General features: G+C 40.9%; 3 protein-coding genes and 1 long non-coding RNA gene across 6 annotated transcripts in view; 3 read left to right on the forward strand and 1 right to left on the reverse strand.

Moving 5' to 3' along the window:
* Positions 1-1,984: 1,984 nt before the first annotated feature.
* On the forward strand, positions 1,985-6,461 carry cyp1a (cytochrome P450, family 1, subfamily A). The gene is made up of 7 exons (XM_086070614.1): positions 1,985-2,126; positions 2,379-3,259; positions 3,876-4,002; positions 4,722-4,811; positions 4,883-5,006; positions 5,090-5,176; positions 5,257-6,461. Exons 2-7 carry the CDS (start codon positions 2,420-2,422, stop codon positions 5,552-5,554), a joined length of 1,566 nt encoding a protein of 521 aa, XP_085926740.1. The 5' UTR covers positions 1,985-2,126; positions 2,379-2,419; the 3' UTR covers positions 5,555-6,461.
* Positions 6,462-19,678: 13,217 nt separating this feature from the next.
* LOC147176821 (uncharacterized) lies at positions 19,679-20,560 on the reverse strand. The gene is made up of 3 exons (XR_015094300.1): positions 20,476-20,560; positions 20,190-20,256; positions 19,679-19,944 (listed from the first exon to the last, which is right to left on the reverse strand). It is a non-coding gene; the product is annotated as an uncharacterized LOC147176821 (long non-coding RNA).
* Positions 20,561-20,596: 36 nt separating this feature from the next.
* On the forward strand, positions 20,597-49,057 carry cskl (c-src tyrosine kinase-like). 3 transcript variants are annotated; one of them, XM_086071978.1, is made up of 14 exons: positions 20,597-20,841; positions 21,215-21,291; positions 36,156-36,239; positions 36,720-36,833; positions 36,900-37,012; positions 40,585-40,804; positions 44,180-44,273; positions 44,350-44,415; positions 45,040-45,139; positions 45,237-45,327; positions 45,485-45,558; positions 45,746-45,941; positions 46,040-46,126; positions 47,951-49,057. In XM_086071978.1, exons 3-14 carry the CDS (start codon positions 36,225-36,227, stop codon positions 48,131-48,133), a joined length of 1,353 nt encoding a protein of 450 aa, XP_085928104.1. In that variant the 5' UTR covers positions 20,597-20,841; positions 21,215-21,291; positions 36,156-36,224; the 3' UTR covers positions 48,134-49,057. The 3 variants fall into 3 exon arrangements, with proteins under 3 accessions (XP_085928104.1, XP_085928103.1, XP_085928105.1); XM_086071977.1 differs by lacking the exon at positions 21,215-21,291; XM_086071979.1 differs by lacking the exons at positions 20,597-20,841; positions 21,215-21,291 and adding an exon at positions 21,314-21,374.
* Positions 49,058-65,970: 16,913 nt separating this feature from the next.
* cplx3b (complexin 3b) overlaps positions 65,971-72,089 on the forward strand; it is an 8,035-nt gene continuing 1,916 nt past the window's right edge. Inside the window, exons 1-3 of the mRNA XM_086071948.1 lie at positions 65,971-66,415; positions 69,368-69,455; positions 70,279-72,089. The exon at positions 70,279-72,089 is cut by the window's right edge and continues 1,916 nt beyond it. Coding sequence (XP_085928074.1) covers positions 66,258-66,415; positions 69,368-69,455; positions 70,279-70,503 — 471 coding nt within the window. The 5' untranslated portion in view covers positions 65,971-66,257 and the 3' untranslated portion in view covers positions 70,504-72,089. The remainder of the gene's footprint in view (positions 66,416-69,367; positions 69,456-70,278) is intronic.

Raw genomic sequence — 72,089 nt, forward strand, 5'->3', positions numbered from 1 at the left:
CTTATAATATTATAACTTTAGGGTTAGAGTTAACCCTAACTCTAATCCTGCAAATTTGTGACTTTTTCTAATTTTCTTCGTTTGTAGCATTACAAATTAAATTTTTTGAACATAACAATTTCTTGTAACGGGGTTTTTAATCACCATTTTAATCTCATTATTTTGCAACATTATGGGTAAGTTAGGCAGACTGATCTATGAACAATGAGACTTTTGTCTTACAAGTTTTACATTACAACATTAACTTCGTAATATTATGACTATTCTTTTCTCCATAACATTGTATCTTTAATGTAATACTTTTTTTTTAACTTGTTCACTTTGCAGAGACATGAAACTGTATGGTTAATAAAAGGTCACATTGTTCAATAAAATTCTAACATTTGATCTTGTAACATTATCTTGACTTTTTATTGTATTCATTCTTGTAATTTTGCAACTTTTGTCCTCATAATATTACAACTTTTAGTTGAAACATTACGATTAAAATCTAATATGAAATTTTTCCAAGTCACATTGCAATTGAATTCTCATAACATTCTGACTTAAATTTTGTATTATTGTTTGGTAGCTATTATCATATTGAACTGGTATACCCATGCATTGGATAGCTCCCTCCCCACTTTCAGTAACCCCCCCACCCCCTCTTTCGCCACCTCAAAGGGGAGGTGAAGGTTTGATCGCTGCACTCTCACGCAACTGGTCAATGTTTAACTCCGGCTAACAGGTACTAGCACGCAATGGCATTCGACACGAGTGCTTTATCAGGACTTAGTGCTGCCTGGGTGGTAGATGTTGTCACTTTCCCACTCAGACCCTTACCCTTTGCACTATTAGATGCCACGTGCGTGATTGGTTTTGGTCAGCTGTATGTCTGCCAAGTAGTGGTGAATGGTGATATATAAAGTTTTGCTCGTAAGTTTACATACACATATGATAACTTATAAGCATTAAGCACAACTGTAAAATATATCACAATATCATTACAGCTTTAGCCGCAATGATATTAGATTGGCTGTAAAGTTTTTATCACACTGTTTTTGTTCTTATCTTTTAATCTTGTTACATGGCGGTCCAATCTTTGTAACATTGCAACTTTTTTTCCTGCAGCGTTATGGCTTGTATCTTGTAATATCGTGATTTTATTCTTGTAATAATGTGACTTATTTCTCAGAACATTAAGCCACTTTTCTTACATTATAGACTTTATACCTCATTAGGATTTTTATGTTAAGGACTGTGCATGGATTTTAAGGGGAATTGAAGAGCCGCTTTTACAGGAAGCGATTCGAGTTGGCTGTGTTTACAACTACAACGGTGCAAAGCGCATGTTTTATACTGCCGCAAGTGCGGTGGCTCTGCGAAAATACCAAAACAAAGTTTAACCTGCCCCGGCGCAGATTTACGTCACGACACGTGCCAGACTTGAGCTGGTCACGAAAATAGAGCCCCGTACCTTTATTCTCGTAACATTATAACCCTTCTTCCGTAACATTACATTTTTACTAACATTAACATTTGTGTCAAGTTAGGTTTACTGTTACCCGAACCCAACTGAAGGAAATTATGACTTTATTGTATTGTAATAAAATTGCAACTGTTTTCTCATAAAATTACAACTTTATTTTGTAATATTACAACTTTTCTTGTCACGTTAACGCTTTATTCAGGTGACTTTACGACTATATTCAGTTAAGTTGTTATCATCACAGACTGTTTATAGTCATGCAAATTAGACGTCATGCAATAACCTGATTATGATTTTATCAACAACATAATAAAAGACCAATATAAAGCAATGCATGGCTGTGGCTTTGTTGCACGCCGCTTTGCGCATGCATTAGAGAGCATTTCGAAACATGCAATCACACAAGCAATCACACACGCCCGCACACGCATGCATGCACACACACACACTTTTTTTTAGCGCACTAGACTTCATTCATGACAAACAGAAGGAGGGGTGATTACATCATGGGCTGCGGCCAATAGAGTGGAGGAGCACGCTATAAAGCAGAAGCCCATTCTGTCTTTTGGGGACACAAGGAGTGTAAACTTGTGGCCAAGCGGCATTTTGGCATCTTTTGATTCCTCTTGTATTGCATTGCTCATCTGTTTGCTTGAAGGTAAGCTCACTTTCTACACAACAAGCTTCATAGGTGTCTAACTTCTACTATAGGAGGATAGACATTGTTTTATCTGAGTACATTTGCAGATATTTTGCTATCTCTTTACACTTAAATGGTTGTTCATTTTTAACGCAAAATGCAGCATACGCAGGGTAAAATAATATGCAGTCGTCATTCGTTCTCCACAGCAGGTAGTCGACATGTTGCACAACCTGCCTGCATCCAACACTCCTCTGCCTCTATTTCCAGGTGCTTTGATTTTGCAGGCAAAAAATTCTAAAGACGTTGCCATGGTGCTAATGATACTGCCATTGGTGGGGGCCGTGTCTGTGTCGGAGAGCCTGGTGGCAGTAACCACGCTGTGTCTGGTCTACCTGTTTCTCAAGTCCTTCCGCAGTGGCATTCCTGAGGGGCTCCGGCGGCTCCCGGGGCCCAAGTCTCTGCCCATCATTGGCAATGTGCTAGAAGTGGGCAACAGGCCCTACCTGAGCCTTACCGCCATGAGCAAGCGCTACGGCCCCGTCTTTAAGATCCAGATCGGCATGCGTCCCGTGGTAGTGCTCAGCGGCAGCGAAACAGTCCGACAGGCGCTCATTAAACAAGGTGAGGACTTCTCGGGCAGGCCTGACCTCTACACCTTCCGCTTTATCAACGACGGTGAGAGTCTGGCCTTCAGCACAGACCAGGCAGGAGTGTGGCGAGCCCGCCGGAAGCTGGCCTACAGCGCCCTGCGCTCCTTCTCCACCCTGGATGGCACCTCATCACAGTACTCATGCATGCTGGAGGAGCACATCTGCAAGGAGGGCGAGTATCTGGTAAAGCAGATCAACAAAGTCATGAAGGCCGACGACAGTTTTGACCCCTTTCGCCATATTGTCGTCTCCGTGGCCAACGTCATCTGCGGGATGTGCTTCGGCCGCCGCTATGACCACGACGACCAAGAGCTTCTGAGCCTGGTGAACCTTAGTGATGAGTTCAGCCAGGTGGTGGGCAGCGGCAACCCCGCCGACTTCATCCCGGCTCTCCAGTACCTGCCAAGCGCCACCATGAGGGCGTTTGTGAAACTCAACACCCGCTTCAACGACTTTGTGAAGAAGATTGTGGTCGACCATTATACCACCTTCAACAAGGTACCACCTACCCATCTTAAACCACCGTTTCTTCCATTTTCTCACACAGTATTCCCCTGCGATAATCACAGTTTATTGTTCGGAGCCCTGCTATATCTCATGCAATATTTCTTTTCATGGATTTTTACAGTAAATTTACATACGGTAATGCCCTTGCATGTGGAACGGAGCGCAACAGTTGCTGGTGCAGTTTTCAGCTGTTTTTTAAAATTCCGTGAAAACAGATAAACACAATTAGCCCACTCACGCAGAAGATGCTATCACAGAAGTTGCTATCGGCCACATCTTACCCAGAAACTCATACAGCATTCGTGACATCACACGCCACCTCACCAGGCCCTACCTCTAAAAGCATGTGCATTAATCTAACATCCTGACTATACATCAGATGCTTTTTAGTGTTCGAAAGCATTTACACTTTGTTTAAAAAGTGTGTTTTAACCAGTGTAAAAGTGTTAAAAGCATTACGTTGGGATAAAATCTGTGTATAAAAACACATTTTTTAACATGGTCTACGTAGCAGAAATGTTTACCTACTGCGGTTGGTTTCGGAATATATACCACAATAAATGAGTCCATTGTACTGATCAAAGTTGTTCAATTGATTCACTTTCAGGACAACATTCGGGACATCACTGACTCCCTCATTGACCACTGCGAAGACAGGAAGCTGGACGAGAACTCCAACATCCAGGTGTCAGATGGCAAGGTCGTAGGGATCGTGAACGACCTCTTTGGAGCCGGTTGGTTGGAGCTCTTCTTTTCTTTCTGCTTCTCCCATGATTATAAGTTGCTGGGGGTCGGTCACACCCATTTTCCATGCTTGGGGTCGGTCTCCTGTGGCTAGGGTGAGGCGATCTCCGGTGGATAGAATATTGGCGATCTCCGGTGGCAAAATTAATAAAGCTCTCTGGTGGCTTGGAGATTTTTAGTGATTAGTGATTACTGGAGCTCTCCAGTGGTGAGAGCGTTGAGGCAACTCAAGATCTTTTGGGGACTGGGTGAAGAAGCTACTGGAGATCTCCGGTGGCTAAGGTCTCGAGGCTGCTGGAAATCTTTGGGGACTTGTCTGTTGAGGCTACTAGAGATATCCGGTGTCTAAAGGACTGGGGGTCTCCAGTGGCTGGAGTGGTGATGATACTGGAGTTTTTGGGGGCTAGGTTCTAGGATGTTTAGGCTATTGGAGATATTTGTAGGCTAGTGTGTCGAAGCTTCTGGAGATTTTGAGGTGGATTAGGGTAGGTAGGATAACATCCTACCCACCAGAGATTCCCTAGCCACCTTTACTTACTGAAGATCTCTGATGATCAGAGTAGAGAAAATATCCAGTGTCTTTGCTCTTGTTGCTACTGGAGATCTGTGGAGGTTCTAGTAATGTTATATCATCGGTGTATTGTACTACCAGTGCCTTGTGATCAAAAATCAACTCTAAATAATAAAACGAAGTTTGATTCTCCTCTAGGTTTCGACACCGTCTCAACCGCCCTGTCCTGGTCAGTCATGTACTTGGTGGCTTATCCGGAGATTCAGGAGAGGCTTTATAAGGAGCTGAGTAAGTACCTGACAGTAGAATTACACCTCCCGCATCCGGGCAGACTATTCACCAAATCTCTTCATTTCCAGAGAACAAAGTGGGACTTCAGCGCTCTCCTCTTTTATCTGACAAAGCCAACCTGCCCCTCCTGGAAGCCTTCATCATGGAAATGTTCCGGCACTCGTCATTCCTGCCCTTCACTATCCCCCACTGGTAAAGGTCACATTTCTTGCAGGTGTACAATGCTATCACAGGAACATTGTGACATTTGATGCATGACCCTGCTATCTTTCTAGCACCACAAAGGACACATCTTTGAATGGCTTCTTTATTCCCAAAGACACCTGTGTCTTCATCAATCAGTGGCAAATGAATCACGACCCGTAAGTAGGATGCTAATGCTTGTATCACCCAGCTTGCGGTGAAGGAAGACTGACCACGATGTTTATTCTGCATCTTTCAGTGAGATCTGGAAGGATCCATCGTCCTTCAACCCGGAGCGCTTCCTGAGTGAAGACGGCACCGAGCTCAATAAGCAGGAGGGTGAGAAGGTCATGATATTTGGCCTGGGCAAGCGCCGCTGCATCGGTGAGGTCATCGCACGGCAAGAGGTCTTCCTCTTCCTGGCCATCATCGTGCAGAGTCTGCATTTCGACACCATGCCTGGCGAGCCCGTGGACATGACGCCCGAGTACGGCCTCACCATGAAGCACAAGCGCTGCAAGTTGAGAGCAACCATGCAACCGCTTGACGTACAGTAAAGACCAAGCTGAGAACACCAATTTACTGCACACCTTTCCTACTTACGCAGGGCTTTGGCAGCATCTTGTGTAAACATGGGGTGTTTTAGAAAGCACAAAAACGGGAATAGGTGAATTTCTAAACCACAAATGTGAAGGGTTTACTGTACTCCTCTCTCTGTGATTTGTGTTTCTGTTTAAGTCCCGCCTCCCCACGCAATCCAGCTGTAGGCCAACTGACATTGGCCAACTTTTCAGTGACTCTTGGATCCACTATTATAGCAGCAACACTAATTGGTCACGATGCCCCTCTACCTATACTGTAATATAAAAAATGCCTTTTAAGTAACATATACTATATGGAGTAATACGGTATTTTTTTTGTAAAACTTTGGACACATGGCTCACAAACAGGGCTATAGAAGAATGTAATGAACTGGACATCAAATTGAAGTCAAGCAACTAATGATGCTGTGAAGATATATTTTTACCAGCGTCCATGTTGTGGTTTTGGGTCCTGCTGCTATCCTGTGACTCTGAATGAAATACATATGAGATTATACTGTTTATAATTTATAACCCATTATAATGTGGATTTAACGACACTGAAGCTATATTTGTATCCTAAAATGTGATTTTTGTGTTTCTATCAAGTATTTTGTAAATTAATATTATGTGCCTAATATTTGTATGTATTTGAGGGGAAATTCTTGTACAGTATGTGCAGGCGTGTGTGTGTGCGTGTGGGTGTGGGGGTGTGTGTGGGGGTGTGGGGGTGTGTGTGTGTCAGGATACCAAAAAGTGATTATTTTGTAATACAACACTAAGCTAGACAATTTTACATTTATATCATTATTATGATTACGCATGTGTAATTAAACATGTGATGGTCGATGCAATAAAAGTGAAAAAACCCTTTTTTTCCCCAGTTCTGTATTTTGTTTATACTTACTGATCTCCATTCATATACATAAGCATAATGTTTTTTCATTGATGTATTTTCTATCCTTTTATTTTATTATAATTGTTACAGCTTACATCAAATGTTTTATATTATTGCACGACACAATATGTCAAGCATTTGTTTAAATAAAGATTACATTTTTCTAAACTAGTACCGGTAGTTTGAAGTTACCTGTCATCATTTCATAAATGTCACACCACTTCCTAATTCATCCATCCATCCAGCCAGCCAGCCAGCCATATTCAGTTATTTGTATTTAACTTTTAAATACAATTGCATTTCGTCTTTTTTTAAAGTATTTTTTAACATGTGTTTATGTACAATTGTAATTGAATTTTATGTGAAATACATTTTAATTGAATAATTTGGGTAATTTTGTTTGGCCCTTCTGCACATAGGCAGCACATCCCTTTTATAGTTCAGAGGTCATGGGTTTCGTATCCTGGCTACAGCCTTCCTGTGAGGAGTGCGCATGTTCTCCCCGTGCTTGTGTGAGTTGTGTCTGCATACTCTGGCTCCCTCCCACATTCCAAAAACATTCATGTCAGGTCAATTGAAATTGGTCATTGGTGAAAATGAGCGTCAATGGTTGTTAGTCCATAAAACAAAGGCTCACCTCACTGGTGAACCTAATGAGGATGAGCAGTACAGAAAATGGATGGATGGATTTCTGTGCATCTTACGTACCATAAAACAGAAACTTTGTTTATCTTGAACAAAAAGTTTGGTAAACAAAGTCAGTGGCTTTATTTTGTATAAACATCCTTTATAAAAACAAGCATGTGTAATGTGTTCATTCCTAAAAACAATGTGCACAAGTGTTGATTAATGTTGTGTCTTGAGCTGCGGCAATAGGAACAAGGGGGCAGTGAGGCCACGGACCGCCCAACTGGTGTTGTGTCTATCGTGTGCTGAAATCATCTGAGAACGGGACTGCGTGAACCAAAAAGCACAATAAAGGGGGTCAGCTGCAGTCCAGTTCCTGAGGTGGTGTACAGGTGAGAAAGTTGGCAAATGTTGCCAAGATTTTACAAGAAATAGAAATAATCTGTCACCATAATAAACCTTAACCAACTGTACAAGTGTGTTCGAAGTGACAATTTTGCATTAAAAATACCTAAAAACAAACAACTGTTTTAAAAGATGATATATTCAGAAAAAAAATACTTTTTAATGGCTTATATACACCCAGTTGGGTCTCTGGAGTGCCAATTTTGTATTCCTGAAAGATTTTTCTTTTTTTATGAAAACATGTCACACATGTTATTTGTGCAGAAATTTGGGACAAAATGCATAATCTTCCTTAACAAACTGTCACACAAGTGTAAAAGTCATGGTGACTTTTTTTTCTGTCTTTTTTTGCTGACTTGATGTGAAAGTGGATTTCCTATTTTGGCATCATGGGAGTCATATACTCCGTGACAGTGATTTATTTTTGGGCTTAATGAACATAACGGAAGGAAATTTGACACGCCATCATCTCTTTCATTGTGCAACTCGTTTTTTCTCATTCTCAGAAAGGATGACGCGGCAGAAATGCAGCAATGACTTGCAGATTTTGGCCGTGAAGCAAGTAAAATCGAGCTGTTAGTGTGACTGTGAATTAAATAATGACTTTTCCATGGCATGCGAAGGATATGACTAATGAAGAGCAGGACAAAGTGAATGGAAACCAGCCAGAATAAAACAATGTAAAGCCAGAAATGCGTCGCTGATAAATTCTTGCCAGTTTGACTGGCTATTGTTCTTTGTGTTTTGATAAACAATTTAATTTTGCAACAAAACACCATCTAACAAACGCAAGGCATGTATTAACATTTGTTTTTATTGATTTAAAAAAGCTAGTGATGATCTGGGTCTTGCCTAATGCTTGGTTGCTACAGCTGGAAGATAACATTTAAAAAAAAAAAAACAGTTACAAAACTATTAAGGTGTTGTTTTATTGTTGTTGTTTTCAACTTTTCAATAAATAAAAATAAAGGAAATACAGTTTTTCCAAAGTTGTTGTTAGGTAAAAAAGTGCTTCCCAACCTTTATTGAGTCAAGGCACAAATTTCACATCAGAAAATTCTCACGGCACATCACTTGGCAAAACGATTAGCAAAAAGTGGATATACAGGTTAATTATGTACCTTGTTATTATAATTATGTGCTGTCTGTTACTATATGGTTGGCATAGATAGTCTTTATTTTAATAGGGGAAAAAATAAATGTTTGTCAAAATTGACATTAAATAATTTCCCGCGGCACACTGGTTGGGAATCACTGGTGTTAAGTTACGTACCCTTAGAATGCATGGCTCGGCATTCTGCGATTAGCATAGATAAGCATTTTCCAAGGGTCAGCAGGAAGCGTGTGTGCACAAATCATCAGTTAAACTCACTTTCACACACAATGGAAGAGGTCACTTGAGTTGCCCGTAATATTTCTAAAAATGGCATAGGAGGATGAAACATGCACTTTTTAAAGGAGTTAATAGATTAAGAGGTTAGTGGTTATGGTTAGAGGAATCCTTCATGTTGCGGGTTAGGGCAATGGTCACGGTTGAGCGAGGGTTAGTTTTGAGTTAGGGCTAAAAGTTAGTGTTGGTTAGGGCAGACCTGTCACCTGACCTCGATCTTAAAGGGGGCACATGACATGCATGGGGCGGCTCAACAATTATTATTAACCTACAGACAGTACATTTGGTACATATTTTTGACAACCCTGTAGTCTATTCAAGCAGCACTGATGCACATAATCATCACGTGTAACCTAGGGTAATGTAGGGTAAGTAGACCACTTCTTTCAACTCCTTCCCTCTGGTAGGCGCTATTGAGTAATGGACACTTAAACCAGCATAACAGTCAAACAGCTTCTTTCCCCTTTCCATTAACTTCAAACAGTTCACTAAAAATGTGATATTGTTATGCAATTATTTCTGTATTTATTGACGTAGCTGTCAATCTGCATCATTTGTGAAACTGTTGCTGATCAGTATTAACCCACGCACTGGACACTTTATATTGCTTAGACATTCTCTACATCATTCGCACATTTGTTGTTGTATGAGTATTATCGCACTACTAGTTGTCACTTCATATTGCTTACTCTACCTAGCATTGATTGTTGAGATACAGGTTGAAGAGTTATGGGGTTTGGGTTAGAGAAATTATTCCCATTCTGTTGGCGATACTTAACTCCTATTAGTATATATTAGTAAAATTCTTGAGCATGGCACCGAGGAAGGCCCCGCTTTACAAAACCGCCCCACCCCACCAACTCTGATTCCCATAGCGTGCTAGCGGCTCATAGCAAAGTTCCTCTTTACAATATGTGTGTGACTAAGATCAATAAACATTCTTCCCTCCCTCTGGCAGTCTGCTATTTAAGAGAAGTCCAATGCCTTTCATGCCTCTATGTTCTCCTCTCCCAATCTACCCAGCACAGGAAACCCGCCCCCGCCCCATCGCACCCCTACCGGACAGGAAGCAGTGTTGTCCCAGAGTGCTTGGAAAAGGCCAGCGTGATATCAATTGTGGAAGTTTATCTTGGGGGAGTTTTTATTTTAATCTGCCGCTCTCAGGCGTGTGTGGCTGGGTAACGTTGGCCAAATTGCACAGGGCCAACGTGCCTAGGGGCCAGGGCGGGGTCGCCGCCTTTACACGCGATGCCATACCATCCCGAGAAAGGCCCCCCCTACCACCCACTCGTGCTTTCTTCAGCTACAAACAAGGGGAAACAGGGTGGGCCCTTTAGGAATGTTCCTGTGATATCTTCCATCGATCTGTGTGGGAGAACACGACGGGAGCTCTCCAGTGTTCAAGTAGGAATAATCTTCTCAAGTCCAAGTGAATATTTAGCGAACATTAAGCAAAAGTTTGCGAATCTTGAATGAACCATGACAAAGGCTGAGAGGAGTGCACATTCGCTACCTTGGCCAGCACTCGCAAGCGTTCGCCCCTTCGTGGGATAAAGGCTTTACCTACTTTGAGAAATCTGCGAGCTCGCCATCTCAGTTGCATTTCATCCTTTCACTGCACGTTACCTACTGGGCTTGCCACAGATGAACTAGCTTTTCTAGGTACAGTCACTACTAGGTAGCACAATAAAACACATTTTACATTGCCTGTCAAAGCAACCATTTTCCGTCTTTTGCAGTAATACTGTTCTGCATAAATGGCACTGTCAAGGAATAGGAGATACAAAGTCAACACTGGTGGGACAACGCTTGCCAACATGCCGGAAAAAAACACAGCAGCACAACATTGAGAAAGTAAATACAGAAGCCCCCTGATGAGATATATAATCCATAAGGGGAGTGGTGATGGCATGAAATAAAAGGATTTCATCATAAATGTCCATCGGACATTACAAAACAAAAAAAGGGGGGCAAGTATTTTTAATTAACTTATTTTCTGTTCTTTGCACTTTGGATACCAACACAAAAGTCACAGGGCATTTTCATTTAACAGTAATATTATCGTCTTTATTGTGACTACCCCCAAAAATAAATTATTATTATAGTTATTGATTTGAGAGTATTTTCAAAAAGCAAAAAAAAGGATAATGGACATACTGTACATGCTTTTCACTAACCAGAAATTTTATATTTGCAGTTTACTACAGTACTGTTTTTAATATTGATGCAGTCCAAATAGGCTTATTATGTTCAAATTTTATAAATTTATTATTATTATTATTTTTAACAAAAACACTTATTTGAGATACATGATTTTCATTGACCAGGTGTTATGTATATTGTAGGCTACAGTGCTGCTTCTATATTATATATGGCAGTTTGACAACCCCCCCCCCCCCACCAAAAAAAGAAACTTTTAATTTAGCTTTGGTTAAAAATAATTAATTAAATAAATAAATAAATGAATACATAAATAAAACGTTGGAGATATATTATTTTCATTGGACAGTGACATTTCTTTGAGTTTTGTATTCTAGTTTTATTTGAAGCGCACCGAAAATTATGTTACTTTTTTTCAGTGAATAATATAAAGCATGCACAAGAAATGTTTGACGTGCTTTTGTGGTACTGCGACAAAACCCATACCTGAATGAATGATGTCCTAGAAAGTGTTCGTGCTGTTCTTTTGTGTTTTTTGTTGGGCTTAGTCTAAACTGAAGCTGCCAGTTTATCAACGTGTCTGACTTGGACCGCCGCCTGCTTTCTTTTGCATGTGCCGATGCATGGCGTGACAAAACATTTCCGAGCCAACGATGACATTGTTACTGGCGCTAATAACGCTGCTGTCTGCTCTGTTGACAGGTGAGCGCGCCAACTCGCCTCCCCCTTTCTTGCTCCCCACAATTGTCGGTGTTTAGAAAAATGTTTGGGTCACTTTTAGAAAAATCACTGCTGCCAAAAAATCTACAAAAAACAAGTCCTGTTCGTCACTCTTGTTGTGGTTTTAGATTAGTTGGGCAATTATTTTTTTCTTTTCTCACCTTGCGTGACAGTCCGCAGCATCTTAGCTGTCACAGTAACAAGTAGCGTGCGACTTTGCCTCCCTGGCTCCTGGTTAGCGTGAGAGCTAAGGGCTGAAGGCCAGGTTTTTCCAGTTTTTCTTCTCTTTTTTTTTCTCACTTCATTTCACTTTGTTTGTGTACTTACATCTATATAAACTTTAACAAGTAGTAGGTTGCATGGTTTGCTACGGCGCTGGCAATTATGGTTGAGTTAGAAGAAGAATTTTCTATCGTTTCAAATAGTTCAACTAGGATTGGGAGATATGGCCATAAAATAACATCTTTGATGTATATTTACAAAAATCTGATTTTCAACTGAAATCTATTTTCGATGTCATTGTATTTAAGACAAATGCAGAAATTTTCCTTTCTCAGGTTCGCTTTTTACGTCCTGATACTAAACAAGCTTCAAAACAGAAATAATAGAATTACGGTGGTCCCTCGCTACTTCGCAGTTCACTTATCGCGGATTTACTATATCGCTGATATGTATTTGGGTCCAAAATGTATATATTACGGGGTTTATCTTGGGTTGTACTACGCTATACCACGGGGTTTTTTCCAAACACAACAGTATTTATGGTGGGGGGTTGCAGTGGGATGCCTGAAACAGCATCCCCTAGCTAACTCTGGCTAGGAAAGCTGTATGTACATGAAACTCGCCCTGCCTACTCAGTTTAGTACCATCATTGCACATTGAAAAGCTTGAAGTCCTGGAACAAACACAACAGAATTTATGAGGGGGCGGAGGTGCATTCCCAGGCAGTGGGCTGCCTGAAACAGCAACACTTAGATAACTCTGGCTAGGAAAGCTGTATGTATGATGAAACTCACCCTGCCTACTCATTTTAGTACCATCATTGCACATTGAAAAGCTTGAAGTCCTGGAACAAACACTACAAAATGTATGGGGTGTGTGTGGGTGCATTTCCAGGCAGTGGGCTGCATGAAACAGCACCCCCTAGCTAACTCTGGCTAGGAAATGTGTATGTATGTACAGTATGTACATGAAACTCGCCCTGCCTGCTAATTTAGCCAAACTGACTGAATTTGTGTAAGCATTGCATGTTAGCAACAACAGCAAAATCAAGACTATGGCCTCCCCAAAAGAAGAAATGCCGTTAGCACTTTTTTTCTAAAAATGTTATCCTTGTAAATTCAAATTAGGAAACTCTTTATTCTTATTTGATTACTACTTTTCTATTCTAAATCTAAACAAAATGGCTTCTGCTGTGTATTAAACTCTATGACACCATAATGTTACTGTTTAGCTGTTATGTTACTGTATAGTGACTTTTGACACTCTCTTAAGGAACCTGATGTCTTGCATTACCTAACACACATACACGATAAGTGTGGCACGCCACTGCAGGGCCAAGGTTTGCATGATGGATGTCAATGTGAAGACGGTGACAAGGTTTAGACTGCCAACACTTGCAGTATGGATTCATCTTTAGAATTATTTGTTGAAGCAACTTGGAAAACAATATACATAAAAACATCCATTGCCATGCCATTAAATTATTCAAAACAAGAATGGTTCTTGCTATGAATTAGAGCAGGGTTGTAGACTGGTCCTAGTATCACCCTGGCACCCACATATTTTGCCGAACCACAGAAGAAGGCAAACCTGACTATATTACACTTTCAAAAAAACATTTGTTTGTATGTCAACTTGTTCACATAAACAGACAGACATAAACAGTGGACATAAAAATAGATTCATAATCATTTACGTGTGTTTATCTAACCCATTGCTCATGAATGTGTATCTTAAATAAATACTGTATCGGGTTGCATATTGTTGCACGTTGTTAATGAAACTGTCACAGTGTAATGGTTAGTTCAGTAAGACGCCAAGCTCAAGTTAAGGAAATTATTATCTTATTCCTCACCAGGATATGGTATTGTGCCTTTCCTGTTACTTATATAAGAAACTCTCATTTTTTTCCCATAAAGAAAGTGTTCTCATTACTTATAATGACTGTAAAACACCATTCATTTTAACTCAACTTTATTTATATAGCAATTTCAGTTGCAATATTTGAAGGGTAAACATCACAAAGCAATGTCTGCTAACTAGTGGTCAATGTAGTGTAGTGCAATTACAACTTAATTCTGACCAGGTGTCCTAGAGGACAGAAGCATTTTATAATGTTCAAAAATTAATCAAGGGGCCACTCCAAGTGTGGGCGCAGTTATCCATTCCTTATTTATAGCAATAATCGCAAATGTTTCATGATATAATCCATGCGTCAAATAGTTTGGTTCAAACCTAATTGGTGACTCATGCATTATTTGTCAGTAAAGTCCCACAGTAAGTAGATTGTCAGTCAGTTGGCACCAAATAAGATGACAATAATGCCCTCCAATGCGCTGCCCTCCAGCATCCTCTTGACATTGACTCCAATGGCAGCACCGTATGGAATGCATGCCTGTGAAAGTCCAACTTGGCCCACATCCAACCATCATGTGTGAGCTGTCAAGTCTCGTCATGCTTGAGAGATCGCTTCCAAGCTAAAGTTTATTTTAGCGCCACTGCAGGATCACGGCTACACACTGTAGCTTGCTGATGGATGAATTCATTTTTTAAGATTTTGAATGCTGGGTTTTGTGCAAAAATCAAAGACAACGTACAGCTCTGATGCCACAAAATGAAAGCCACGATACCACAACAGGGAAGTAATTTTGCCCGCCTTGTGCTGAAAGCAATGTCGTTATCCGACAAGTATATGCCACGTTGCTGTGTTCACACAGTTGTGGCGATATCTTGTCTTTTATGCATTTTGTGTAAAAGGGTTACTTCCGGATATACTGTTACTGTTCTGATGCAATCTTTTTTGCAAGTTATTTGTGTAAAAGAGGCTAGAGAAAGCTGTTTTAATAGCCCCTTTCACATTGCCTGCCAAGGACACAATTAAATTTTGCAATGGGTGCCATACAGATGCGGCAATATCGTGCCTTTGATGGGTTCTGTGTAAAAGGCAAAGGCATCTTGTCGCCGGATCATCTCAATGTGGCTATTTTGTGGTATCTCTGTCTGAAAGCGTCAGACAGTAGTAATAAAGTATTATATGTCATAGCAAATGTTGGGCATGGTAAATTATCTAATTGCGGGATACTGCGCTCTTGAGTGAAAGTGCACACAATGGCTGAAATATCCCACCTTTGCTGGGTTATGTGTAAAAAGGGGAGGCTCCAGATAATGGTTTTCAAAAGCCTCTTTAACACTGGCTACCAACACAGGTGTGAAGGATAACATCCATCCTCTTCTCTTGCCCTGTTATGCTGAAAACAATGTAACAGTTTGTGGTACATTTACTGTTTAAGCTTTTAATATAGTCAAATCTAAAAATAAAAATAAATTTAGGGGGGCATCAATTACTAGCAGCAGGGATCCATTATCTCTGTAAATGTTACTGTTACTTCCCTTAGGGCGCAGGTGTTGCTATTTTGTGGGATCTACGTGTGAAAGAGACCAAAAAAAGACAGCACTTTAATGCTCTACTAGCATCAGCGTGTAAATAAAAGAGCCAAAGCAGTGTCGTGTGAACAGCCTCTCTGAGGCTCACCTGCCGGAATACTTGAGCAGCAATTAGCGCACACGATCACGACTCCCACTTCCTTACGGCCCAACACTCTGGCAGCAGTTTGCATGACAAGACGCACTTGACTCTTCCTGTCGCGCCCTCAGCCATATTTACAGGGCAAAACAATAGCAGCAGGGAACAGGGTCAGGATGAGGGGCCACGTGTGCTCATGTAATTTGTCTTGTGCGTGTTTGCGTGACAATCGCGAGCGTGATAAGGCGTGATGGTGTGCACACAACTGGCGAGGCCATCAGGTTCTTGGCGAGTGGGCCGAGAGGTTCGCGGGGGGGCATTATGGACTTAACTGGCTCCCGGCAGCTTTAGTTATCAAAGACATCCTGAGCCGGGCAGTTCCCTGCAGCTTGACTTTTATTACCCTGCTAATGTGCCACTAGCAGGGCAGCACGGGGGATTAGCGAGGGGTCTCTTTAAAAGGTCGCCAGTTTGCACAGAAACAAAATCATAAAAGACAGGCATATGTGTCTTGTTTCATGTAATCTATCTTTGGAGCCCAGTTAGTTGGATAACGGCTTTTTAAAACCACATAAGTAATTGCACATTTAACGAATTTTCAACCATCAATGCCCTGCCGGAGGTCTCCCCTCAAACATGTTGCATTTCAGTTGTCTTTGTAAAGTATCTCAATAAAAAGCTAAATTGGGGTCAATATCGTGAGATAAATCCCTTGAAAGCCTTTTCTGCTCTGCTGCTTGAACCTTTGTTGCCTCATCCCACAGTCGCAAGGTCAAGTGATGTGGTCAAGGATAGTTGAGGACAACGAGGGGGAGGCAGTTTGAGCCCTCACTGTTTGGGCAGCTGGAGGGTGGGATATACTGTAAGTCATTCATGAGCCTGCTAGGTCTCTGACATGCAAGCGGCTAACGTCTTGGCATTAGCATCAAGCCTTATTTGGCTATTTGCGTCTGTACAAGCAAAAGAGTATTCGGATAGCACAGGTTGCCGTGACTCTCAGCATTCTCGCCATTGAGTGGCGTGCACTGAGCAACAACGGACACTCTGAACTGCACAGCGACTGTTCGAGATTTGAATTTCAAACTAAATTTCTCTTCCATTAGCTTTCTTGAGTGCATCCAAGCTGATTTCGGTTTATTATACACTGGCACTTCCACTTTGCCTCAGCTCAAAGTCTCGATCTTGCCCGATTCTCTGCTCTTCAAAGTCTTGAATTGGTCTTTACTCCATGAAGTCGTTATCTTGACCTGCGGTCACAGCCCCTCCAAAGTCTTTTGACTTTGTCTACTCTGAACTCCTCAACATCTTACAGTACTTTGGTCTTGACTCCACAAAGTCCTTGGTTTTGAATTGCACGCAAATCTGACATAGTCAGTGGAAACCATACCTTATTCTGTTGTACAAATGTCAACAGGTTAGTGAACATTATCATTTAGTGGGTGGCCTGAGTGTGTGTGGTGTGCCACCATGTTCCCCCAATGTTTAGTTGTTAGTGTGCAGGTGTTCATTTGCTTGTCTTTCTTTTTTTTAAGCATACTAACCTAGTGTATGTTTTGACTGAGAAAGCACCCAGAGTGTGGGTATTGGCGGGGTCTGACCATGTGAAGCTCCTTGGGAAGTGGTCAGAAGTCGCTTGACGGTGCGTCTGAGTCCCACTTAGGGAATGGATGCCTCAGTTGGGCCTACCTTGTGTTTGTTAAATTTTTCTAAAGGCCAGATCTTGCCTTTTGTTTGAGCAGATAGCAGTGACAAACAGAAGAAGGAATAGTGCATCCTCCAGGATGGGAACAAGATTAGCTCATAAGGAGGAAGGGGCTTTTTCAACAAAATCAGTTCCTTGTCTGACAAGTACCGACCAGAGTAGCTGTGTGGGTGTCTGCAGCTGTGGTTGTCTACCTGTTTCTTATCTTAGAGGTCGGGTTTCTGGGTTATTTCCCCTGCAAGGTGTGATGTGACGGCATCTTAGGTCTAAGTTACGCATTCATTCCCTTGGCAGGAGTGTATGTGGTATTTTTATCAACATAATTACAAAACGAGGGTGGCTGTTCTTCAATTTGGATATGCTTATTTGAATTTGGCCTCATCTGAATTGGTTCATCTGAACCATGTAGTGAAAATCATAAAAATAAATAAAAACGTACATGAGACTTTATTGATCATCTATCAGGTGACATTAGATTAACACCCAAAAATGTCACAGGGAAAATATGTGATTATCCCTACATTCACTGGTGGTCGTCAACCCTCATGGCAGGATAGGTATCAAGCAAGCTGACATTGTCACAGGTCCATTTCATCAATTTTGTTCATGGTCTGTCCCACCTGATTGAGGGTGAATTGTACCCTGGACTGCTGTTTTTGTGCTTGAAATTAGCATGGTCTTCAGCCTTAGCATCTCACCTAAGTCACAATGAGGTAAGTAAAACAATTAAATAATGTCTTATGCCAACAAATAGCCGGTCAACAAGTTAAATTAGACCTAAGACGGTGGGTCAACTGAAATATACAGTATAAACTCCAAATAAGTATTACTTTATGAGATGAACTGTGTCAATATAACTGCTTTGAGGAAGCATCTTTACATTAGCTACAAAAACGCATTATGGCATTGCATGGATACAACATTACACATTACAATACATTACAATGAATGTACACAATAACAGTGGACATTCCTTGAAAACTTGTTTTATTACCAGATATTTTGAGAGGTGTTTTACCTCTTGATAGTTGTATTTTATTATATGGTATCTTTAATCCATTTACTGTTAACATTTATTTTCTTATTTAAAATCAGCTGTTATGAAAAACATGTATTGTGATAGATTTTTGTCTTCTTTTTTTTTGTTCCATGCCACCCAGCCCTATTTTTGTGTCTTGTCTCAGTCTTAGGCATGAGGAATGCCAGATTTATTCTCAATTTGTACTATTACCTAGTCTTGGTCTTAACATGGTTTGGTCTTGACTTGGTATTGTTCGTTCTGACTTGGCCTTGAATTCTCCAATTCATGGTCATGACTTTGTCTTTCAACTCCTCAAATTTTTTATTGTGACTTGATCTGGACTAGTCCAAGTCTTGGGCTTGATTTACTCAACTTCTCAAAGTATTGGTCTTAATCTAGTCTTGACCTCACATCCACAGGCCAGACCTTTTATTGTCCCGAAGCTCCCAAAGATGACAGAGTAGGTTGCTAAGATTAGCGGTAGACATTGTCACAGGCAGATTACATCAACAAAAACAGACATAAAATTGTATTATTGTACTAAAATCACAAACGCTCCACAGAGTTGAAACTGGGTAGGAATTTGCTAATGCAAGAACTAACCATCATAGACAAATGCTGAGCTCTAGTGGCTAAACCATAACATAACCCCATTCCAGACTTCAGGAAGTCATTGACTGCATATAAATGTTTTTGAGTTACAAAAATAGCCATACTGTATATAAAATTACTGAAATTTGTAAATGGCACTTGTTATATTTATGGTAAATCTCTTAAATTAGAAGTTTACCATCTTGATGGTTTCATTTTAAATCCATGTTGGTGCTGTTTTTAAGTTGTTATTTTCCATTATTTTATTTCTAAAATCAGACTAAATAATTATTTATGACATGTTGGCGTATATAACTCAAGAGGGATTTCCACATTTGCAGACCCTTCTCAAGGTTTTTATTTTTCCCCTGATGTTTTTCCCCCTTGCCCTCTTGTAGTTAGATCAGGGGATGTTGTTAATATTTCTCAACTGTGGGCATGTGAAACTCTTTTCTAATTAAGGGCTATATAAATAAACTTGACTTGAATCTTGAATATGAGACAGAAAGTTAAAATTTGCATGAGATCATTAACAAAAAGGCAAGGAAGTGTGTCAAAAGTGAGCCAAGGCTAAATTAATTTGCTTCTTAAAATCTAGAAATTTAACATAAGTAGTGAATTACTTCTCAACCTTTCTTATCTCTTAATTATGATGAAAACGTTGTATGCAATACCACTTTTGGCCACAACGTGAAAGAGGAAATGTGGGTTGCCATTCCGAAAGCAGAAAAAAACATAAAAGTAAACCACTGTAAACTTATAAATAATAATTGTCAGAGTTATTGTTTGGAATGATAATTGTAGGCATCATACATGCATTGATTGATAGAAATGTAAAACAATGTTTTTTATGAAAAACTCAATTATACAGTCCTCTGCTAAAGCTGAATACATTCACAAAAAATGTAAAACACTAATAAATTCAAAATCACTACATATGGGTCATTCTAGAATTGGGTTTGAGTGACACACATTACGCCGCCAGAAACCATATGAAAACATAACTTACAAAAGTATGAAAACAAAAGAGGGCTTGCCTTGCTTAGGTCTACTTAGGTCGGAGGAAATACCTTGATGTTGTCCTTTCTGCTGAGATCACTTTTTCATCTTCCTCAAATGACAAAAAATAATAATAATTTGCATGCATGTTCAGAAAAACGACTTCATAGCACCACCTACTACTATTGAAAAAATACATGAATTATATCAACAAAGTCATACTAAAAAAGTGATTTAAAACATAGCCTATTGTAGTCCTTTATACTTGATATATACAGTAAGTTACTAAGTAGGTCGTCAAGAGAGAGGGACAGAAAGAAAAAAGCGATTTATAGCGAATAATATTTACTTACCTTAGGCCCCACCCATGGTCTTAATGATCTAATTTATGAAGAGCAATGTAGCTTTTTTTCTCTTCCTCTAGAGGGAAAAACGATTTTAGTAACGAAGTTGTCATGTACGTTGAGAGAGACAAACAACTTCAGAGCTACTATTGTGTGTTATAAAACAAAATGATTTAATAATTACAAGACATATTTAAAAAAAATACTGCCAACACGAAATGCTTTTCATTTCTGGAATGAACCTTATCCTGACTGTATGTGTAGTAATATTTCCGGGAGGAGAATCGCCAAGTACCATCTCGTTGCTAGTAACAAGTCGACCATCGGTTGATTGTCGCCTGTAGCCGCCATTTTGGCCGCTGGGTTGTGCTCACCGACCGTGAAGCCCAGCAGCCTCTACTCGTTCCGCTGCGCATGCGCGGAGACCATTTCCTCTCGGCAAGCTGAAGGCCCCGCTCTCTTGTTGCCTTGCCACACATACATACAAATAAACACATATGATCGACAGGGCGCAAACTAGCGTCAAGTCCACGCAGCGTTTTTGGGATTGTCGACAATTCAAACCGCAGCAGCCGAATCTGGATGCTCCCCGCCACAGTCACCCCCATGGACCACCGTCGCTAGTTTGTCGCAGCCCGCTTGGTCGACGCTTTTTCTCGGGGTGAGTTAGCCTCTTTTTAGCCTCTGTCTCTTTGGGTCACTGTTTTCGCCTCGTTGTGCTTGAATTCGCTCGTTGTAGCCATGGCGGCTACCGGGACAACGAGGAAATCACTAGCTGCCGTTTATATTGTGTAAAACATCGTAATGTTATGTTTTTTGTTTTGTTTTTTTATTAGCCGCACATTGCTAACGCGTAACCTGTGCCAGCACGTTACCGTTAGCCGTTAGCTCATCGCGAAATTTAATTATATTAGCGGACAAAGACACACGCTCCCTTCTACATAACAAGCTATTTTCAAAAAAATTATGCATTGAAATTGGGTGATTTTGGCCCTGACGTTTGCTAACAACGCCCACTGTTAATTTTGAACCAGAGGACACACCGAGATGCGCCTCTGATTCCATTATCGGACGCTTTGCTGGCGGAAGGCTTTTGTGGTCTACCCCCCAGGTACGTTTGACAGGATATTTATTGCCTTCGTTTGGGTAGAATGGACACACATGGGAAGAAACTGGCAGACTCACCATTTTTAGGTAAGGCGTTTTACATAATGCAACAATTGATTCATACAGTGCATAGGGCTAATGTTTTGTTTTTTTTAACCGCAAAGTATTTTTGCATTCGAGAGACCAAGAGAGCATAAACGCACGATGCTGGAGCTCTGTCGGAGAACGGACTCACAGAGAAACAGTTGCATATTTCCAAACATGTACACATAATGTGATTATTAGTCTCATCCCAAATACGCCATCTCGTGTATGGAAAATTGCATTTGATGCTGTTGAATGTTTAAAGAACATGACCGGCTGCAGCTTTTTTTTTTGGCCTTGTTTGCCAGCCTCTTCCCATCCTGCCTACGCTTTCAAGCCATGATGCGCACATACCTTTGCAAGCCGGGGCACGACCACCAAAGGCTTCAGCAACCTTCTTAGCTTCAACCACAAGCAAGGAGGGGCCGATGTTCCTCTCATTTTTTGTTGTCTTAACTCACACAAGTGTGGAAGGAAATCAGCACTGTGTACTGTAAAACATGGGGGGAACTCTGCTAAAACTGGAGGTAAAATAAGCTTACAGTATACATGCTTATATATATCTTGCGATTAAAAAAAAACACACACACGGCGGTGGCATCACATCAGTTAAATGGCAAGAGACAGCCATTTCGGTAGATCTGTCTTCTGTGCAACATTTGCATGTGACCCAACAGCCCCCCAAATTTGAAACTTTAGCCAGAATGTGCCAATGGAATTGTACTGTATCCCTTCATCCTTTGTTTACGTCAGACCTTTCATGAGGACACCTGGAAATTATTTTTGACGTGTGAAACATTTGTTGAATACCGATGTTGACTTGTGGCCTCTGGCCATTATGTGACAAAGTTCTAACTACAATTAATACTGTATTAAAGGCTTAAATAATATAGTATAATATGCTAAATATGAAATAATAATTGAAGCCCACCGTATTATAATCATGAATAATATAATATATAATATGAATTATATACAGGCAGGGCCATTACCCGTTCTGGCAGGTGGGCCACCACCCAAAACATTCTTAATGGAGGACCCTGCTTCTATTGCAATACTGAAGTGACTGAAGTCCATATAAACGTACTGGCCTTGTGCAGCCAGACGGTTATTTTATGGTTGGGCACTTGTGTGTACATAGAGATACAGCTACACAGGTTTGGTGTGGGAATTTATGTTTTGTTATGTTAAAGCTGGGCCACAGTTTTCTTTGGCCCGGCTTTAAAAGTATGTAAGGTTGATCTACGTTTACCAGGTCGACTGAGTCGTCACGTTTACGCCATGTTGAGACGTTTCATCTGTCGAGTCTTGCACTTGAATTCTTTGCTGTGCTGCCACCGTGATTGACGTGCAGTGAGTGGGGAATTCAAAAGGCCTCGCCCGAACACATTTGGGGGGGAAATGTGTTTGGCTGCGAGGTCATCTTTATTAATGTTTGTTTGGCAGTTTGGATTCGAGCTTTGTTTCATGCTCCGCTGCGCCGCACAAACCTCGTTGGCATGCAGAGTGGAGGGTACTTGCGAACAAGGTGCATCCACTCGTTGTCCATCACTCACACGTTACCTGGTCGCATTAGAAATGTGGAGTACGGCAATTCTGTGGCTATGTGTTTTAAATACCATTTGTCCGCATTTAATGTGTGAAGTTGCTGGCTGAAAGCCTGCATTTTCACGGTTTGGCATTTGCAAATTCACATATTAAAATTTTTGTTTCTTTTGGACCTCTCTGTTATTCGCTGAAAATATTGTCTGGTACTTGTTTTGTGCTCAGGATAAAGCAATTGTAATATTACCTTTGTTGTATCTGGTAGAATGTTGATCTTGGCACATTCATAATGTTTTTCTTCTACATTTGAAATGTACAGCTACTATATCGCTTGCTGGCGAAGTATGAAGGCACATTTGTACACATTCCACCTATATATCATTAGACATAGACGTGGCTCAGGGTGTAGAGACGATCGTCCAGTAACCTGAAAGTTGGCTGTTCGATCCCCGCTCTCCCCGAGTCATGCGTCGTTGTGTCCTTGGGCAATACACTTCACACACATTTCCTCCAATGCCACACACACACAGTAATGTCACAAGAGACCTGGCAAACTATAAGCTAAAAAAATATGTGTCTGTGATAGTGCTGTCACAAACAAATCTTTTTAGAATCGATTATCCCATCGATCACTTGGGTAACTGTTGTAAATGTTTAAACTGTTAATGCCTCTGATAGCACTTAGATTGATTATCAAAATGTAACATCGGTACTTTTGATAGTTGAGTCATTTGAGGCACTGTATTTACAGTATTGTACCAGAATAGAAAGCAGTGGTATCAATGAGCAGGAACACACTAGCAGCACAGCAGCACAATCTCAGTGCAGCAAAATACAATTAATGCATCGGTTCCATATTGACAGGTAGCACCCAAATCAATCAGTGGTGGCGCGCTACAAATAAAGGTATAAGTGGGAAGCGCTGCGGCTGTAATGTCAGAATTCATGGATCCGATCAGTGATGTCATTCGCTCAGGAATGCACTCATTACGGTTGATCACGAAATGTGCATAACATGTGAAATACTGGTAGATCAGATCGGTGGATAGTCTGGTTTACAGTTTCTATCATTCCACATGAGGCGGCCATAAAGTAAATAAACCCAAACGATGTCCGAGCAGAGTGATATAGGCCTCCATGCAGAGTAGTCTTTAACCATCTGATATGTCCTGTCGCTCCTAAGTGTTACTATAGCATTTGGACCTGCATCAAATGCTAAATCCTTGCTCTTGTGGTGTTTAAAGGCACAGCGGACACAGCATAGAAAACAGGCCGGGTTGGGGGGTGGGTGTTGGGGTTTGAGCAGAGTGGTGGTGCGATGAAGTGAACGCGTTCTTTGTGTTGAGGTCAGCAGACTTTGGCTGGGTATCAAATGAGTGTTGAGCGTACACACAGAGGATCCATTACCCCCCTGCTGAGCACCTAAGCTGGGCTGGGCTCTGCTCCACATGGCTTTCAGGGAGACCGTTCAAAGCACAGAGTTGATGTAAGTGAAGCCTTTACCATCACTTGATTACACAACTCGCCTTTGCAATTAGCAGTCCGGGTGTGAATGACACTGAATAGAGTGACATTTAAAATGACGACAGGGAAGAAGATATGTCTGTGACTGCATGATAAGTTGACAAAGCCTTCATAAGGTTAGTACCGTACGCTCAAATCAAAATCAAAATGGTCATTTGGGCCATTTAGTTCTTTCATGCAAAACTGAAAAGGCTTGTTTTTGTAAATTTAATCCTTAAACTTTAAGCCACGAAACACATTACAAGTGCCCAATTCTGATTTAATGTTTGTATTTTTTGTATAAGAGACGCACCCCGATAGGGCTGTTGACATTCACAAAAGACAACCTGCATCTGCCAATGGCCAAAATGCACATAAACAACTTCACAAGCGTCCAGCCGTCCACCAGGCAGTGGCAACATAGAAGTAAACAATAATACAGTACATAAATAATAAAAATATTCAACTTTGCAGTCTGCATAGACTTAAGGTGAAAAATCACAAATAATTGTATTCTTCTTTTATCTACATTTTACTCAATGACTCAACTTCTCAACTGGAATTGGGGTTTGTAGTTTGTGTTCAAAGGAACAACACGCTCTATCCAGATCTGATCTTGATTTGAACAGTGTGCTCTGTCTGTATGCAGCTAACCAGTTTCACTTGAACCCCTTGGCAGCCATTTTAATATTAACATTTGATTGTACATATACACTTGTTTGTGGTTATTATTAGTATCTTAGGCTGTATGGTAGAGTTCAATTGGATTTTTGAATAAATTGTCCAGGCAATTTGCATTTTGTTATCCATCTAGTTGTTTTTATGATGGTGTACAACTTGGTATATTTGGAATGTGTAGCCTTGACTGTGTTGTTCAGAAGTGCTTTTCGACACTTAAGTATCACAATGCCGCGCTCTCTTGCTGATCGGTCGCAGCGCCAGACCCCCTACTCAAGACCCTCATCGCTGTCCTCCTCATCGTGCAGTAGAATGGCAGCATTGTGGTAGCCATCTTGGACGCTAATTCGCCTAGGCTTCTTTCCATCTGTGCCAGCGTCTGGTCAGTCGTATCCCTCCCCTGCTCCCCCCGACTTGACGGCTACGAGGGCTTTTTCTACCACGCCTGCTGGCGAGCTGACCGGCGGTCATCATGTTGAGCAGAGCAACAAGCAGCAGTCGTTTGCAACGCCCACTGGTTTCAGAGAATCCCAACTTAGAACCGTTTCACACAAGGTTGATCATCATCAGTCATTGTTTCCTTTTATTATTTTTCTTTATTATTTTTGGCATGCTCTGCAAGGTTCATTGAATGTGGTATTTTGATAAATCACCTGTTGATTTCCCCGTAGTTGCTAATGTCTAATGCCTGCACAATCAATCCCTCCCCACATCAGTATACGGATCCAGCATCCCAGCATGCACCAGCACAAGGTTTGTTGTTTAGCCAGAGCAGCTACATGATATAACCCCGTGTGTATACTCAATCTTGTTTGAGTTTGATTGTTGTTAATAAACAGAAGGAATATTTAACAATAGGGAAGCATGCAAGCGCTTCCATTAAGTGCTTTATCACGGGCAAGCCTTTTTCCGCACGGATCTTGGAATATTGCTACATTAGAGCAGTACAGTAACAGAAGTAATTTATCAGCCTGTTCCTCTGATACAGAACTCAAACAAACCTTAATACAACATGCCAAAAGAAGTGAGTGTCGGGCATTGTTGAATACATATTTACTAGAGCTGGGCAATTATGGAAACAATAATGATCACAATTAGTTTTGATTGATATTGAAGTACAGGAATTCCTGGCAAGTATTAGCTTTTTAGAACATGTGACAACAATTTCAAGTCTTCTTCATATGTCTGGGCTACAGGGTAAGAGAAGAAAAACATCCAGCCCCGGCTGCATTTTTCAAAAACATACTTAATCTCCCAAATGCATGTTGAAATGTAAATTATTACAAAAACCTAGTATTTTAACAGACTTTTTGTAAGCCTGTTAGTATCAGCCCCAGATCGGAACTCATGATTTAAAGCCAATCACAGTGCTTTCATTCGTCAGCAAATTCGCATGAATTTTTGGTTCAATTGCTGTATGTTGTTTAAGTATACAAGCATTGGCAGCATGTGGCATATCACGAACTGTCAGATGCTAATACCAAAACTGTAATTGTGATGTACTAGTTATATCACTTAACGGCAACACAGCCCAACGACTGTTTGTCCTCTGATTTTTACCTATTTTGGGGCAAACTCCATCCATATAAACCCCAAACCAGAAACCAATCCACAACTTGTGACAATAGCCACAGTAATTACGACACTTAGTTCATTCCACAGCCATGTTTTCATGACAGTGTACATATCATGGGACTCCTAATTGTTGAGAAAAGTGCATACCGTCAGGGCACAATGACAAAACAAGCCTTTGCGTTTAAACCCCTGACATGAAAATGCTCCATAGAAGCTATCATAAAGTGGTAGATGTTTTAGGCAGTTCTCTCCCAGATAATTAGGTTACATTCTCTAATCGTAGCCTGTGAAAAGAAACTGTTGGCCTCATTACCTTCATCTCAGGGGGGTTTCACTATTGTAAAAAGTTTTTCTCTTTCATCTATTGCACATTTTAGGAGCCAAACACTTCTTCTTTTTTTTATCTCAAGTCCCTCTGAAACAGTTTTTGTTTGTTAGCAGCAATAATTAGTAATCCACAAACTATAAAAAGCCAAAGTCCTCTGCTTGACATGTATGGTCGAATGGATTCACTTCCTGGATGCAAGAGAATGCGTCCTCACAGTAATTCACTTCTTGTTTTCTAAGTATAAGTAAGCGTGCATGAGAAAGTGTATGTATGCAGTGTGGACCACGGGGGGATGAGTGCCCCACACTGAGCGCTGATAATCGTCTGCGCACAAAAATGAATAATTTAAAGTCCTGGCATAGCGTGACGCAAGTTCCATTATTCATGGCTGGCATTGTAGCCGAAGCATGACTGTCGATAAATGTGCGGTGGGCAGATACCACAACGCCAACCAGTCCTTGCTATTCGTCGTCTTAAAAACCCAACCTCCAGCTTTTCCTTTTTTAACTAGTGTGGCCATTGTGAAAAGTAACTCATATAAAATCTTCCTGTGTAATCGCCATGATTGGCATCGGTGTAAATTGTGTAATTGTATGACTATTGAACTCCTCAATTTGTTAAAAAAAAAAAGTTGTTCACATGTAGCCAAATTAAAAATGATCTTACCCAATATAAGAACACTGAGAGCAGCATAATGTTTTTGCTCATCTATGACATTGTTGGTATTTTTAATGTAACAATACATATGACTTTTTCCTACAATTTTAAACTATCCCCAGGTATTTTAATGCACCTGTGACATAATTTAATCATAAGCACAAAGATGTTTTTTAGAACCATACTCAAATTAGCATGTTTGGGGTGAAGGTCTTTTCTTACGATATGAACCGCTAATTACACCTCCCACTTCCACTGTGGGGTGTATTGAGACGGAGTATAATTTTCAGATTTCAGAGTTTTTTCCCCACCGTGATGACAGGTGTGGAGCTAGGCTACTTGTATTCGAGCAGTGGAACAGAGCAGTGACCTCTCATTTAGACAAAAACATGGACGATATATTCACTAGTTGAGGCAGCACTTTATCATTAGTTGGCCGAATTACATTTATCAATGAATGTTCGCGGATATGTACATTTGCCGCATGACCCGGACGCGTAGCCAAGCACAAATACCTCTGCCCCCATGTCAACACCGTTGCCAAAGATTCAAGTATTTGACGCTAACGTATGTACAACAAATCTCATTGCTGACGTGCTTCACTTTTTGGCTTTGGCTCGGCAGTGTTTCAAAAAGTTTGTGTAAATGATCGTACTGTAAATGATCGTGCTGTTGGTTTCACAGTTAAGCATAATTCAGAATGGCTTGCTCAGGCTTTTTATTTTTTTATAAATGAGCAACTAACAAGAGTTATTTGTTTCACTCTTAATGGATGGGGAGGCATTCCAGAGGCCCAACTATTTCTGTACAAACAATTAAACCACTTTCATGCGATGCATTCCCTTTAAATGGAAATGTGATTTAAGAATTGACATTCCGACTGCTCAGAATCTTGCTGCCCTTTCGTGTTTCTTTTTATAAAATACTAAAACGTAAGACATTTGACTCATGGCATGGCTTTTAGCAACATGTAAAGAGCAAAACAAAAGTTTTTGTGAATCATTGGGAATAAAAACTGGCGATAGCTTTACCATTTAAACGTCTTTTGAGCAACTTGCTTTAATGGTAACTGTGCATACCATTGGACATTGTCTGCGATCATTAGAAGTCTCACTTGGTGTCCTTCAGAGCAGCCATATAATCAGTGGAATATGACTTCTGAGCCAAATATGATTCCCTCCTCTTTGAGAGATGAACCATCTCTTTATTCTCGTTTCCCATTTTTGCCAGTGTGCCTCTCCTCCTCCTAGTCACAACGTGGGTGTTTCTCCATGGTGTCATTGGTGCTGAATGCATCTCTTTATTAAAAGAGATTTGGGGCTGACATATTGTGCTCGCACCCCACTGTGTCTGCTGCTAATGACGTTCTTTGTCTCTCTGTGTGCATGCGCTTTGCCTCCCTCCTCTTCCCCGCGGCCTCAATGGAAGACTTGTCATGTGTTGCTACCAAAGGAGATGAGGCAGCCAAACAGTCACACACATACAATTTGTCACCTCCAAACTACTACCCAATGTTCTTTTGACACACTCATCTATGTTTGCATGTGTCACCAGGGTAGAATATTTGTGACTTTTGTGAAGTTTTTTATGGCTGACAATGGACACTGCATCCTAGCATTCAATAAATTGGTTGTCAGGTGCTGTCCATCTATTCTATCTTTACAGTGGTGCCGTGAGATATGGTTTTAAATTGTTTCTTGATCATGCTTGTAACTCAACACCCATATCTCAAATTGTGTTTCCCCATTGACATGAACGTAAATGCCATTAATCAGTTCCAGCCTCGGGGGAAAAAAACGTAATTATTAGCCATGGTTTTTTAATGAAAAAAATAGCACTCCAATATACAGTAGTGACACAATTAACTCGCTGCCATTGAAGACATTAGAAGTCAAAAATCCATTTTAAGATTACACACGTATATATGTATGGCGGGCTGTATAGCCGATCAGATACTGCTCTTCTGGTCTGGTTGCAGGCATTGTTCTACATGGATACAGCAGCCAAACATATTCCATATTCAAGTAGGATGCATAGTAACGCACCCACTCTATTCCCATATGTCTGTAAGCAGCTTAGATGATAAAGCAGAAATTGAGTTAGTTTGCGTCAAATTGACTGACAAGCACGAAAATATGGGCAACGCAGAATAACTTTTGGCAAAAAAAACCAACCTCTCTTATTTGGAAATACTTTGAATAGGTGACGTGTAACAAACACAGGTATACAAGTCATGCCGAAAGCTTGTTGCATCCTCCAGAGGAAACATGACTCCTCTCCATAGCCACCCTCAACACTTTCGCAGAGTTATATGAAAAATAACAAAAATCTAGCATTAGCAAAAACAGCAAATGCATGTAACTCGGCGTCCCGTCGTCACGCCCTTACAGCATCAACAGTGCGCTGTGCCTTGCTAAGTGCAGTATGAAAAGGCCTTTAAACAGCTTCAAAAATATCCTAAAGCAGTGCAAAGTCTTTGAAGAAACAACGTGCATCAGGAATACTACTATCAGTGTGTGGGAATCCTCCTGGAAATAAATAAATAAATCAGTCATTCAAAGGCAGGCAATCAGAGCAGACAGACTCTTTAATTTAACATCAACATCTCCATAATGTATGTGCTGATAAAAGCGGGTGCAGGCTGCCTTTGCCTATGTGGATTGAGAGAGGATATAAATAGCCAGAGCTGTAGAGTGTGTGTTTCTGTTAGTCCGCACTGAGACTCCGAAGCACAGCGCTCAAGCTCAAACAATAAGCAGTCGCCATCGCCCAGCATCACCCTTCCTCCCCCTCTGCCTAGCCGTCGCAGGCCCTTTCGCCTCCCCGCGCCCCCTCTTCCTTTCTTTCTTCCACTTCCTGCTGCCTGCTTTTGTTGTCCAACGCAAGCGAGAGTCAGAGCAGCCCACTGCTCCCTGACGTCACGCCGTCTGTCTGTCAGCCCACCTGTCTGCTTGTACAAAGATAGGAGGCGGTCACTCGGGATTAAACGCAAAAGAAAGGATGTGAGCTTCTTCCCGTTTATTTTCTTTTTCCACATCAGGATATTTTTACTCATTTTGACCTCCCATACGAATATGTGCAGTGAGCCGTTTATATGCTAAACCTGACGCGAATAGCAAAAAAATAGTAAATAATAGATAGATATCCTCCCAAATAGTTATAACTGCCCTTATTAACAATTTGAACCATACTTGTATCACACACTAGAGCTCTGCGACATAGAAAGGTCTACCTTATGAAACACATTAAGACCAACTTTTCATGTGGCAGATGGCAGGCACACAACTGTAGTCACATCTCACCGTCCTCCGTTATTTACATCTTTGTCAACTCTGCCCTTCCAGAGGTCTCTACAGGCCTTTCCATGCACCTCTCTCGCCACCTAATTTCTGTTGAGAGCTTTAAATATCCAAATTGTTGCCCATTAGTTAGGCAAATGTGATTTAAAAAAATATATTAAAAAAAGGAGGGGGGGGGGGGGGTTCAGTAGTAGTACTAATAACATTTTTAAATGGTAACTGACAATGTGAACTTTATTTCTGTTTATTGGTAGGCTGTCTCATGCCTTGATGCACCCTTTACTGTATCCCAAAGAAATTGAAATGGGTTATGTACCCCAAATCACCAAAATGTGTTCTCTTAATCACATTCACCGACTAACAAATGTGATGGCAACATAATTACAATCTTGTCAGAAAGACAAGGAAACTGTCAGATTCACCCATTTACTTAAGTGTGGTCACAGTTGCCGGCAGAAAAAATGACACACAGTTGAAAGAGATGCATTGAAGTGACACTTCACTTGCAGAGAATGTAAAGAAACTACATTTGCATGCTTACCAGGTCACATTTTCATATTACTCTTCTGCTGCAGTCACACTGTTCTTCTGATATTATACAACAGCGTAAAGAAGCCCTGGAGGCCCTTTTATATGTTTGCATTCGGGTAAATAGCTCATTAAAATGTGGCGGTCAAAAATCAAGGTCATTGGGACTACAAAGTAAGATGTTGATGCAGTATCCAGAGGGCTTGTATGGCATTTCACTCTCACAACACGGGATTCGTGAGGAATGTTGTTGACTGGTGATATACATAATGGTGTCCTTTTGCTGAGTGAAGTGAACTTGCGGCTGTTGTTTAATTGAGTCTTAATAAATTAGATTTCCCTCAGGACAATGTGGGACTTTTATTCATAAGTATCTGGGCCAAACAGCAAATAAAGAGGAAGCCTGTCTAAAATCTGTTTACCCGTATTATGTTGTTATTCTGTGTTTCGATTGCGTCACTGTGTGCGCGCTGAAGCTCATTGCGGTGGAAGAGGCACAGTATAAATAAAGTGTGCTTCGCATCGCCCCAGATGCCTGAGGTTTTGTCGCTCTGGTTTTAGTAGCGGACAATAACTTTCTCGGTAAGCCCTCTCTGGTCATCTTGCTGTTGGGGCTTTTATTTACACCAACGATAAAAAGCTGATGGAGCAGCAATCAGCTTTTTAAAAAAAAAAACTTAGCCCTGAGATTCTTTGGCTGTGGAATGTAAATATGCCTTTGTGTTTTTAGGTATGATTTACTCTGCAGCTTTAAGTGCCCAATTGTACCTAGTTGTATATTAGATTTTTTTTAGCTATTCACAATCACATACCTTGAAAAAAATTTAACATTCATGGAAATTTTATTAAAATGTCCATCTAGGGCGTGTTATTGAGTAATTTTATTGAATAATTAGATTTTATTTGTCAGGAAGATTTTTATTTTATTTTTTACCACCATCCGTAGTTCATTTTCACATTGTTTGCTGTTAGGACAAGAAAGAGCGCGAAAGGCAATTGCAGAATGAATAACACTGGACATTGCCAAAGACATGGACTGGCCCATTTACTAGGGATGTAACGATAATGGCAATATCGTGATATTAAAACTGCCACAATATATCATCGTCGTCATGTCACGATATTAAAAGCAGCACATTTGTACACTGTTGATTTCCATTTGTGCAGTTTTAGCACCCTCTCGTGGCTAGTTTTTTAGTGCCGTTTAATGTTCACAAGGCATGTTTTGGCACTTCTTTGTTTAAAATCCATGCTAATGGTCAGATGAAGGGGAACATAATATGCTTGTGAGTCAATATTTGTAAGAACTCAGTGTGCTTGCATTAGCAAATAAGTGCCTCAATATATATATTATATTTACATATTTGTATATATAATAGTTATAATAATTTTCATTGCTGTAATGTACAAAAGCACAAGATTGCGTGTGGGTGTTTTATAGTATGAGCTCTTTTAAAAATAAGTAATTTGATGACTTTTTTTGTAACCTCCCCACAATAACGCGATAATTATCGTATTGTGACCTTCATATCGTGATTCGTGATAATATTGTATCGTGATGTTTGGATATCATTTCATCCCTACCATTTAGAGTATACGTTGCTTAACCTTTTACCCGAGGTATGTGCCTTCCTTGTTGCTGAGGTTGCCTGCTTCACTTGTTTGACTCTGCATATAAAAGACTGTGAGGGATCTGGAGAGAGGGTGCGCTATCACTCGTACTCTTTTTCTTATGATGCTGGCTTCAGAACCTCAGACCAAACGAGAAATATCACTTCAACACTGCTGTCTCGCATGCATTTGCTTACAGGATAACTGCAATTGTAATTTGCCTTTTCCCATAATTGAAGGGAAAAAATATTACAATCTGAAATTGGATTTTATATGATTTGTGGAAAAAATCTTGATGTAAGTTTATTTTATTTTATTTTTTTCCTTTTTTTTAAGCCTTATGTCCATCTTTGGCTGATAGTGAAAGATCTTAAGCCTGGGTCGAGGCGGCCAGTATATCATTGTCAGATGTGCAGTGTAAATGGCAACACAGCCATAGGAACACGATCACATCTTTAATCCATAGGATTGCTGTGGTTTGGTTAGTTTGAGCTCACGGGCATGATTGAGCGCACACTATTCTATTTTAGGCATTTTGGGAAGTGCTCCTTCAATAAAGAGGGCTGTTGCATCACTCGAATTGCCATGACAACGTCACAATGAGTAGCGATAAATTTTGATACCAAGGAGGAAGTGATTGTCATTCATGTCCAAGTAAAACCAGGCTGTTACAAATGTTTGTGCCTGTGTATGTACAGTATGTCACTTTGTGCATCAACATCTCATGTAGAACTGCCTATTGCCTATATGCCAACGCTTAACTGTAGTGCTTCAGTTTCAAGTATTAGCCACCCCAATTATTTGCAGTTGTCATCGTCCATTCAGCATTTTCATAAAAAAAAAATGCTATTGGTTAGTAAAAGAAAATGAAAAAGTTCAGATTTTAGCAAACAAAATGCACGATTGAATGGCATTACTGTTTTACTTTGTGTCAGGCTTCTAGTAATAATTGCCATTTATATCTTCACCGTAAACTATTCAAATTATACTGATTACCATGATATGAATTTTAGCTCATATCGACCAGCCCTAATAACACTGCTGACGACCACTGAATTGAGAACTTGTGGGGCTTTCATGAGATTATCTATCATTTCTTGTGGCAGTCCAAATGTAATTTTTTAAACCAGTATAGAGTCTTTTTTTCCTACCAGAAACATTGGACTAAGGAAGTTCCATGTGACACCTTTGGCTGAAAATCACTGCATTCTGGTAGCGTTTTATTTTTTATAACGACAGTCTTACAAGGACTGCATTAAAGTTGCATAACACCTACGTTGGTGTGTCAGACGACGTTTAGAGATGGGCCCTGAGATGACTCATTCTTTCATAATGAAAGAACCTCTTAATGGGGAGCATCTCTTAACATGAACTCCACGTGGCCCTGTGTTGACAATCAGAGCATACTTGTGAAGAAAGGATTATAGCAAATGTTTAAAGGTAATTACCACGTTGGTGTAGGAGTTGATCGGGCATGTGGCTCCTCGTGTTGAGCATCCATCATGCGCCAGAAGTTGCATTATACTCTACTGCAGGAGCACTCCAATAAAAATCTTGAAGTGCCCCTAATACGCTTTTAAATGGGTCAAAAAATGTCAATTTATTAAGGTCGCTCAGGCCACATGCAAAACAAAATGAAAAAAAAATGTTTTTTACATAATTATAATAAATGATAAAAAACTGAAATAAAAATAAAAAGGGTATTAGCCTGATATTATAAAGCATACATTTGTATGTTTTTGAGTGTTGGTCCATCACCTATTGTATGGTACGATTATGAAATGGAAACTATCAGAGTATTTACGCTTATGAATATGATTTCCATACATGTGTGAGGGTCGTGATACCAAGTGAACAATGGTGTGTCTTTGCATTCTCCTCCAAGAAAGGAAGGAGTTTGCTGAATAGCACTTGACTGAGTTGAGCGTGATGCTTGAGCAGCATGTTGCGTGATGTGCTTGAATGGCTCTTAAGGCATTTCTCAGAGCGGCGACAGTTAAGAATAGCAGTCTTTGGCCTTACAATGTGGTTGTGAGTGGATGACTCGAGGGGGTTGGCCTGGGCTAATACGCAGCTGTTATCGGCAAATGACTGCAAGCAGGCTAGTTCCTGTGTCAACACAGGATGTGGTGGCAAGAGCGCCGTTGTCGACCTCTCCAGGGAACGCGTCATGCTCATCGAGACTTGCAAACTACTTTAAAGAGAGCATTGCTTTAGTTTGTGGCGTACGGATACTCTTGTTTGCCCCTCCCCGCTTCATGCAGAGCAATGGAAAATATGACTTGTATGACTTCCTCCTTCTCGTTTGACTCGCAACTTCCTGTTCACTTGACTGATCGCAAGCAAGATGCTTTATAACAGGGGTCATAAAACTTTCGAGACTAAGAACTTCTTCTTCTCTGGTACTGATTAATTTGAAGTGCTATCTATCAGTTAATACACACTTTTGAAATAACAAATTTGCTCAAATTACATTTAAATAGGTTTTTATTGCTAACTAATGTCGTGACACCGATTATGTTATTGATTGCATTTGCATTGCCAAATGATCACCTGTACGACATTTCTAGGAAATTGTAATGCCCGGCATCACAGGCCCAGGTGTGTGCGTTTTTTATGACCCCAGCTTATTGTTTGAATCCATCTCATTCTCCAAGTCAACAGCTTTGAATAATTTGGGGTATTTTTTTAATTTCTCGTAAAATATACCTAGAGATCCCCTACACAACAACCCAAGAACTAAGTCAGAAACTTAGAAAAAGTTAGAAACAGCCCCTGACACCGCTTTCATCGATCAACATGAAATTGAGTGGGCACATCTTTCATAACAGGATGCACACAAAGATCCATGCCTGAAATTGAAGAGGAAGTTGGCCATTTTGGTTGGGAGCAAAGCCATTTTTGGTAGATTTCTGGAGTCGTACATTGCCAAAGTAGTACTGGGTAATGTTTTTGGCCTACACCAAATTTAAATTAATTTTATTTAATATTCATGGTTTCTCCGAATGACTACACGTGATTGAGCGCACATCTTAACACTTGCCTTTGTTCATGTCGCAGCTCTGATGGTACCAGCTGAACAGTGAGCGCTACCTGCCTGAGGACTCCTGCTGCACACTTCCTCTCATCATGTCTGGGATTCACGTAAGTCAATATCACATCATACCTGTTCTGACACAAGCGTAGTCCACATGGATATTTGTTTTAAACCAATTTAGTTGGACTTGGAATGCAATTTTGTATATTTTACGTCATCATTCTTTGTTTTAATGTCTGTATTTTACTTTTATAGATTGAAAATTAGCATTTAAAAAAAGTGAAGCCTTTAATGTTTCTTGACTGCCACTTGGAAATGCCATGCTTCAACCTACTTCACCAGTTTTCTTTTGTCTTAAGATGTGTAGACTGATTAGCCCACTCTATGACTTTGATATGCTTGTACTTGAGACACCCCTTTGTTGCACTGGAAGTATGTTTTGGGTTATCACATGGGAAGACCCATTTATGACCCAATTTCAGTGCTTTTAGTGCTTGCCTGTTTGTCAGTAGCAGTTAGCCACTTGGAGGCATGGAACAGGTTTGTACGTTGGTACTGATGCCTTGATCTTCCGTTTTGTGTTGCAGGCGCCGTGGTCAACAGGCTCCGAGTGCGTAGCCAAGTACAACTTCCAGACGGCAAACGAACAGGACCTGCCCTTCTGCAAAGGAGATGTGCTGACCATCATCGGAGTCACCAGGGTAACCAGGCGTCCGCTATCTCTATCCTGTTTGTTACGGTCACCTGAAGAAAATGTTTGTCTTTAGGATCCAAACTGGTACAAAGCGAGGAACATCGTGGGCAGAGAGGGAACCATTCCAGCAAACTATGTCCAGAAGAGGGAAGGAGTCAAATCAGGAGGGAAACTCAGTCTCATGCCGTAAGTGCCCAAAGACGAATGTTAGTGCTAAGGGTGGAACTGCTGATGTTCCTTCAAAAGTGAACAACTTAATTTTTCAGCCTCTATGAAAAGAAAAGCAAGCGTTAAAGTGGCCTTATTGTGTAAAAGCAACTAGTCGTAACACCTTAACTCTGGCCGGGGTGTGTGAGAGAAGCATTTCTAAAAGGGGAACATGAGACAAGAGATGTATGCAAATGAGAAATAAGGCAGAAATGGACACACAAACAGTATTTTGACTCCACACCAGACACCATGTCTCATTTGTTGATCCATAAAACAATCTCCAACCAGACCGCCACTTCTGTGACCCCTTTGCACCCGTCATGAGCGTCACAGACGGCAGCGTTTCACTTTTGGGTCATTGGGTCATGGGTTGTTACATAACAAACATTACTGATTGACGACACAGGCAACAAACATCCTATTGCTCCACTTCAGTCCAACTTTCTGTTTACTTATTCCCAAAGGTCACAGTTGTTGTTTTTTTTTTTTAAATAAATGGCCCAAAAATCAAACAAAACATGGGAGTTTAAAACCTCATATTGTGCTGCGCTTTGGTGTAATTTCATCTATTTTTGTTGTCTTTGTAATTCTTTGAGACTATTGAAGGCAAAAGAGAAAAAGTGTGATAACCATCTATCCATCATTTCCATGGCGCTTGGCCTCGTTAGAGTGGCAAGTGGGCTGGGGCTCGCCTTGGGTCGAGTGAAGTAAGGACAAGTTGCCAGTCACACTACTCAATTAGACAAACAACCATTAAATCCTGCATTCACAACTATGAACAATTTAGTCAGTGAACCTAACAACAATGATTTCGGGTTGTGGGAGGAAACTGGAGTAGCTGGAGTTAGACCCACGCAAGCAGGAGGGCCTGAGCCAATATTTACACCCACAGCCTCTGGACTGTGACGCGTTTACCATTACACCCACCATGCCGCAGTGATGATAAACCTGACTAACAAATACAAGTGTAAAACTAAGTTATCTTCACAGTAAGTACATACAACTAAATATAGTAAGACTGGACTATAGTGGACACAGATGAATTGACCTAATATTATTTTTCCTATGAGAAAAGTTGTTTAGCATTGTTTCCGCCACGGCAACTTGTTGATTGGCTTATGACTGGCAGATATTTTTGAAGAGCGCTCTGATCTCATCTGTGTTGCATAATGGCTTCAGCTGTGGTCCCCTGACCCACTCAGATGAGACCCATTGGGAAACACAGTCATTTAGTTAGACACACACAGACCCGCTGCCCATATGGCGGCTGCAAGGAAAGCTGATGCTGGATTTGATTGACCTTTCCTGGATTCATGATTATAAAGGGTGGACAACAAAGGCAAACACTTTTATTTTTTGATTAATTATTTTCTGTTTTATTTTAGTTTTTTCGCTGGTACTGTGAATAATGCCATAATCAGAGGCAAGAATAAAAAAATTGGATTCTAAAGCAGTTTAAGCGATGGAAAGAAGAATGCAAATGTCTGAGAGAAGTAAGGCAGAATCAAAAGAAAATATGCCAGTGAAAAAACCTGTCTGAGGGCACGAAAGAGGTCAGAGAGGAAGAAGGAAAGGTAGGAACAAAGTAAGGAAGGAGAAGTTGTTTTTTTGTTCAAGACGTTTAGAAGTGAAGATGCAAGAGTAAAAAGCAACTCTTGAGTGAAGGAAGGAGAAGGTCAGAAAGTACAAGCAGCTGCCAGGGGGAAAAAACGCAAGTGTAATAAAATGAGAAAATTTTAAAACTGTATATGAACTTTTGGCCCACCCTGTAAATTAGTTTTACCTCATCTGTATTCAATTTTAACTGGTTTTACAACCAGTTTCTTTTTTTAATGTTGAGTATGTATTTTCCCAAGGATGTTCCTATTATGAGGTGTGACAGGAAAGTTCCAGCATTGGTGTCACAAATTATAACTACCAATGTTCCCCTTTAGTTTGAGCCAGACGATCATCCAACATTATTTTGTACAACGAGATCCTGCGGCCTTTGTTTTTTTCAGTGCGTGAGAAGAGGCAGTGAGTTATGGCAGGACAACTCGTAGTTATTTTATCATGACATCGTGCCTGCTCGCAATGGGCTGAGTATTGGACACATCCTGGCAGAGAACACCGCAATGCTGGAGAAAACTCCCATCTTACCTGACCTGGCATGTGTAAATTGTTTTCCTCTTTGCCAAGCTCAAGGGAGCCACCAAGGGATCCGGTTTTGAAGATGTGGACAACTTCAAGGTAGTTGTGACAACGGAGCTGCATAAGATCCTGAGAGAATCCTTGCAGAAGTGCACGAAGGCACGGCAGAGAAGGCTGAAACAGTCTCCAGGGGAATTACTATGAAGGGAAAAACTTGTAGTATGGATTTTAAATATTACCTGTTTGTCTTTAGTGACACCAGTCCTGGAACTTTGCTGGCCTTTCTCATATTTTGCTGACAGTTTACATGATGGATAACCTTTTTTACTCAAAGTATTATCCTAGATTATTTTTTAAACCCAGTAGCAGTCAAATCGTGCGCATTGAAAGTGTTTGCATGCACAAGTCACAAGTTGAAATTTCAGTTAACAGTTCTATAGAGGTTTTTTTTAAATTAGTTTTTTAGAATAGCATGGTGGAGCAATTCAAATGCCCTTGTGGGGCGTTTGTTGCCTACCACTCATCTTACATTACAAACATTTTAACATTTTTAAATGGAATAGGTTTAATAGCTCATATCCCTGCAAATTAATCAAAAGAAATTAAGCCACAGACACACACACAAAATCCATATTTCTGTGGACTATAAACCCCCTTGCCTGAGGATTATTGCTTGTTAAGGATCCACCGTTCACCGGGCAGGCATCCTGCCATGATCTCATCAAATTGAAACGCATTAAGCTGCTTTGCCACAAACCCTTCCGCTGTCTGCAAGCGGATGCCAACAACAAGGAGAGACGGATGCGAGCAGCCACAATAAACGGACTAAATCAATTAGTGCCAGTAAATTGCCACCAGTTCACCAGTCATGACTCACAGACGGACTCTGTTATGGCTAACGCTGCTTTTTGCCCCGGCAAGTGACTCTTTCATTGGCAAATCCTAATCTCCTATTAATAGTACACATATTTTACAAGAGACTTTTTAAAAGTTTGTGTACAATTAATTGGTTCTCTGGAGTGCCTGCCCACTCATCAAGTCTGAAATTACGCAATCAAGCAAATTTGACTAGGCTGTTTTCATGAGGGCTCTCATTCTTTTTCTTCACTTAATGTCAATGGGCTACGATAATTGACATTTATTTCAGTGACTTAATGAAGAAGTGCTGTCTCCACCAGTGAAAATACAATCCATGCTTTTGCTCTCTTTATGGGACCTTTTCTTCTTTTCCTTGCTAATGGGAAAACTTGCGTAGATCTGCACCCTGTTGCTGTGGTAACTAAGGCTTGACTCTGCATTGGCCATGTATACTAGTAGAGATGAGTAGTGTTCTATTTGCATGACAGAACCCACCATCAGGAATGGCAATTATTTTTACTGCACCTAATCTTATGTCCTCCTCTCTGGTCTACTCTCAGTTGGTTCCACGGGAAGATCACCCGCGAGCAGGCTGAGCGGCTCCTTTACCCTCCAGAGACAGGCCTATTTCTGGTACGCGAGAGCACCAACTACCCGGGCGACTACACGCTGTGCGTCAGCTGCGATGGCAAGGTGGAGCACTACCGCATCATTTACCACAACGGCAAGCTCACCATCGACGAGGAAGAGTATTTCGACAACCTCATGCAGCTGGTGGAGGTGAGTGGAATGACCAACCTGTTACAACTCTGATAATACAGTGAAAGGCAAACATTTACTGTCATCATCCCCCAATTCCATGGCGGTGTCGCTTATCCCAGGACAGCAACATGTGCTGATAAATAGACCATTTTGACAGGCACATCAAGAATTCTAACATAAAAAAGGTGATAATACTCATTTTTGACGGACAGGTCCTATCTCTGTTGTGGTCGGCTCCATGATTGTGCCATCTGTCCAAAACTGTTATGCAAACAAAGGTGGCATTATGTTGGTTCTACAGGCAACATGAAAGGGTTGACAACACGTGCTGTATCGATGATTCTATTAAAATGATCATTCTCATTTTTGATTGACACATAACTTTTTTTACCTACCCTATTTAACAAGATGAATGTTTCAGAATACATTTATATAAACACCTCACTATGATGTGGTAGTTTGTTGTGACTAGTCTAGTCTTTTACATACTAGTATGTTTAAAATACATTGAATGAACAAAAAAATAGAATAGTGCTTTGACTTATTAACGCCATTACATAACTTTGCGCATACCACACAAAAAGACACACACACCAGTCATTCCAAATGGGGGTTGACTAAACATCTCGCTTTCTTCAAAAAGCCAGTCTGATCTGTTATCTGCAAGACTGGCAGGCAGATACTTTCATCCCGCATCGCGCTTTTAATTGGGCTGGCAATGGAAATGTACAGTACTACCTTCAAGGTAGAGTCCAAATGGTTGCCCTCACAAAATATAACAGTAAAGGCAATGTACTAAGTAACATTAGTTAAACACAAGGATAATGTTTCAAACAATTAAATGCTCTCTTAATGCAACCACACAAACACTTTGCTTTGACAGCTAGCAGCACATGGCTGCTAACCAAAAGCAAATATTGTGATGTATATTTTTACTCTCTTTTCTTTCTTTTTTTCAAAAACATTAGTCAATACCAGGTCCAACTAGTTTCCGCACAACGTATTCTCATGCTGCTGCACTATCTGGTACATTGTGTGCACCTCGAAATGTCGTATGTCAGGACCGGATGATGAACAGGATGTAGGGACCTACCAAAATAACATCAGCAACACACTCGCTAAGGCCATACAAAAGTACTACTTGGACACCGCCTGACTCTTTTCTGCTTTAAAATAAATGCACTTCTGCTGGCCACTAGGATCCTAATCTTGATGCTGGTCAAAATGCGGTCTAGTGAGGCCTCACCTGATATGCTCACATTTATTCCTCAAACCTTTGGTCAAGCTCCCAATTTAGGAGCTTGAAGGTGCTGGATGGGTTTTTCCACTATTGCTGTCCCCCATTATACTATCTCCCTTTCTATCTTCGTGCCATTATCGTTCCCCTAGGCTGGATTTCTGCCTCCCTTGTGTAAACCTCGACTCTTTGTTATGCTGCCTTCCCCTCTCTCTGTAGTCTATGTATAGCCTCTCTCCGCCTGCATATCCCACTGCGTCTTCCCTCCTCACAAGCGGAGGATTCCTCACATTCTTAGTGTGTGTATTTTCCGGCTCGGCTAGCCCCCGCTCCCGTCGACGCCGTCGGCCTGTCGCAACAGGCCTCAGTGCATCACCTAACAAAAGAAGAAAACACCCGCTGTGATGTCATACATCAGTTCAGTGGGCACCAACTGATCACGCCTCTCAAATTATATTTCATCTTTGTGCATCTGTATGCATTACATAATGCATTGTTCACACTGCTCAGCCACGGTGGAATTTCCTTTGCTACAACGTCACCACCTGGTGGTTGTAGTCGACACCGCACCCTCTCGGCCCATTGGTCATGCTGCAGTTTTGGAATTTGTTATGGACTCCCATGAGCTTAGCACGCTTTCTCAACTGCTGATTCCCATAATAAATATTTCTGCCTCCCACAGGCTATGCCACCTCATCTGTATCTTCATCACTGTTGTCATGTCACCCATTCACCGCTCTGCAGTAGAGTTCATGCATTGCAACGAGCTTTGGCCATGATGTCATCATCGTCCAATAGAGGAGCATGTACAGTACCGCCAAATTTTCACATACGGACTTATCATTGGATGCAGATAATACAACATGTACTCTTAATAATTAATCATACGTAAGAGCGGAAAACCTCTGTCGGTGTGGCAATTATTAAAATAATTTACAGACTAATTTCCAGGAATAGGCAGATGACAAAATATTGACTTAGTTGTGTAGTATGACTCCTGGCAAGCACTTGATACGCTACTATTTGTATTCAAGCAATTAAAATGTCACGTTTACATGATACGCATCCCCCATTCTCTGTACCCGCTATCCTCACTAGTGTCGTGGATGTGCTGGAGATGTCCATTTTATAATCTACAATGAGTTTATGACCAGGATCTGAAAGTTCTTGGTGTAACCCAAATACTTTTTTCCCGCTTAAATGTCACATTTTGTTTAGTAAGTCATATTTGTGGCGCCCTTGGGAAAGTTTTTCTCCCTCTTTTCTTAGTTTTTTAACTATTTATTTATTGTTGAGAATGACAGAAAAAAGAGGTGACTCCTGATCATTTGAAAAAAAGATGACAGAACTGACTTTCAGAGAAGTGCTTCTTGTAACAGACAAAAAGTAGCAAAGCAAAGGTGTTTAGTCCTCAAAGAAAAGCGTGAGAAGAAAGTCAGAGCTGTCGCTTTAATGACACATCTTTCAGGTTCTCCTCAACAGGGAACACCTCAGAAACATCAGACACACTTTATAAGTTGTTTTTCTAGGAGGTCCCCCACTTAACAACTGATCAACTGATGTTGTGTTCTTTGTAGATTTTTTTTTAAGCAGATCAAAAAATAAACTGTCTTTGCATTTTACATATAACCCAGCAAAGACAGAATATTGCTGCAATTGTTTGCTTTCACAATGCGCGTCAAAAGACAAAAGCTTCTTTCACACAGATCCCAAAGAAATTTGTGCATCAGAGCTGTAGCCCATTTTATTTTATTTTTTCACGCAACCAAGCGAAGCAGTAATATTGGTTGTAAAAAAAAAGGGGGGGGGGGTCATTTTACACAGAAACCCGGCATCCTGCAATCTTACACTAACCTAATTCACATTGGGATGCTGCAAAACTGGTGTGTCACACATGTAATAAAAAATCCCATGTCAAGATGCATGTGCTTTATAATACAGAACCCAGCAAAGGCAAAATATTGCCGTAATCTCCAAAAGTAACAAATTCCAGGTTCGACTTAATTTTCGTGGAGCGATATTGCTTTCAACACAACAGGACACCCAAGCATCGCCCGTTTTTTGGTGGGGGTAACATGCTCAATTGATGCTGTTTTTACAGAGCAAATATTGCATCTCTACGAAGCACTCAGTCTATTCTCTTGTGTTCCTGGCAGCACTACACCAAAGACGCTGATGGCCTGTGCACCAGCCTCATCAAGCCCAAGTTGATGGAGGGCACTGTGGCGGCGCAGGACGAGTTCTCCAGGAGTAAGGACATTACGGACTTTGTAGTTGAAAAAATAAATAAATAAAAATCCTTACCTGGTGTCTGGTGTCCCTACAGGCGGCTGGGCCCTGAACAGGAAGGAGCTGAAACTCCTACAGACCATCGGCAAAGGAGAGTTTGGAGGTGAGTCTCAGACTCCTTAATGTTTGACAAGGGTTAGTATTTTAAGTTGGTGTTTCAAACCCAGTGTTAGGGCTACAAATGAGGGTTTCAAACAAGGGTTTGGGTTTCAAATTACTGCTTCAGGCCTGTGTTCGTGTTTCGCACTAGGGTTTTAAACCAGGATTAGGATTTAAATTAGGGTTCAAAGACAGATTTGGTGTTACAAAGTAGGGTTTTAAGACTGGGATCTACTGGTTCAAACGTGGGTTTGGATTTCTAATGAAGCTTTTAAGATAGACGTTGAGTATCAAGCCTGGACAGCGTGTAAAGGAAAGGTTATGGGCTCAAATAAGTATTTGACACCTGCGATTGGGTTTCAAGCAGATGTTTAGGTTTTAAGACATGGTTATGGTTGAAAGCAAAGGTAATGGTCGTAAATTTTGGTTTCAAACTAGGGTTATGGTTTCAAACAAGAGTAGGGTTTCAAGTTGGTCCTGCAAGATGAGGGTTATGGTTTTTAAATTAGTTTCAAATCAGGGTTTCAGGCCATTGTCATAGTTAGCTTTTGACACCTAATTTCAAACAAGGGTACTGAGAAGATCAGGGTGGCCTCAGTGCTCAAAGCCCATCTCCTTGTCTTGTCAGATGTGATGGTGGGCGACTACAGGGGGACCAAAGTGGCGGTGAAGTGTATCAAAAACGACGCCACAGCGCAGGCTTTCATCGCTGAGGCCTCCGTCATGACGTGAGCCATATCTGACGCATACTCTCAATCCACAATAATCGAATACAGTAAATTTCTTTAAAGATAAACCTGTCATTTGTTTTTTATGTTTGCACAGGCAACTGAGACACAACAACCTTGTGCAGTTGCTGGGAGTCATCGTGGAAGAGAGGGGAAGTCTCTACATCGTCACAGAGTACATGGCCAAGGTAAGTCAAACCATAGACGCTGGGGGAGGAACATTTATGGATACATACAGTATGCATACACATAATAATCTCTCTAATCCCAAACAGTGATTTCGGATCATGATTTCCCTACTTAAAAAAACTAAACAAAAACTTGTTTCTTCCTCTTGTGCAACAGGGCAGCCTGGTGGACTACCTGCGCTCCCGAGGACGGACTGTGCTCGGTGGTGACTGTTTGCTGAAGTTCTCACTGTGAGTTCTCTTAGATTCTGTCATAAATAAATAAATAAAAATAAAAAAACAGTTTGTGGCATTTGAGTTGCATTTGAGGCTGAAGTACTGTAAAACTACATAAAATAGACAAGCGAACAAAGGCAGGTTGTTGTGGTCGTAGTCCAATCATCTCCTTGCTTAAGGAAAAAATATGTCCTCCCTGCAGTGATGTGTGCGAGGCCATGGAGTACCTGGAAGCCAACAACTTTGTCCACAGAGACCTGGCGGCCCGCAACGTGTTGGTGTCGGACGACAACATCGCCAAAGTCAGCGACTTCGGCCTGACCAAGGAGGCCTCCTCCATACAGGACACCGGCAAGCTCCCCGTCAAGTGGACCTCCCCTGAAGCTCTGAGAGAGAAGGTGGAGATTATTTTCAGTCTGTGTAAAGTGACAGTCAGGTAGTCTATTTTAGCATCAAGTTGACTTTCTTTGGCAATGCTTTTTTTTGTCCCTTGCAGAGGTTTTCCACCAAGTCAGATGTCTGGAGTTATGGAATCCTACTCTGGGAGATCTACTCCTTTGGCCGTGTGCCTTACCCTCGAATTGTGAGTACCTGAATGCTACACCAACATAGTCAATCTGTCTAGTATGCATTATGCGTAGGGGTGGCGATCTTGCAAAAATTTAATAGCTCGTAACGCGGATCCAATGTGTGCGACGTGAGTTTGGTGAACGCTTCTGTGACGGTCTGCTGTGTCTTTGGATTCGCAAGCACGCATGAGCTGTTGTCGATGCTAGTTATGAGCTTGGCTCTCATTGTACTGTGCGGGACGCTGCCGTTTGGGTTGCCGTAACTTGTCTTCATCATTGCCCTGCACACTTTGCATATGATTTTCACCATCTTTGACGTGAAGCCAAAACAGTTGTATTATGGACGATGAATTTCTGAACAAACTCGCTTCTCCATCATCATGCACCATGTCTGACACTTGTTTGTTTGGGGAAAACGCGGGGCAGGTGCGACGAAGTGTGTGCGGTACTTGACCACAATGATTGCCGTCAAATTGGGGCAGGCTGCATGGCTGTCTTTTTCAGTCAGTGGCAAAAAATTAGCTGACGGTCAAATTGTGCTGAAATGCTTTACGTCGCGATCAGACGATTCCACAGAAAAGACAGATCGTGAGCCCTGCATTTCGTCACACGATCTAATATCGTCATATCACCCACCCCTAAGTATGCGCGATTCAAATTTAGTAGAATTGGACAAAGTCCCTCGTACAGGTTTAGAAATGGCCAAAATGGCCCTGAATCAGTGGCTTAAACTCAAAAAGGAGCATGTCCTTGTCTTTTGAGGCATGGCTTCTTACAAGTTTTGCGTCTACTAGTCACATTAGTCATGATGTCACAGTACAGTAGTACTAGTAACTATATAATAGTTGCACACAATTTTTATAAGTTGCTGCATATCAATTTCAGTCAAATCCATCCAGTAATTCCTGAGAAACTGTCCCTGTTACCATGGCAACCTAATGCTGATATCTTCAAATTAAATAGGTTCATGTGTTGTGTCAAAATTGTAATAGCTTAGCTTCATTGTTTTCCTTTTGGGGGGGAAAATAGTTTGTCCCTTTAAAAAAAGATATACATTTTTAGTCATTGTATGCTGATTAGGACCTTTAATTGAGCATCCTTATAAGAAATCAATTCAAAATTGAATTTAAAGTGGCCAAGTACATTAATGTGTGAGAGATAATGAAATTGTACAGTTTTTTTTGTGTATAATTTTTTTCAAGTAACACTAAATAGGATTTGAACCTTCAATTTATATTTTCATTATTCTGCTGATGAAAAATTTACTTACAGCTAGATTAATGAAATCTTTGTCAAGGCCTGGCGGAGTCTGTATCATTTTTACTGGCACTTAACAACTTTGAGGTGGCTGGTGTGAACTCTGCCACACAGAAAAAAAAGCTACAAACGTGCAGACTGCTTTACGGCATACATCCTTTTCCCAGTCGTTCCAGACAGATTTTCATTTTTGGGAACTCTTGTCACATTTTTTATTTTTATTTTTTTAATGGGTCAATTCATGAGACACGCCCACCTAATTGCTTGTTGCTCAGGAAGGAAAGAAATCCATCAAAAATGCCACTTAAAATGACCATTGGAAAAATAAGGAAGCAACTTTCAAGAGGGCCTTTTGCACCGCCTGCTCGGGTCCTAATTCACATAAGCATTTTATACTCCCTGCAGTTGAGTTAATAAATGATTTGGGCCGCTATTTGAATAAATGCTATACTTGTATGTTGCATTGTCCTTTGTATTTTTTCACATCAGCTACATTTAAATCGTGCTTCTGGACTGTAAGGCCTTGGCCTGCAGGTGGCAGCGTTGTTCCCTTTATCACATCATTCTCTCCTCTGCCTTAGCCGCTGAAAGAGGTGGTGCCCCGTGTGGAGAAGGGCTACAAGATGGACGCCCCCGACGGCTGCTCGCCGGTGGTGTACGACCTGATGAAGCAGTGCTGGACCCTCGACGCGGCGGTGCGGCCGTCCTTCCGCATGCTGAGGGAGAAGATGCAGCATATCCGAGCCAAGGAGCTCTACCTGTGAAGCGGCGGGCGGGTGGGCGATGTTGATAGCGGGGGGGTTTGAAAAGCAAAGGGACCACAACGAGCTTTCCTCCCGCCACCCCCGGATGCCCGCCAGCTTCCCTGAAAGGACCCACTTCCTGTTGGTGTCGTAAAGCTTTTGCCCAGTCCGCCGCTCTTTTCTTTGTTCTTGCTCTTCCTCTTCCTCTCCACCTCTGTTGAACACGGCATTAAGTGGAGGGGAGGCTGGCCTTTTCCTCCACCTTTGTCAGGTGCTCGCTCTATCACGTCGCCCCTCCCCCATATCCCCCCTTGCATGTCCCACTGCCGCCTCAGTGTCTCACCCTCCTCCCTCTGCTGGCCGTGGTGTCAGGTGTGGGGCCTTCGCTCTGTGCCAAAGTGCCTCCAGAGCTCCACAAACATGCCGCCGCTGTGTTTTTTTTTTATTGCTTTCTTTTTCAGGGAGGTTATCAAACCAGTTTTCTAGTGCCGTATCTCTTTATCCCAGTTTTTTTTTTCGTGTCTCAACATTTTTCTGGGGTCCAGGAGCCATGATTGGCGGAAATGGAGGAGGGGGCAGGACGAGGACACGGAGCAGCCCCTTAACGGTTCATCATATGTGGGCTTGTTTTTTTTTATATCAAATATATTTAAAGGATAAAAAAAAAAAAGGACTGACTGGGGCAGAGAATTTACACACAAAAAAACTATAAAGGCGGGAGGGGGCGGTGGTGCATGGTGTATGTATGTATGTATGTGTGTGTGTGTGTGTGTGTGTGTGTGTGTGTGTGTGTGTGTGTGTGTGTGTGTGTGAATGTGAGCGTGTTGTATGTGTGTGAGAAGAGTGTGAAAGAGCGTGTGTGAGAGAGGCCTTTGGTTCAACTGTCAGTGCTTTCAATGTTCATTGTTTTATGCTAACATGAATAAATCATTCCATCTGAGTAGACGTGAAAGTGCCGCAATCATTGAGTTCAGTTGTAAACAAAGTATTAATTTTGTTTCAATTTTCTCACAACTTTTAACTGATTTAAAACACACATTTACATAAGTATTCACAGCGTTTGCACTTTGCGTTATGGTATCTGGTGTTACGTTTAGAGGCAAAAAAAAAAGTAATGTAATCCATTTTGAATGTTCTAACAAATGAAGCATTGTGGAATTTTTCCAGATGCCCTGCATGTTGTCACTATGGTGCGCTGTGAGCGTCTGACCTCCTCAGGGTAGTCCAGAGTCGCATGTTATGATTCCCAGGAGTCTTTGCGACAGCGGCGCAGTTACATAACGTCGCAACGCCTACGGCCACGACTGTCCTGGCCCATCATGTGATGCCGCCGCCGTTCGGGCAACACTTCCCGCATCCGGACATACGTGACCTCTCTGCACACAAGTGTAAAGGTACACTGCCTTGAGGACTTATTACCCATGATGCTTTTCACACACGTGTTTATATTGTGTGTGTATTTTATATATTTATATATATATATACATACACACATATATGTATATATATATATATATATACATACACACATATATATATATATATATATATATATATATACATACACACATATATATATATATATATATATATATATACATATAGTATGATAATGATATCCGATCCTAGCACTCATGATCACTGTTCATCCTCCAGCATGTGACGGTTTAAAGGCGTTAAATATGTTGAAATGATCCTGATGAGCAGTCTTGTGAGTAGGATGTGTGCTTATCAGCTTTTAATAAGAACATGTGCACCTGAGCTTCTAACAGCAGCACATTACCAAGCGTAATTAATCAGATTACAACATTTTATTATTTATTCATTTTTGTTAAATCCGTGTCGCGACCGAAGCCGGACCTGACAGAATGAGGATGACGGCCGAGGCCTGGATGCTACGGGCTCTGTTTCCCAGTAACGCTTTTGCATGAGATTTAGTAAGTCACGTGACTCATCGGCCTGTGAGGCCCGATTCACTCTGCATTAATTACTTCTTTTTTTACACTGGATTTGCAACGACGCAGGTTGACTTCCTCCCACGCAGAAGGATTTGTTGAGGCGCTCCAAGGAAGCCGCGGGATATGAATGTTGATTGAGGGGAGCAGGTTGACGCCGTTAGGTAGCAGCCGGGAATAATGTTTAAACGCCTTTAGAACCAAAAAAAAAAAAAAAAAGTTCAGTTTTGACTTCTGGCTGTCTTGCGTAAAGTTGTGTTGCTGAAGCAGAACAATTAGAATTTTGTGCTGCAATGTAGCATCACCCATCTCTTATATGGAAGGTTCCAATTCCCCCCAACATGACGGTTCTTGAAATGTTGTATGTTGTCTACTCATGATATACTGTATGTGCCTACCAAATTTTATTCTGCTAAGTAACATTGTTTCTGCGAATGAGTAAAAAACAAAAACATAACGGATTATTGTATATTAAAGCCACAAATGCATTAACATTTATTCAATCACTGCATAATACATTATAGATAGTCAATATAGCATTTATAGCCAGGACTTGACAAAAATAGTCAATAGTCATGACGTACGTGAAGTCTGTTGAATGGTTACCAGCAGATTTGTGTTGATGAATACAGTGCAGTCAATGAACATGGGAGTTTTCCATCTGATAAGAGATTTTGAATTGTACTGACACGAGAATGTCGTTAGCTGAGCATGAATTTAGCTTTTAATGACGCAGGTGGTTGTTTTCACACTATTCATAAAATGGAGGACAAAAATGGGTTTTCCTAAAAATATATAAATTCCCAATGCATACCACAAATATGTGTACATAAATGTATTTTTACCTAGTTTAGACTATCGTAAATAGCATATAGCTAAATGACGATTGGCTAACTGTGAGCATAAAATGACTGGATAAGCTAGTGCTAACTATAACCAACCAGCTGCGAACAATTACATGCTAACTACAACATTACTTAGCATGTTTTACCTTTGTTTGGCTAAGAAAATGTAATCCGCTAGTGGCTTGGGTCACAAGAGCAAACTATAATGTTAAACAATCTGATCTATACATTATTTTAATAATATATAAATATATAAAATATGTATAACAACGTCACAATAGCCATTTGAAGCCAAATCATGTTAGCTAACATGACTAGCCCAGTAGATCCTAAATGTAAATAAAGTACACAGTTGAAAGGCTAATGGAGCATCAAAGGAACATACAAGGTTGTTTCTTCCTTCTGCTCAATTGTTTGGCGGGTGTCCTTAAAGGGTGAGTAGTTTTTCTTTATGTCACTATATATCGGCTTTATTATAGGCAGTACAGTCTACCTCACAGTTTTGAGGTTTTGGGTTTGAGTTACAGTTTCATTGTGTTTACTCAAAAAAAGTTAATGGTTTGAATAATGTGTGAATAGCATGTAAAGCGTATTGACTGTCTCCTTTGCAACAGTTGACTGGAGTCCCTTCTGACTGTTGAGTGTGATGTCTGCTGTTGTGCACGTGCTCCGTGCCGTGATCTAACGTCCCGCCTGGCCGGCGGCGGGCATGTTGGCCGCCTTTTGACTTTGGCAAATATCAAGGTCCTCCCCCGAGTCGCGTTGGAACATGTTTTTTTATGCGTCGCTTGTCAGCATGAATTTGCATTGCGCTCTCCACATTTCACCTCCTCTCCCCTTCCTCCAGCTTGCTGCTTCCCATGCATGCAGGGAGACAAGGGAAGGGCAAAGGGCCCCGCGGCTCAATGTCATGTCCTCTGAACTGCAACGTCGTCAGAAGATGCAGCGCCTCTTATTACCGGATGTTTTTACTGCTTGTCGGTGGCATAAAGGCAGATTCCATAAGGGAGGAAGTGTCCAACAGGACTTTTTTTTTTTTATTAGCTAAATGCAGGTCAGCATAACACATAGTTAGCAATTAGCATTGCTAGCATGTTAACCTGATTCCGTCAACACAACAATTACAAGGTGCTAGAAAAGTTCAAGGACTGTCACAGAAGATGTAGCTCAAACCAAACTAGTATTGTTAGCTGAACCATGCTAGCTAATGAAACCAGTCAATGCCTTATGACGAGACTGTGGTACAATAAAAAAAAAAAAAATCTTTTTTTTTTTTTTACATCTAAAATGTGCTAATAAACATGCAGCTAACAGCATAAAACTTAGTACTTAAGTATAAGGGTTGTATAAGTGCTTCTTTTACTGGAGTATTTTTTTTATACATGCTCTACCTATTTGGTTGGGCAAATGCTAAAACAACTAAATAATGTGAAAGAATGCCACTCTAAAATTGTCATCCCCAACCAGGAGTAATGAAAGATATACTCCATCTAAAGCCAGAGTAGATTCTGTTGTCTCTATTTTAGGTAGAAGCCATCTCAGGCAGGCTGGCTATGTGATCATCACACCAACTGGCTGCAAACTTCCCCTGCCAACATTTTTGTATTTTGTTCATTGAAGTTGCTGAGAGAGGCCTGGCCACCATTTGGCGCGACACTGCTGTGCAAAGTTTGTCGGCCGGCCCTGAAGGACGACTACACACTGATGCGCGTGAGGCGCAACGTGACGGCGAGGCGCGTCCACTCGTCTCACGTCTTAGTGTCGCGGCGATGGCTTCTGGCAGGCTGCCTGAGCAGATGATGTCTTTATGCACCTCCAACGGGAGGAAGCGCTCCACTTGGCAGAGCTTACGATGCCACACTGCAAAGAGGGGAGTGTGAATTGGCTACAAAAATGAGTTTCAAGTAGCTGTCAGAATGTTGGTATGGAGGCAGCCTGTGGAAGCGTCGTTAGCGATTCTAAGATTCTGACTGCATTGAGTTGCCGCTATTGGTTGTCTGTGAATGTTGTTTGTTGGGGACTCAAAATTGGCTTCATTGTTGACCAAAATGTGCGCTTTAAGTTAGTTGAAGGTTAAATTGGCTTCATTTATAAAAATAAAAAAAACATTCCGTTTGTCAAAGACTCAATCTGATATGTGAAACATGTAAGCTTGGTTATAGAATCCAGATTTTCTTTGGTGTTTCTGAAAACGCAACTTCACATCAGGTCCTAACGACTTATATCGCCTTTGTTTGCTAGTTTCGTCGAAGACACAACAATATGCTTTAGTTTTGTTGAGCTCTAATTTGTATTCCGCATTGTATGAAAACGGTTGTCGAATATATTAGGTTAAGTGAAGACTAATTAGTTTTTCAAGTTTACAAAATTATGTGTTCTGTTTAGACCACGAAACGGAACTCTAATTGTCTTTGAAAAAACCTTAATTAGATGTTTTTAATACTACTAATAAAAAGTATTAATGTACAGAAACTATATGAATATGTGTGTCCAGTGAAGAGCCAATGTCGTGACGAAAGTAAATACGTCCTCTTTCTCTCTCTCGAAGTGACCCGTCTCTGCGTGGATGACTCGGCGAGGGCCCGAGGAAGACGTAACGTAAACGCTTGTGACACATGAGGAGCGGCGGCCGAGCGTGAGTAATGTTGGAGGTTCACGAAATGTCGCCAAGACTGCAGATAAAAAGTGCACACTCGACCACTTGTCACAACCCCACATTTTTGCTGGATCTTTCCGCCTTCCTACTTTGAATGCTGACTTAACTTTCAGTGTATATTCTTCTCTTCTCACATTTTTCTTCTTCTCATAAGACCCGCTTTTTAAGTCGTTTTTATGCGAATTTAGATGCATTTTTCGGACAAATTTTTGATTAATTGAAAAACAACGGAGCGCAACATCGGTGTTCATGAAAACAGGAATTTTAGGTTTGTAAAGTTTCAATATCTTGTAGGGCTGCACGATATTGGAAAATTATGCGACATAGTTGCTGAATATAGCGATATCAATATTATTGCGATATTTAACATGTACCTAAAGAAATGACATTTTTATTATCTAATGAAATAATTTTTTTTTCATTAATTGTAATTACCTCTTGATAATGTTAAACTATTGGACGGCAGCGCACAATTGAATTAGCAGCTGACTGGTCAAATTCAGATAAAAGCATAACATTTCATATGAAACTTATTGCATGTCTTTGCGATATGCATATCACATGTTCCAATATGGCGATATCAATATTTTTTCGATATACTGTATTGTGCAGCGTTATCTCGACATTTGCAAAATACGGACGCTTGGAACTGCCAATGTGGAGCAAACAGTTTTGACGGGATTATGTCATTCGAACGTACTGTAAAGACGTTTAAACGTCTTGTTAACATCATTCAAACATATTGGCCAAATATAGGCCAAATGCTCAAAACATAGCATTTTTTGCTATAATGGCATGGATATTTTCCTATAAAGCCATAATTGCACATGCGCAAGTCAATATCCCGTAGCATTATGGGAAAAAACATGGAATGCTTTTAACATGTAGCCTAGGTTTTACCATTACGTTTGAACGCCTTTACTATAATACATTCGAACGATTTTACCAAGACCTTCAATCGTTTTTATCAACAATAAGTTGGAACGCCTTCATCAAGAAGTTCGAACGACTTCATCAATATGTTCGAATGACTTTATCGTACTGTATCCATTTTGTTTATTGTTTTTAATCCATACAACAGTGACAAACGCTTTTCTTCCCATTTCCTTGAAAGCAAATGTGGCACTGTACAGTATGTCATCTGTTCACGTGTGTGGCTGACTTATTTGCTGTGTAATTCATGCAGCATGGTGTAAATACAGCGTGAAGTGTGAAGAGAATGTACCCAAGGGGATTACTCGAGTTTACCAAAAAAAAAAAAAAAATGGCACCATTCGAAATGAGCATCCAGCTTGTAAATAAAAGCTTATTCCTCGAGTGGAGGCTCATCGAGACCCTCGGACGCTCTTCCCAGCCTGTTCACCAATGGGCCAGAAGTGCACGCATACAGGGCTGTGTGGGCCCAGGAGCATGGCACCGGGGGGCAGGGGGAGACCCAGATGAGCACTCACCAGCGCTAATGATGAAAAAAAAGAAAAAAGAGAGACAGACAGAAACAACTGGGAGGAAAGGCAATGCAAAGAATGTGGCTTGCTGTTTTTCAGAACGTTAACCTTTTTTATTGATTTGTTTTATGACTTGGTTTTTTTTCATGTCTTTAAAAAATATATGTTTTTCATTTTCATGTTTCCCCATCCTGGAACCTTCTGTCCCATGATGTAGCATCATGTCTGCAGATCCCAACTCCTTCATTAAGTCAATGCGTCATGCCAGTGCACGTGTGCTAGCCTGTTAGCCATTAGCACACACATCCCAGCCAGAGGTCAAATATGCTACTTTCGCTTTTTTTTGGGGGGGGGGGGTGTCCAGCTTTAATGGATCACTGCTTTAATGGCTGCCATGCTTTTGCCCGTGTGTTCCCGTTTGGGCTCTTTATCTGCCGATGTTGACGCTTGAGTGAGAAAAGCAGCTATTAGCATTGTGTCGTTAATGTGCTCTATGCACTCGGCCTTGTTGCGTAATGCCGTGATTAATTTGGGGAAATGGTCGTCCTCATTACTTTGTGGTGGGTGGAACGCTCAGCGGACACTTCATTAAGCACACCTGCGCACTGTAATGAGAACACTTAGGAGAGAACCTTATAGAGGCAAAAATAATGAAAATACAGTATAGTCAGCGTATTAACCTGTCAATTAATAAACAGTTGGACATGAATAGTTAACTAACAATAACCAATCATTTGGAGGACTGATTCCATTAAGGCGGTGGACGCTTTATAAATGACAGCGTGTGTGTTTTGTGCGTCGTAGCACATGTGACCTCAGTCTAGTTAAATTGCTTTACGTAAGCATGACACCACGCAGCTTTTTTTTTGTAGTCTGTGCATCCCCGAGGAGCTTTTTGCGTCACGCGACCTCCGCCGTTCCATTCATGCTGCACTGATGACGACAACGGCTCATATGCTCGTTTACAATTGCAAGTTCCGAATCTGTCAAATGTGAGTCATGAGAAGCGGAAACAATAGCGACAAGTGTTCTTTATGGTAAGAGGAAGCTGTTGTCGGGTACATTTCGTCAGATATTTGGTGCAATAATAGACTCTGAAAGCCCCCCCTTCCCTCCACCGTCAATCACAGCAGACGGCATCCATTTGTGTGATGTTCATAGTGTGAAAAGCTCACTTATGTAACGCCTAACAGCCTCCGATTGTGTTGGAAGAACGGTTATTGATACTGCGTTTTGCTTTAAGAACAATGTAGATAGTTTATTAATCTGGCTATACAGCAGAGCTCCCTAAATGGTGGCATTTTGCCCCTAAAATTTTATGTAATGCAACTAAAATGTTATATTACTCGCGTCAGTAAACAACCAGGAAATGTTTTTATTTTTATTTTATTTTTTTAAATAATTACTATTTTTGATCATTCTTTGGGGGTGGACAAACTTCTGCTTCGCACTGAAACCTATTTCTCAATAATATAGTGAAAAAGAGTGGGATGAATATTTACTTTGCAAGTCAATTTACAGTGTGTGCCCGTACATCTTCTAATTGTGCGCCTAAAAATTCAGGTTGGGTCCACTGCCTAGTAAAAAAAAAATAAAAAATTAGTCTACTCCTGCTTTACAGTACTACAGTACTTTACAGCACTGCCACAATACTGAATTACTACCAGTAATGCTGCCATTTTGAAAACTAGTAATATAATGTGAATGTCAAGATGATTTTTGTGGATTATATTTACCTCTCTCCAAAATCGTTTTTTACAGTGTACCCAAGTTTTTTTTTTTTTTTTTTTTTTTTTTTTTTTTGCGTAATGGCAGATTATTATCTTAAGTCACACCAGTGAGACATCGCGTGAACGTATTAAATGGATTTAATGAACTGCATTCTACATTATGACATTTCTCAAGATTTATTTTATCTTATCGGCCTCTAATTTGAGTCAAGAATTGGTAAATCCTCCAAATGCAGGAAAGATCTTACCGCACCGCCGCGTTGTCATCGTAAAGCTAACATGTGCGGGCATCTTGTCAATTCAGCCTAACGTCGCGTCCAGCCTCGGGGAGGTTTGACGGCCAGCCAGCCACCTCACCTTGGACCCCGAGTGCGACCAAACGGCGAGACGCTCCGATTGAGCCAACTTAATTGAATTCAGTGAGCGAAAGAAGACCGTGTGAGTTAGAGGGGAGGGGGGGGTGAAGGTACAGCCAGGACTCCAGCACGGATGAAGATGACACAGTTGCCTTGGGGGAGGGAAAGGCTGGATTCAGCCGAGCATTATGAGACATTTTCAGCGGATTTCGTCAGAGCTCGTGTTGTTTGGGCCGGGACGAAGGGGCTGCGTGAGGTTGACTGGAGACATTTAGCAAAACATCCGATCTTATGTAAGCTCCGAGAGGTGCTCAGTGTTTGCATCTATAACCCAATAACAAGTTTTCGCCATATAACACAAGAACCCACATTTGTTGAATTGAAATTAAAACCCTAACCTTGGCTTGAAACCATACTTTGATGTCTTAAACGTAACACTGTTTCGCAACCCTTAATTGCAACATTAACCCTTATTTGAACCCTAACCCAGCCTTGAAACCCTTAACCCTTTGTTTGCCCCCCCCCCCCCCCAAAAAAAAATCAGCAAGTTGCACAAACTGTGCTAAATTGTTTCATAGTAGGATTTTAAACTAGAGTTAGGGTTTCAATTATAAATTTTAATCTAGGATTAGGGTTTCAAACTGGGGTTTGGGTTTTAAATTGGGGTTTTAAAATAGGTTTAGGGTTTCAAAGTAGAACTTTAAATTAGAGTTAGTGTTTCAAAGATTAATTTTAACCTAGGATTGGGGTTTCAAATTAAGGTTTTAATCTAGGGTTTATGTTTCAAAGTAGGGTTTTAGACTAGAGTTATGGTTTCAAACGAGTTATTTTTCAAATTTGGATTTTAAACAGGGTTGGAGGGTTTCAAACTAGGCTTGTCGTTTCTACGTCGCGTTTTGAACTCGGGGTTTTAAATTAGTGTTTCAAACTCAGGTTAGTGTTTCAAATAAGGTTTTCACCCTCAGTTTTTCAGGGCATGCTGGTGGCTGATGTTATACGACAGGCATGAAAGCGCATTTGCTGTGATCAATAGCCATGAAGTTGGGAAACGTTCCATCCGCACCTCCACGCCTGTGTCGCCACCCCTCCACAGATGATTTTTTTTTGGGGGGGGGACATCAAAATGGCGGGTCGCCCTGAACATCCACTGTGCTGTGTATGCCATTGTGCGTGGGGCAAATGAGCGAACCACTATTCCACCGTGCTGCTCCTTCAGCCACATTCTTGTCCGTTTGCTGCCTCTTCATAAAAAGCTGAGCATCCGATTTGCATGCAAGCGCAAACAAATGGTGAAAACCTATTTATAGCACGGAGAGAGAGTGTGTGTGTGCGTGAAGAAATGTTGGGAACACACACACACACACACACACACTCTGTCTGTGTGCCCTAATGTGTCCAGACGAGACGACACGAGGTCTCCGGCATTTTGTGGCCCGCCAGGACCGAGAGAGAGAACATCACGCATGATTTACAACATGGAAGATGCACTACGCCCACTCAGTACTCATTTGTAACCACATCCCAGACTTAAAACCCTGATTTGAAATGCTAATTTGAAATCCTCAAATTTGTTTGAAACCCTGATTTGAAACCTAACCCTTGTATATTACTATATAACTTTGGCCGTTGTTTGATACCCTAACCCCGATTGCTTGCCCTCTTTGCTGGTGTTGAAGTGGCACGCGGGCGCCCGGGTTGCGTGAGGTGACGGGTGCGGCGTTTGGCCGGCCTCGTCAAAGGAGGTTGTGCTGTTTACAGGCGTGGAGGTCAGACTTACGTAACGCTGCGCATGTGGCGAGAGGGGCCCAAAGCGCTGGAGGTGTTTGCATATGTGTGTGTGTGTGTGTTTTGCGTGTTTGTGCGCTGAGGACTGAAGTAGACACAGATGGAGCTTTGGGTTGGAGGCGCACCTCCCGGCTGGACAAACAGATGACAAGATGTATTGCGAAAATAGGAAGTGATGCATCGCGGGAAATTTCAAGTCATTACGACGTCTAATGAGCCCGCCGTGGAGCGTCACAAAAACAAGAAGGTTGGGAAGGGAAAGCCGCTGCTGCTATAAAACAAGCAGCCGTGGGTTGCCGATTAGGGTTCGGAATCAAGTTGAGGTTTCCAGCAAGGATTGCACTTTCAAATTAGGGTTTCAAACAACGATGGGGGTGGAAATTAATGTTGTAATCAAAGGTTAAGGTTTCAAATTGGGGACTGGAGCCAGGGTTGGGCTTCAAACAAGTGTTAGAGATCAAAAGGGTTTCAAGACTAGGCTTGATTTCAAATTGGGGTTTTAAATCTTGGTTAGGGTTTCAAATTATGGTTTCAAGCTTGGTTTAGGGTTCAAAACAATAGTTAGGGGACACATTAGGCCTGTATTTAAAGTTAGGGTTTCAAATTGGGTATATAAAGCCAAGGCTAGCGTCTGAAAATAGGCATTCAAGTGCTGGTTAGTGTTGTCCCTAATATGGTTATGGTTTGAAATTAAGTTGGGGGGTTCAAACAAAGCTTTGGGTTTTAAAAATGGGTTACGGTTCCAAGCCAACATTATTATTAAAATTTTGGATTTTAAGTGGGTTAGGGTTTCAAATTAGGGTCTCAAACAAGGGACTTTTGAAATTGTTAAGTTAGAAATAAGTTAGGGTTTTGAACAAAGGTTAGGGTAAAAAAAAAATACGATTCAGGAGTCAGGCTAAGGCTTTAAATAAAAGATACATTGTCAAACAAGGGTTAGGCTGTCAAAATAGGTTTTAAAGCCAAGGTTATAGTAGTCCCAAACAATGGCAAAGGGGTTGAAATTAGGGTTTCAATTGCTGGCTAGGGTTTTAAAACTTGGGTTATGGTTTCAAATTATGGTTTTGAATAAATGTTAGGGTTCCAGGCCAGAGTTTTAAGTCTAGTCTTGGATGTCAAATTAGAGTTCCAAACAATGCTTGTTTTGTTTTTTTAAATAAGTAAAATAAAAACATTTTCAAATCAGGGTTCCAAACAAAAGATCCTGCTACATGGTTAAGGCTTCAAACGCGTGTTTTTGGTAACGTGTTCATGAACAGCACATTAGCATTTGTCCGCGTCAGTAACTAATCAGCTAGCCGCTCATTTACATTGACACTAATGGCTCGCTAATGTTAGCCACCATAATATTGGCCTCGCGTTCATACTTGCCGCAGGGCCAACAATCAACCAACTATACAACTAGTGGAATTGGCATTTATTTATGATAAGTAAGCACAAATTAATCATGCTGCTAACTTTAGCACGTGTTTTATAATTAGCTTAAATGGACACAACATTGGGTACACCTGAACCGTGTAATCAAAACAAGCACTGTAAATGATTGCTAGTTTTATATTTGCTAGTGGCTTGCACTGCCTCATATCATCACCACATTCCTCCTCCTCTTCCTCCTCGTATTACTCAGACGAGCAGGTTGTTTGCATGTCGTCATAAAAAGGAATTTTCTGCTCAGCTAATTCCATATAAGCTCAGCCAGCACAATGCCTTTGTGACGCCATGTCTTCTCCGAAGCAGCCCTCGGGACGCACGCCACGTGCGACATGGAGAAAGGGAGGATGGAAGAGGGTGTGGGGGGGGGGGGGATAAAGGGACGAGAGGGGTTAGGGAGAATGGGGAAAGCCAGTTGGGTGAGGTCAACAGAGAGGAGAGAGAGAGAAAGGATGGAAGGATGATGGTGATAAAGAAGGGAATGTGGATGGAGGGATGACAAATGGAGTCCCAGGATGGTGGGATGTTGAAGAGATGAAGTGATGGAGAGGGGAGAAGAAAGAAAGATGGAGGATTGATGAGAGGATAGAAGGAACAAGTGTGACAGGAAGTGGCAAGGATGAGGAAGGAATGGAGGAAAGCTTAAAAGGATGGATGGAGCGAGATGGAACGAGGAAAGGAGGGTGGAGGAGTGCAGAGTGGTAAAGGGATGAGAGGTGGATGGAGGGAGAGTGAGAAAGGGAGGAAAGACAGATGAGCGGATGAAGTGGAAAGAAAAGGAAAGGTGGATAGAGGAATGGGGAGGTTAGAGGGATGAGGGGGAAGAAAGATGGAGGAATGTGGAGAGGGATGGAGGAATGAAGATGACACACACACACACACACACACACACACATGCCTGTGGTGCTTTAGCTGTTGAGCTTTAAAGCCTGCAGAGCTTAGCTTAGCTTGTTAGCCTCTCGTAGCGTGCTAACATGCTAATATTGAAACGGATTAAGTGTCATCCTTACATACAGTGAAGGATTGTGGGTTAATGATACGCCGTGCGTGCGTGCGTGCGTGCGTGTGTGTGTCACCACCTTCCTCCGGTGTGTTACTTAATACTGGCGATTTGTAAAAGTTCACAACAAGTTCACGTAATAAAATAATAATAATAACAATAAGCTAGATTGTAAGATGTAACAGGCATTTAAGCGTTTCAAACATTGATTCCAAAGATGTACTAAAGCAACTGGGAATAACTTTGGTTTACAAATATTTTTGAAGGGATGAATATTATTTATTTTCATTTATATACATAGTTTTATAAATGTATTCAGATAATTTCATTTGTTTTTGCCTGTATGATTATTTAAATTTTTGTGTTTATTTTTTAACACTTTTTCGTGCATTTTATGTATTTATCTAGTTACTTACTCTTCATCTGTGTAGATAGTTGGTTATTTTATTAAATTACAGAATATAGTTCAATTTGAATGTATCTAAATTATATATTTGTTAATTACTGTATTTTATCTATTATTTATTTGCATTTATTTCTGTTGATGAGTAGTGGGCCCCTACCGCCCTGCAGGTCTTATCTAAAAATAGATTCCGAATTATGGGACATTGTGATTTACTTGGAATGTTGTACAAGTAATCATTTGAAAATGTAAAGAGATTTATCGAATGTGTCACATTGTAAAAATCAACATCATGATCAATGTCTTCACATAAATGAATATCATTAATGATGACTAATATCATAGCATCAAAGTCAGCATTATCTTTGTAAAGGTGGACTTTGGCGTGTGCGTTGGGTCCCATTGCAGGTGTCCCTAATGAAGTGTCACTGTGTTACCAGTGTAAAGTAAGTCAGATTCCAAGATGCATAATGTTTCCTAATGAGGCTTTTTGACGCTTCCTGCTATCAATACAAGCCTGATTGGCGGAGTGTGTGTGTGGCATCATGAGAGGCAGCTGCTCCCACTCGGTGCATCCTGTGATTTTTTTTTTTTTTCATTCCTTGTTTACACCGACTTGACAAACCCTCTGATTGGTCTTTCACACGTCTTGTAAAATTTAGACGCTTCTCTTCACACATTTAAAGGCGCTGGCGCGGAAGTAAGAACAACACATCTGACTTCTTTTTTCTTTCTTTTTTTTTTTGCTTTCGATTTCCCCAGAGTCCTCACAAGCCAATCAAAAAGATGCTTCGGTAATCTGACGGCATTGACAAAATACTCAAGTTGAGCCTGTCTCATCATTTCGAGGTGTTAAAGCAAAACTATGCGACATTTGGAAGGCTTCAAAATCATCTCGATGGCACACTGGCTTGTTACAAGGAGAGTGGCTCCTTTAGATGTTACCATGGCAACCCCGGATTAGCTACTTTAGTTGTGAACCAGCCAGGACTCTTTGAATTTCATTCGCGAGTTGACAAGAACATTTAACAACATTTAAAAACAACAAAAGAATAAAAGCTTCTCTTTTTTTTTAACCTGAACTTAAAAACAAACACACTTGGTGCTGATTTCACTTTTGTTGGCAGCGTATTCTGTTTGTGTGCAGCATCACATATAAATGCTGCTTCACCATGTTTGCATTGAACTAATTGACCCGAGTCTGCAGACCTCAGAGCCCTACCTGGTTACCTTTACTGTCAACAGAAAAAAATAATGAAGTTGTCACATTAATTAAATGGCTAAATTAGTCAATAGATAAAATGTCAACATCTTTAGAGATAACCAGATGAGAATATGAAGCAATATTTCTTTGTTTTGTTGCCTGAAATTGCTGGAAATTCCAGACACAAGGACTAAATCTTCGTGTCACTTTAGATGTGTTCTTCTGCGTCAAATTCATCCGAGCGTGCCTCGTCGCTGCAGGCAGGTGCCCTGTGATGCTTGCGTTTGTGTAATTTTCAGCTGTAAAGGGATCAAGGGTGTTGTTTGTGCGTCTAATCCCTCGTCTGGTAAAACAAAGATCATGGACCGAGAGTGACGATAATGAGGATGATGATGATGATGATGATGTAGGCAAACCCACACATCGTCTTAATCCAAGGAGCTCATGTTGTAAAGTGAAAACAGGATTTTTGTAAAACCACCCCCATTATTCGCACAGCAAACAAAATGACTAGCGGCGTTTTTGTATGGACTGTAAAAGTGTTTTTTTTTTGTTTTTTTTGTTTATTTTGACCTTTCCAGGGAACATACCGGAAACTTTTGGCAAGCATGTTGCTCCCAGCGAAAATCAACATTTTAACCCCCTGGAAAGTTGGAAGGTTGCAGTGTTGATCAGGAATCAGGACACAAGAAATGTTGTCCAAAATTCAAGAAGAAATCAGCCATTTGATTTAAAGAGGTCATTTGGGGGGATTTTTGAACAAGAATGTTGGGGGAAAAAATGCCCCATTGACATGAAATTGGATAGTAACAGGAAGTCAGCCATTTTGGATTTTCTTCAGTAAGGGTGCCACAATGGTATTTTGATTGAACGTTAAGATGGTGAGGATGATATCTGATTTAAGCCGTTTTTTGTTCATTCTTTGATGTAAGACATTGACGGATTGCAGCTTTTGATGACATCATCCTGCTCGGCACAGAACTGCTGCAGTTTTGTCGTTCACCGCCCATCGGCGTCTAATGCTGATGATCAGCATGCACGCAGATGTCAGTCAAAGGGGGGAAACAGGCAGTAAAAAGACGACTAAAGCGGAGCAGGAGGCTGCGGGGGCCTTGACACGCATCTATTTTTAGATTCTGGGAGTAATGTTGTTTCTGCGCTCATCCGGGAGCCTTTCGTTACGCCGCCATCGCCAGCCGCCATTGCCGAGCATTTGCACGCTTTTGACAAATGCAGCTGCTGCTGCTGGAGACCTGGTTGGGCCAAGAAGACTTTCAATGTCAGACTGATGTGCTTATGACAGTGATCTGGGGGCACTTGGGGCAAAGAGGGCAACCATGCTCAAAAATAAAATACACATTAGACAATACAATTCACCCAGTAGGCCATGTTGACGTATACGTCTCTGCCGTGCTGCTACACCTCCGGTGAATAGCTCCGAAAAACTTTGTGGATTTGTGAAAGTTGGTGAAACTACAGAATTTGATTTGATTGATTTAATTTTGTGATGATGGTATTTGATCCAAAATACTTTCAGAATTATGCCTCCTTTTTTTTCCCATCTAAGAAACTCGGCACACTAAGTAGCAAACCGCCAGGCTTCCTGTTCTGTCTCCCTCTGTTGGTCATTGTTATATTTTGTGTTTCTCGTACATGGGTTGTGACTGTGAAGACATTTTTTTGTGTGTTTTTACATACTTAGCCACTAAATCTGATTGTGATTTTTCAAGCCATTCTATGATGTTATTTGATGTACAATACTGCTCTGTAGTTTCATGATACTTTTTCAGACATGCCAGACATTTGTATTCATTGTATGGTGATGGTATGTGGAACATCTTCAGTCATTTGCTAGTGTTCCAGGTATGCAGCAGCTAAGCCTTTGACACTAAAAACACAGCAGACGTGTTGCGTGACGAGCCAAGAAAAGTAGGGCAGACGTGGTGTCACGCTGATGCTGCTGCGAGGATCAATGTGCTCACGTTGTCGACGACCTGTCAAACTTTCTGGATGTGACATGAAAGCTTTCCTGAAGCGTTGCTCATGTTTTCATGCCCATGATGTTCATCGCGCATCCTGAATGGTAATGTTTCTATTTGTGTGTCAATTTACTTTGTATTTAGCTGGTGAGCCTTATTTCGTACAGGGGCGTCCTAAAACCATTATGTGAAAAATTATCAAAAGGAATGAAACCTCAAAAGTTATATTGGCTACGAACTCCCAAAAATCAAGTTATAATTGAATGGGTGAAAAAATGTGTGCATTCTCAGACAAAATTTTTTTTTGAAAAATATACACGGAAATACTCTGTTTTGAAACCCTATACTCTGAAACCTCAACTAAACCTTATCTTACGTAAAACTCTTAATTTCAAACCTTACCAGTGACTTGAAATTTATTTATACTTTATTTGTATACTGAAATGTCCCAAAACTTGTGAAAAATTTTAAATATATATATATATATTTTTTTAGTAGTAAAAAAATATATAGTGGCCAAAATATGAAAAATAATTGCAAAAATTATAGATAAAATGTTTTGGAATAAGTGGTAAGACAAACATTTGGAAAAATGTCAAGGAATGGGTTAAAAATAACAAAAAAAAGTTTTTTAAAGAGTGCAAAAAATCTAAAATGTGCATAAAAAATGAATTTTAGAAAGTGAAAAACTTTTTTTAAATAAATAAATTATCTATACCCCCCAACACACACCCACACCCTTCTTCCCACCACCACCATCACCAAAATCATTAATGTGCAGGAGCCCAAAAATTAGCAAATACATGAGTGAAAATTTTAGAAGAAAAAAAATCAATGAGTGGAAAATATATATTTTTTAATGGGTGTCGAATCGTTTCAAAACCTTGAACCTCTACTCTTGACTTGAACCTCTTGGAACATGACATGATGACAATCCTGTGCCCGCTTTTGCAAGTACCTAATGTTGTGTCCGTCCGTCCGTCCGGCGAGTCCATCGGGTTGCTGGCACCCTCGCACCGTGGTCGTGCTTGTGCCCCTTGCAGGAGGGAGGGCAGGCAGAGCGGCACACACGCGATTGGTAGAATCGAGCGTCAAACTTGTTGACTCATAAGCGCGCGGCTCGTCAGCATCCTCCTCCTCTTCTTCCTCCTCCTCTTCCTCCGATCTGATTGCACGCGCTATTCAGCGGGGAATCGTTTCTGCTCATTTTCCATCTCCCCCCGCAACCACAGTGGGTTTTTTCCCCCTTCTTTTTACGCGCATCTTTCTCGAGTGGATTCCACACAAGCCGCCACCCTCCATTTAGGAGCCCAACTTCTCCCCTTTCCCCCCCAAAAAAAAGGTGCTGACTGAGAGATGGCTTTCATGGTGAAGCACGTGGTGGGGGGCCAGCTGAAAAACTTGACGGGCGGTCTGACGGAGGAGAAACCCGAGGCAGAGAAGACGGACGCGGCGGCGCAGGGGATGACCCAGGAGGACTTCGAGCAGTACCAGCAACAGTTAGAAGAGGAGAAGTAAGTGAGAGACAATTGAGGGTTGAGGCTCTGGGATGCTTTTCAATTTGTGGACTGCAGGGGAAATGTTCGTGGACGTTCGCGTGCGTAAAAAGACGAACGAGAAACGTGCGTCTTGTTTTACGCACGGGAGAGAGAAAAAAAAACGTGAGCCAACCGTGCACACGGATGGATGCGTTTGAAAACATATTTGGACTGTCACATTTCTCCCGTCCTCACGCTTCCACTCTGGCAAGGATTCGTGCACGCGGATAATCTGTGCGCACGCACGAATCACAGTCCAAATAAAGAAAGTCTAAACGTGTAAGATGGCTGCGCCGGTGACCGTAGTAAGAAGCAAAATATGAAAGAACAAGTATTAGGTTCAGTCTATAGATAGGCTATATTATGTACTGTGTTGGCATGCTGGAGGACACCATGCACAAGGTCATCTGGGAAATGCCAAACTGGAGCTCTCCACATCATTTATCACAAGATAAATAGTACAAAAAATACACCACAGGGGCCCCAAAAGATCAATTCATGAGTTAAAAAAACAAATAAACAAACAACTAAATGAGTAGGATGTGAATAATGAGCAGAAAAAGAGTGAGACAAGTTTTAAAAATTGAAGTTGGAAAAACTGTAGTTTAATGCCAAAATCTCGTGAAAATGATCTAAATGAGCAAAAATGGGTATATATATATATTATATATGGTGTCGAAAACAAACGTCAAACAATGTGAGAATAGTTTAAAGTAGTAAAAATAATTTTTTTAAACTGTAAAGCTGTTCCAAAAATGAGTTAAAGTTGCCCGGAATTTGTAAAAAAAAAAATTAAGGGGAAAAAATAGATACATTTGCCCCCCCCCCCCCCCCCCCAAAAAAAAGAATTACTCAAACATGTAACACAAAAAAAAACGACTAGTAATAATGGTAACATGCATTAAAAAAAAAGGGGTCAAAAACAGAAAAAATGGGCAAAGGTATAAAATTAGCAACATGCATCCATCCGTTTTCCGAACCGCTATATGTACAAGTAACTTGCATGAATGTTGGTAATATATATACCATATGGGATGCTAAAGGTCGCAAAGCACAAGGTCATCTGGGAAATGGAGTTGAGTGGTTATCGATTGGTGATGCCAAGATGTAGCTCCCCGCATCCTGTATCATACACCTCAACACTGAGCACACGAAGGACGAAGGTCAACAAGACTGAGTCACCCAAAAATAATATATGATTTAAAACTACATAAAAAAACAAAAACTTGTACTTAAAGGTCACATGTCATCAAAATCCAACTTTTTTTCCTCCCACCGCTTTGTTTCGGCCAAAATGACCTTATTTAAGTTTGTCAATGTGTGCGGTTTGTTGATTACAGGCAGATCAAGGCAAAAAGTTTTTTTTTTTAAAGGCAGTCCATTTCAGGCTGTGAGTAGAAACACGAATCATTATTCAAGTCCCCGCCCACCCACTCATCTCAACTGAATGACGGGGCGGCTTTGTAACTGGCAACCTCAGAGGAGTTGACAAATAAATGACTTCAACTTACTTTGCAATTGCTTAGGATTTCGAAACAAGAGTTATGTTGCCGGGATCATTTTGTGGAATAAGAGTCTGTAAACATTACATTTTGCTGGGACTAAGCGAGCGAGCCAGACAAATACAGTATATACATATATTGTGTTTTACGTCGGCTAATGGCATCATAGCAACGGGAATATTTGGCCAACTAATGCCTCAATGTTGGCTCGCTAACACCGTGCTAGCAACAAACCAAACCTGAACGCCGGCACATGAGAGACACACTAGCTTAGTGCCAAGCTAGGTTGAGGCTAGTAGCAATGTAAATTGATTTAAAATGGGACCAAATCAAATAGCGTCCCTTATTCTATCGTTGGCCAGGGTACGGTGCGAGATCCTGGAGTTATTTTAAACTAAAAAGGGCAACCTTTCCGTGTGTTGATGTTAATGAAAGTACTTCTGTCTAAAATGTCTGACGTTTGCCAGACCCTCCCCTTTTGAGAAGCCTCACGTTCACCCAGGCTCTTGTCACCTGACCTTTTAGCAGAGTGGCTGACTCATGAGCCCAAGGCGCGAAACATGAGGGTGACAAAAACGTGTTTAGCGATTCCGTGAAGACAAGACATCAATGTCGGGGCGCCCAAGAAGCCGCCATCCCAGCCTGCGTCACGTGACACCCTTGACAAGATGGCTACCCGGCCTTTAGTGTTTTGCCTGTTTGGGCCTAAGGTGACAGCACAATTCATCCGGGATAAAAAAATGACCTTGCTCTGACACATTGGGTGCATCGCCTTCAGAGGATGTGATCCTCACAGGCTAGCGGTGCAAATTCCCCCGCCGTGTGTGTGTTCTGTTTGTGAGCTCAACACGCCACATCTGGCCGACATTATGTCAGCTTTGTTGACTTGCCGTGTCTCGCACAGGCCTCTCAGCAAATTAAACAATTGTGATGGGGGCCGACTGGGAGCCAATTGGGGCGTGAACGCCTCACCGATGGTTTGGATTCAGAGTAGCGCCCTCTGCTGACGGAAACCACTCAGTGAAGTGGAGTGTTTGAGTGTAATGCACATATGCGCGTGATGAGTTCGTTTCGGCATAAACAACACATAATTAATTGTTCTTCTTAATTATTATAGTTATATATATATTTTTAAATATATATTCTAGTTTTTATATTATTATATAATTGTTAATTAATATTCCGTTATTTAAATGGTGCAAAAATATTTTTTTAATAAAAAACTCGCCAAATTTTGTGAGTTTATTTCCCCCTCCCCAAAACACAAAAACATTAAAATGTATTATTCTCTCTCTACTTCCAAAGGGAAATAATAATAAAAACTCACAAAATATGGGATGCTTATTTTAAGACAGTGACCATATGCCATCAATTCTATCATAGTCGAATGTCAGCAATGCAAAGTAAATGTTATGTTGCGTTTCAGACAAGAACGAGAGGCAAATTTTGCCCAGAAGAAAGCCGAGCGAGCCACCATCAGGAGTCATTTTCGGGACAAGTACCGACTACCGAAGGTATTCTAAATTGTCATTGATGTTAATGTTAATATTATATTTTATATGCACTATGTTCGCAGAAAAATACATTGTCTTTGATGTTTATGAAAAAAAATACTATTCAATATTTATACGAAACACGTACAAAACAGTTGACTTTGATTATTTAGGTAAGGTTTACAAAATAAGTACTGTATGTTAGGTTCATATAAGACTTTAAATTATCTTCAAGGTTTATGAAAACACATGTCTAAATTGTCTTTGATGTTGTATGAAAACATACTATGGATTTGTTGATAGGGATGTAACGATATTCAAACATCACAATACGATATTATCACGATATTGTGGGGAGGTTGGCAATATATTAAAAAAAAAGTACATACAAAAAAAACGTATTTTTTAAACATTGAACAGCCAAAACATGCCTTGTGAAAATTTTATTGCACTAAAAAAGAACTAGCCACCAGAGGGTGCTAGAACTGCACAAATGGAAATCAACCTGCCTGATAAAAGATGTGCTACTTTTAATATAGTAACATGACGACGACGATATTGTGACAGTTATCGAAATATCACGACATTGCCTTTATCATCACATCCCTATTTGTTAAAGACGCTAAGAAAATGCGTACATGTAATTTGACCTTGATTGTGACATGAGCTTTACAAAATAACAAAAACATATGTGTTTTTTTTGTGCGTGGAAGACTGTCGGATTTGATGTTTATTAAATATATATATGTTGGTTCATGGAAAACAAAATTTTTCCTCCATGTTCCTGAAAAAATCAAAACAAAAACACATGCCGACTCACTATGGTCCAATTTGAACGTATCAGAACGAGCTGGACGAGACCCAGATCCAGCAGGCGGGCGACGATGTGGTCCTGCCTACCGAGCTGGCCAAGATGATCGCCGAGGACAACCAGGAGGAGGCGCACAAGCAATCGGTGCTGGGCCAGCTGTCCAACCTGCAAAACGTGGACATGGACCAGCTGAAGGACAAAGCCCAGGCCACGCTGGAGGACCTCAAGAAACAGACGGAGAACTGCAGCCTCATGTGATGTCGGCGAGCTAAGATTTGTCCAAGGCGGAGCTTCTGGGAAGGAGGGAGTAGTAGCGGGAGTGTTTGTTCGCATTTCTAAGTCATTTCAAATAATGCTAATATTTTTTAATGGCTTGATTTCATTATTTATAGCATTAGCATGTTTTCAGAAAAGGTATCATTTCGGTTGCGTATTTTCCCCAACACAATCTATTAAAAGTCAGTACACTGTACCTATTTTTGGTACACTTACATGGCGGAGCCAGATACTTCATTCATTGCCATTGACGGTTTTAGACGTCAAAGATTTAACCTGGTTTGGTAGTGAATGAGGTCATAGCCGAGTACTGATTGGTTGACAGGAAAAAAACAACATATCTTTGACATTCTTTTGCGTTTCAAAGCGTGAAAAGTTGCAAAAGATGCTTAGTAGCACTTTTTTGGTACCCTTCCGTCCGCAGTGGTACAGTGTTGACATTTTCAATCAAAAATTGTGCTGTGCGAACAATTCCTGAAGCTCCCTCCTCATTTTTCCAGAAGCTCTTCTTATGAGAAACGGGTGGTCTGTGTAGTCAAAGTCCTCCCCTTTTCCTGCTAAACTCAGAGAATTCCAACAAATAGGATGGAAATCCACGTTTTACTTAAAGGGACTACACCACGGTATTTTAAGCCCTCCCACAGTTAACTATAGGCAAATAATGATGAAATCTTACCTTTGACACAATCGCGATGTAATTTCTTATGAAATATGAGTTATTTCGGTGGCTATTTTTCTTACCCGGAAGTCAAACGCTCGGTTCAGCAAAACCCTCTCATGACGTCGTCCGACTTTTTCGCGCAACGCCCACGAAACATATAGATTTTTTTAAATGGATCCTAAATTTCAAATTGCGTTTGGTCACACAAGCCAGCAATTCTTGAATAAATATTTGAAACAACACGGGTCCTTGCCGCAAGAAAGAGGTTAGAGGAAAGAAGAAGGAGGAGAAGAAGAAAAAAAGCACCACTGTGGGTTGTGAACCCGCGTCCTGTTGCTAACTCGTTCACTGCCATTGACGGTTATAAACGTCAAAAAATCATTTTAACTATTTCTATTAGTTTAACATTTTTTCTACTTTTGTTAACAAGAGTAAGAAAACCTCGATTTTTTTATTGTACATTTAGAACAGATATAAAATGTATGATTAATCGTGAGTTAACTATTGAAGTCATGCGATGAATCACGATTTTAAAAAAATTAATCGCCTGACGCCCCTAATTTTTAATAATCATCTCGTCAGGCGATTTTAATTGAAATTAATCGCATGACGTCACTAGTTAACTCACGATTAATCACACATTTTATATCTGTTCTAAATGTACAATAATTGTTTTTCTCTAGGTTTTCATACTCTTGTTAACAAAAGTGGAGAAAAAAAGTTAAACGAAGAGAAATATTTTTGACGTTTATAGCCGTCAATGGCAGTTAATGGGGCGTGCGCACTATCCACTACACCATCCATTCATTTCTATTCATCGGCGCAAATGTTTTACTTGTAGTTTACACGAGTGTCAGCCAATGGATTTTAAAACAGCCAATTGTCATTTCATTTGCATTTTGGCATT

Source organism: Leptonotus elevatus, chromosome 3 (assembly GCF_054856555.1).
Source record: "Leptonotus elevatus isolate MCC_2025b chromosome 3, RoL_Lele_1.0, whole genome shotgun sequence".
Taxonomy (NCBI): Eukaryota; Metazoa; Chordata; class Actinopteri; order Syngnathiformes; family Syngnathidae; genus Leptonotus; species Leptonotus elevatus.

Bases quoted from the DNA above. Each gene is read 5' to 3' on its own strand.
- cskl (XM_086071978.1), top strand. The intron at 37,013-40,584 runs GTAAGTGCCCAA...GTCTACTCTCAG, and splicing joins GGGAAACTCAGTCTCATGCC to TTGGTTCCACGGGAAGATCA. The intron at 45,140-45,236 runs GTGAGCCATATC...ATGTTTGCACAG, and splicing joins GCTGAGGCCTCCGTCATGAC to GCAACTGAGACACAACAACC.
- cyp1a (XM_086070614.1), top strand. From the start codon at position 2,420: ATGGTGCTAATGATACTGCCATTGGTGGGGGCCGTGTCTGTGTCGGAG. The intron at 4,812-4,882 runs GTAAGTACCTGA...CTTCATTTCCAG, and splicing joins GAGGCTTTATAAGGAGCTGA to AGAACAAAGTGGGACTTCAG. The intron at 5,007-5,089 runs GTAAAGGTCACA...CTATCTTTCTAG, and splicing joins CCCTTCACTATCCCCCACTG to CACCACAAAGGACACATCTT.